This window comes from Mobula hypostoma, chromosome 10 (genome assembly GCF_963921235.1).
Source record: "Mobula hypostoma chromosome 10, sMobHyp1.1, whole genome shotgun sequence".
NCBI lineage: Eukaryota > Metazoa > Chordata > Chondrichthyes > Myliobatiformes > Myliobatidae > Mobula > Mobula hypostoma.
In genome coordinates this window covers 31,184,354-31,256,442 of record NC_086106.1, presented here as the reverse complement: position 1 = coordinate 31,256,442, position 72,089 = coordinate 31,184,354, and the positions used below count along the sequence as shown (strand labels likewise).

The window sequence follows — 72,089 nt, the reverse complement described above, 5'->3', positions numbered from 1 at the left end:
GGTTTCAGCTATCACCTACCACCTTGTACTCCTTCCTCCCATCCTGCCATTCCCACCCCCCCCCCCAATGGCCTTCCTGCTCTGACCTCAGCTTTTTTTCCAGTCCTGATGAAGGGTCTAGGCCTGAAATGTTGACTGGTTATTCCTTTCCATAGATGCTGCCTGGCCTGCTGAATTCCTCTGGCTTTTTGTGTGTTGCTGGTGCTCCGTTCATCCAATTAAAATGTCAATTAGTGCTGAATAGAATAGAAAACAAAACCCTTGCATTCACTTTGGTTCTTCAGCAAATCACCAATTTTCTACCTCTCCTGGTTCTGGATCTTTCTACCCGTGAGAGCATGTTTCGTCCCATTCTCTCTGGGAACAGACTGATATCAGACACCTTTATCTGGGGTAACCAGTGACCTGTAGCACTCACACTGGTGGGGGAGGGGGGTTTGAGTACTTGGAAAGTCTCCAGAGCGGCCATGTAATATCATGTGCTCTTTGTAGCTCTGTGGGACATGACCAGAACCTGAAATAATACTGACTGGGAGAGACAAACTGAGCCAAGTCACAGATTGACAACAGGCAGAAATGTCCATTCGGATATAGACAGAAAGATAGAGAATTTAGTTGTCAACAACAGGAATTCTGCAGATGCTGGAAATTCAAGCAACACACATAAAAGTTGCTGGTGAACGCAGCAGGCCAGGCAGCATCTCTAGGAAGAGGTGCAGTCAGCATTTCAGGCCGAGACCCTTCATCAGGACTAACTGAAGGAAGAATTTAGTTGTCAGTTGGAATTCCCAAACCATGCCCAGTTAGACAATGAGGATTTGTTCCTCCATCTTGGGTTGAACTTTGTTGCAGCAGTATAATGTTAGAGCTCAATTATTTGATTGGCAATGCTATCCTTCACCCATTGATGTCTTTTGTAAAATCTTCTTACAGGTTGAAAACAGCAAAGAATTTCTGAATGGGGATCTTGAAAACAAAAACACGTCAGTTCTGCTGTCTTTGTCAGCTCACCAGCATTTGAAAACAATCAGTCTCTGAATGTAGAGGAGGAGATGCTTGAGAAGACAGCACAACAGTCACAGCAAGGAGAATCCGAACACGTGTTCAGTGTCGGGGTGAGATTTGGATGAACCTACCTGTATCTTCAAGTCATTGAAGGAGTGACCAGATATTTCCTTGTACGCCAGTGAGTTCAAATCATGGAGGGGCCATTCACCTGCGCCGTGTGTGGGAAGGGATTCTCTCAGTGTGCCCAGCTGATCAGTCACCAGCGTGTTCACACTGGGGAGAGGCCGTTCACCTGCGCTGAATGTGGGAAGGGATTCACTCGGCCATCTCATCTACTGGCACACCAGCGAGTTCACACTGGGGAGAGACCGTTCACCTGCTCTGAATGTGGGAAGGGATTTACTGAGTCGTCTAACCTGCTGGCACACCAGCGAGTTCACTCTGGGGAGAGACCGTTCATCTGCTCGGTGTGTGGGAGGGGATTCTCGACTTCAACTCAGCTGATGAGGCACCAGCCAGTTCACACTGGGGAGAGACCGTTCACCTGCTCTGAATGTGGGAAGGGATTCACTCAGTCATCTAACCTACTGGCACACGAACGAGTTCACACTGGGGAGAGTCCATTCACCTGCTCTGAATGTGGGAAGGGATTTTCTCGGTCATCACACCTGCTGGCACACCAACGAGTTCACACTGGGGAGAGACCGTTCACCTGCTCTGAATGTGGGAGGGGATTTACTCAGTCAGTTAACCTACTAGCACACCAGCGAGTTCACACTGGGGAGAGACCGTTCACCTGCTCTGAATGTGGGAAGGGGTTTACTCGGTCATCGAGCCTTCTGGCACACCAGCGAGTTCATACCAGAGAGAGCCCATTTGTCTGTTCTGTGTGTGGGAAGGGATTCACTCGGTCAACTCATCTGATAAGACACCAGCGAGGTCACACTGGAGAGAACCCGTTCACTTGTTCCATTTGTGAGAAAGGGTTCACTCGGTCAGCTCAGCTGCAGATCCACCAGCGAGTTCACACTGGGGAGCGACCTTTCACCTGCTCTGAATGTGGGAGGGGATTTACTCAGTCATCTGACTTACAGACACACCAGCGAAGAAGTCACAGTGGGGAGAGGCCATTCAGCTGCTCTGAATGTGGGAAGGGATTTACTCTGTCATCTTCTCTTCTGAGACACCAGCGAATTCACACGGGGGAGAGACCATTCACGTGCTCTGAATGTGGGAAGGGATTCACTCAGTTATCTAACCTACTGGCACACCAGCGAGTTCACACTAGGGAGAGGCCATTCATCTGTTCCACGTGTGGGAAGGGATTCTCTCAGTCATCTCAGCTGATGACACATCAGCGAGTTCACAGTGGGGAGAGACCATTCACCTGCTCTGAATGTGGGAAGGGATTCACTCAGTCGTCCAACCTTGTGACGCACTACCGGGTTCACACTTGGGAAAGTGCTTAAATAAGCAGCCTGCTGGATATTTAACCGTCACAGTTTCTGAGTCCACAGACACATTCAAAAGCGATTGTAGGTGTCAGACTAATTATTTTGCTCTCATCAAACCATGTCTGCGCCCCAGTGATTGGGATGGGAAGTGTTTCTTATTTAATGGGATTGGAGTTTAATATTCTGGATCTGAAACAAATAAATGAATTCTATTTTAAACACTGTCTCGGGTACTTAGTTGATCTACAACACACCCAGTGTACAGTTAGGACCCAACACAGTCCAGCTGGTCCCTGCCCATGTTTCTGTTCCACAAGATTTCTTTCAAGTCCATCCCTGCTTTTCACCTCTCACTGTCTGTGTGGTGTTGGGTGGAGGGGCAGGTCGTTTCAAGGAAGCGGGTAGTTTTGAGAAACCAGAAGGATTTGGACAGGTTAGGAGAATGGCCCAAGATGTGGCAGATGGAATATAACGTAGGGAAGTGTATGGTCATGCTCATTGGTAGAAGGAGTAAGTGTGTAGACTAATTTCTAAACGGGGAGAAAATTCAGCAATCAGAGGTGTAAATGAACTTGGCAGTCCTGCATGATTCCCTGAAGGTTCACTTGCAGGTTGAGCCGGTGGTAAGGAAGGCAAATGGAATGTTAGCATTTATTTCCAGAGGGAAGAATATAAGAAGAAGGATGTAATGCTGAGGCTTTGTAAGGCGTTGGTTAGGCAGCACTTGGAATACTGAGAGCCATTCTGAGCCATTTCTCTAAGAAAAGACGTGCTGGCATTGGATAGTGTCCGGAGGAGGTGTACGAGAATAATTCCAGGACTGAATACGTCAACGTTTGAGGAGCATTTGATGCCTCTGGGCCTGTATTTGTCGCATTTTCAAAGAATGGGGCGGGGGAGGAAGGATCTCATTGAAACCTACTGAATACAGAGTGGATGTGTAAAGGATATTTCCTGTCATGGGGGAGTGTCGGACTAGAAGGTGCAGCTTCAGAATGGGTGGACGTCCCTTTAGAACAGAGATGGGGAGGACTTCCTTGAGCCAGAAGGTGGTGAATCTTTGGAAGTTATTGCCAGCAATTTTAAAGCAGAGTTTGTTGGGTCTTGATTAGTAATAGTGAATAGCAGGAATCTGTCCTTCCGGGCAGGTTTGCTCGAGCTGTTCAGAAAGGTTTCACATAATTTGGCACGGGTTGGGAACCAGAGTGACAGGGTGGGGTAGTTATCTTACAAGCAGAGGCAGTGTGTAGTAAGGCTGCTGGCAAGGAGAGGTTGGTGATAGGACAACATTGCAGTCAACGAAATGAGTTCCAATGTCACAATTAGATTTTTTTTCTCTGTCACTGACTATGGTTTGTATTTCCTCAATGTCAACTTGTGGATATGCCTTGGACTGTTTAGTGTTTAAGTGTTTGTCTTTGCACTAAGCCCTGATTTTTCACTTTGTTCTCTGGGTATCTCATTTGATATCATGGGCGTTGTTTAGCTCTTTGTTTTTATCACTTGGATTCAATCTGGGTTAATTTAATTAGCATGGTATTGTCAATGTCTGTAATTCCTACGTGCTTCAGGGTACATTTCGGAGGGAGGGGGCATGCAAACTCCTCTTTGTTGGATCGCTGTGCTTCTTTCTCGGGTGGAACTCAGACCGAGCTCTCCTGTGTATTGTCAGAAATTTCTGTTCATTGTTTGCCTGAGTTTTTATTAGTTTCCGAGTTTTATTCGAGTTGCCAAAGTCTCCTTGAATGTTGCATTTGAGTTCGCTAGTTATCATCAGTGCCAGACTTCGGGACGAAAGGTCCCGAGTTCGAATCCAGCCGACTCCCCCGCACGCTTTCCATCCGTGCTGGGTTACGAGCTGGTGATCTCTTTGGAAACTCTCCCGGCAGAAGGCAATGCAAACCACTGCTGTAACTTGCCTCGTACGCGGTTCCCCTCTACGACAGAGAGGCGTGGAGGGAAATCGTTTGCTAACCGGAGAAACTCCGGATGCGACGTACCGATCCTAATTATCTTTACAGTACGACCGAACCGGGAGAATGAGCTCAGCAGGATACGACGTGCGATCTGATCTGGCAAAGCAGAGTGCCGCGGTCAGTAGGCACGAGCAGCAGCTGCACACAATGACCATGTCTCTATCGGCCATCGAGGAAATTCTAAAAGCTCAGGGGTCAGGTATGCCTCGACCTCTGGGGAAAGAGTGTCGATACCTCCCTATGTCTGCCTACTCCAGAGGGCTTTGACGGGAGTCTTTTGTGCCCCGGGTTTATAACCTAGTGTTCTCTAAGGTTCGATTGGATGCCCTGCCGCACAGGTTTCCTACCGAACGAAGTAAATTGGTTTGCATTCTTTCCCTCCCCTCCGTTAAAGCTCTGGAATGGGCAACAGCAAGGTGTGGGAGAGGGAGAGGACCCGAATGCTCCTTTATTGGTCCATTTATCGACGCCCTAAATCACCACATCAGTATGCAGCAGTCGGCTGCAAGTCTTCTTGGCGTAAGACAGCGGCCGAGAAGCGTGGTGAATTCAGAACTTTGGCTCCAGGGAGTGGGTGGAACAGCCAAGCTGTGGTGGCGTGTTCTACAACGAGCTCAGCAATAATTTAAAAGATGAACTGGCAGCTCGCAATCCGACACCGGACCCGATCGATTTGGCCATGCACCTGACAAAGCGGCGTCAGCAGATCCCCCGGCTTCTATCCTTCTTGCCCTCGCCCTCCTCCAACCTCACCATTTCCTCCCGCAGGTCCTTCGCCGACCTACTCACCTGACGCCGTGGAACTAATGCATTTGCGCAGAACACGGCTCTCGGTTGCTGGTCGCGGCCGAAAATTTAAGGAGAGACGTTACTTATACTGTGTGGGGGCTGGGGCATTATCGGGCTATTTCACCCAGGAGGTCGGGAAACTCCAGGGGAGAGTGACAGTCCCTGGGGCGTGTCCCATTAGTACTTCCCCGGGGGTTACATATACACTCTTGTTTGTTGTGGAGTTTCACATTCGAGCATTTGGTGACTCGGGTTCAGCGGGTAACTGTGGGGTCGCACGACAAATGGGGCCCCTCTCTCTGAGCTTGATCATATTCTCGTCGCCAGTGCCTTGGACGGTGCGGAGCCGGTTTGCTACATTTCCGGAGGTTCGGCCTCAGGATACGCAATCACCGTGGGACATTAAAGTTTCACTTGGTTAGATCCCTCTTATTCCTGGGTACCCAAGGTGTCCCTGTGATTGATTGGTCCCGGGGAGTTATTATTCATTGGGCCCCTGCGTGCCAGAATGTGTGTTTCTCGCCGGGTTCCCAGAAGTGCGAGGATGTGTCCTGACCCCCAGAGACCAAAATGAAGACCCCTGAACCTCAATCCCACCGTCTTGAGTTAGGTCATAATGAGATGACCTGAAACTCAGATCTCCTAGGAGCTGTTAGCGAAATAAAAAAAGGCTACCTCGCTGTCACCCCGTCGTAATTATGATCCGCCATTGCGTTACTGCCGGGCTCCTGCCCTTCCCGAGGCAGACTGTTCTTTCTCTAGCTGCTCCTGAGAGACGGGCTGTGGACGATTACCTCAAGGAGGCGTTAGCAGCGGGGTTTATCGCACCTTCCACTTCTCCTACAGGGGCGGGGGATTTTCTTCGTAACCAAGAAGGACGGGCAGCTTGAGACCGTGTATTGATTTTAACAAGATCTTAACAAGGTTACTGGTAAAATCATTACCCCTTGCCATGAACGAAATCAGCCTTTGATTTATTGCAGGGGGCCAAAGTTTTCACTAAATGGATCACAGGAATGCCTGTAATTTAATTCTGACTCCACGGCGAGATAAATAGAAGGCAGCGTTCTATACCCCACCGGGCATTATGAATACCTAGTTATGCCCTTTTGGGCTTAATAACGCCCCGGCAGTTTCTCAGGCGTTCATCAGTGATGTCCTGAGGGCGATGTTAAACAAGTTTGACTCTGTGTACTTGGACGATATTTTGATTTTTTAAATTCAAGTTCTTGCCAGGAACAGGTATCCCATGTTTGGCAGGTCCTTCGGTGTTTATTAGCGAACAATGCATTTGTCAAGATAAAGAATTTACATGTTCGTACAGTCTCCGTTTTAGGATTTGTTAGTTCCCAGGGAGACCTGTTCATGGATCTAGATAAAACTGTGCCGTTCGGGACTGGCCGCTCACACCTCTGTCAAGCAGGTTCAGAGATTCTCGGGGTTTGCGAACTTTTATAGGGGATTTATTAGAAATGTTGGCTGCTCCCTGATTGATCTTACCAAGAAAGAGGCGGCTCGTTTCTGTTGGGCGGTAGAGGCGGAATCAGCCTTTAACCACCATTTTTTGTAATATATTTTTTATTGAAGTTCATCATCAAACAAACAATTCCATAAGATTCTTCAGCTACTGTACATATTTATCATAGAATCATATTTGTCACAAATCTCCACATAATATTTACCTGATACACTTATAGAAAGGAGAGGAAAGAAAGAACAATGGAAAGAAGAAAACTATGTACAGAGTAGGGAATGTTTTTTTTACAACATATTCATTGACTTGTGAGAATAAAATCAGGCCTATGAGGTGTTATGTAGTTAAACCATTTTTCCCAGTATGAATCAAATTGCTCCAACTGACGATTAACAGATGCTGTTATCTTCTCCATTTTGTAAATGTCCATTGTAACTTCCATCCATACACTTAAAGTTGGGCTCTCCTGTGATAACCATTTCCTGGTAAGGGTCTTTTTACCAGCCATCAGCAGTATATTCATTAAATATTTATCTCCTTTCAACCATTTTTGAGGTATATACCCAAAATATATGGTCTTACTTTCTAAGGGTATTTCACATTTAAAGTTGTCTCGTAGGGCATTATGTATCCCACTCCAATAGTCTTTGATAACGGGGCATTCCCAGAAAATATGATAATAGTTTGCATTTTGATTTCCACAATCTCTCCAGCAAACAGGGAGGTTACTATCATAATGGGATTTCTAGCCTTTAACCACCTTAAGAATACTGTACCGCCAACCCCTCATTTTTATTTTTTTTGGAGATACCATACAGTAACAGGAGGTACAGCCCTTAAAGCCCAATTACACCCATGAGTAATCAACTTAAAAAACTGCACCCAGAGAAAACCCACACAGTCACGGAGAACACATAAACTCCTTACAGTGACAGGAATTGAACCCTGATCACTGATGTTGTGATGGCGTTATGATGATGCACAACTGTGTCATCCTAATTTTATTCCGTAACTTTGTGTGACACCTTTCAAAGTCCTTCTGAAAGTTCAAACATACTATATCCATCCTTTTCCAGTCACAGCACCAACAAACTTAAAAAAACGGTCAATCATCATTTTCTTATCATAACTCTATGTTGGAATCATAGTGATACACAGAAAATGAACTTTTTGCCAAATACATGCCAACTACTGTACATACACTAAAACTACATTGTTTTATTCTTCACAAAGTTTTATTGTCCTCACCTACCAGAGTTAAAAAGGCAATTGTTCTTGCATCATCTGTTATAATCAGCAGTGAGATCAGAGATTAGTTTTATTTACTGGAGTGTAACTCAGTTCCTATTTATCCAGTCTGAATTCCACTGCATGCCCACATTTAGGACTGGAGAGCTTGGCAGGCTTTGGAAGCCACACCACCGGCTCTCAGTTCATCTGCTGGTGCACCAGGTGTTGTGGAATCGATGAACAAGAGAAAATCTGCAGATGCTGGAAATCAAAGTAATACACACAAAACGCTGGAGGAACTCAGCAGGCCAGGCAGCATCTATGGAAAAGAGCAAACAATTGATGTTTCGGGCTAAGACCCCTCATAAGGACTGGAAAACAGGGATGAGGTCAGAGTAAGAAGGTGGGGGGGGGCAGAGAAAGAGGTACAAGGTAGTAGGTGAAACTGTGAGAGGGTGAGGTGTGAAGTTAGGAGCGGGGAAGTTGATTGGTGAAAGAGATAAAGGGGAATCTGATAGGAGAGGACAGAAGGCCATGAAAGAAAGAAGGTGGCAGATCACCAGCAGGTGGTGATGGGCAGGTATGGAGATAAGGTGAGAGAGGGAAATGGTGAAGCGGTGGGGGGAGAGAGAATTACCGGATGTTGGAGAAATTAATGTTCATGCCATGAGGTTGGAGACGACCCTGACGGAATACAAGGCGCTGATACTCCAACCTGACTGTGGCCTCATTGCAGCAGTAGAGGTGGCCATGGACTAACATATTGAAATGGAAATGGGAAGCAGAATCGTAGATTGGGAAACCGCTTTGCTGAGCACCTATTCTCTGTCAACAAGAAAAAGCTGGATCTCCCGGTGGTCAGCCTTTTCAATTCTACTTCCCAATCTCATATGTCAGTCCATGGCCTCCTCCAATGATGAGGCCATACTCAGGTTGGAGTAGCAGCACCCTATATTCCATCTGGGTAGCCTCCAACCTGATGGCATGTACATCGATTTTTCAAACTTGCGGTAATTGCCTCATTCACATTGTTCTCTCTCACACCTCATTTCCTTACCTACCCTTCACCACCCCGCCCCCCGTGCTCCTCCCGCATATGAATAGTGGCTCTCTGATGCCCACAAATGATATACAATATCACGGAAATCAATTTTTTTTAAGAGCAAGCGAGAGAAAGCAAGAGAGAGCGTGAGAGAGACCACGAGAGAGAGAGCGCAGGCGAGAGAGCGAAAGCAAGCAAGAGAGCGAGCGAGAGAGAAAGCGAGAGCGCACGAGCGACCCCGAGACAGAGAGAGAGAGAGAGAGAGAGAGAGACAGAGAGAGAGAGAGAGAGAGAGAGAGAGAGAGAGAGAGAGAGAGAGAGAGAGAGAGAGAGCGCGCGCCATGGCAGAGTGTTCCAAAAAAATATATAAAACGTACGTCACCCCAGACTACACTAAAGTGTACCCCTGCCTCATAGGGGTCAAAATAATGACAGTGTTGCTCACTGCACTGTTTGCAACAGTGACTTTTCTCTTGCCCATGGTGGGTTAAGACTGTAAAAGGGACGTGTTGAGGTGAGCTTAACAGGTGTCATTCGTTCATTAACATAGCTAACGTTATTTAAACTAGCTGGCCGGCCGCTAAGGAGCTACTCTATTGCAGACATCCCACCTCTCCCGGAAGTCTCCCGCAAATTGATGGTGCTTTTGCAGGGTGGGATGCCTGCTTTCTGTCCTCTATCAGATTCCCCCTTCTCCAGACCTTTATCTTGTACACCAATCGACTTTCTGGCTCTTTACTCTACCCCTCCCGGTTTCACCTATAACCTAATACCCTGTAACTTCTTCCTCTCCAACCCCCTCCCCTCCAACCCCCCCCCATCTTAAGCTGACATCATCTCTTTTCTTCCCAGTCCTGATGAAGGGTCTTGGCACTAAACGTCGACCGTTTACCCTTTTCTGGCCTACTGAGTACTGTACCTTTGGGATTCTGTGTGTGTTACTGTGGAATCAATGGCTGCCTCGTCGATCACAATTACACGGGTGCGAGTGACCGCTCCACACCACCGATACACAAGCGCTGCCGTGCACATTTTAGGCCGGCGGCAGCTCGGGGAGGTTGGTCAGGGACGGGGCTGGGGAGGGTTTATCCTCACCGCGACGCTTGTGGCGCCCGTACCGTCTCTCTCCCCGGTCGGGAACCGCTCCTTGGCATCGCGGCATCGCGGCCCCGCGGCCCGGCGCTCTGCTCCAACCCTCCGCCCACTGTCGGTGACGTCACGTCTGACGTCAGGCTCTGGGGATCTGGGCAATCGACCTTCTGCAAAGTTGCATTGAGCAGCGCCTGTCACTACTTCGCTATTGTAATGCCAGAGAAATACATTAACAACAAATCAGAGTCACGAGAGATTCTGCAGATACAGAAGCTGAGAAATTTTTTTAAAAAACAACAAAAGGTAAAGATAGGTGGAGGAGAAGGTAGTTTTGAGGAATCAGATGGGCTACAGAAAAATTTAGACAGATTAGGAGAATGGACAAAGAAATGGCAAATGGAATACAATGTAGGGAAGTGTATGATTATGCAGTTTTATATAAGACATAAAAGTGTAGACTATTTGCTAAACAGAAATTAAAATTTCTGAAGTGCTAAGGGACTTGGGAGTCCTCGTGGAGTTTTCCCTAAATGTTCATTTGCAGGTTGAGTTGTTGGTGAGGAAGGGCAAATGTGATGTTAGCAATCATTTCAAGATGACAAGAATACAGAGCAAGGTTGTAATGTTGAGACTTTATAAAGCTCTGATGAGGCCTCAGAGTATTCTGAGCAATTTTGGGCCCCTTATCTAAGAAAAGCTGCAGTGACATTGGACAGGGTTCAATGGAGGTTCATGAAAATGATTCAGGGATTGAAAGGTGGAGTGTTTGACATCTCTGGGCGACAATACAGGGAAAAGATCCAGATCCAACTCTCCACCAACAACGCACACAGTTTATGGCAAGGTCTGCACACCATCGCAGACTTCAAAGCTAAACACAGTGGTGTTTCCAACATCACTGCCTCTCTCTCAGATGAGCTAAATCTTTTTTACGCTTGGTTTAATATTGGCAACACTGAGACCCCAAAGAAAGCAGCTGAAGAGACCTGCACCTTGGTCACCTTTGAGACTGAAGTACGTAGGTGTTTCCAATGAGTAGGTGTGTTTACAGAAATTTTTAATCTCTCCCTCTTCCAGTGTGGTGTGCCCACCTGCTTCAAAACATCCACCATTGTCCCTTCACCTAAAAAGACCAAGATAACATGTCTGAACAACTGGCATACTATCATATTCACCTCAATAATAAACAAATGCTTTGAGAAGCTGGTCAAGGAATACACCTACAGCATGATGCCTCCCACACTGGACCCTCCTACAATTCACCTACCGACACAACCGGTCAACAGATGACGCAATAGCCACAGCTCTACACACTGTCCTTACACATCTGGAGAAGGAGGGTGCTTATGTGAAAATGCTGCTCTTGGACAACAGTTCAGCATTCAACATCATAATTCCCTCCGGGCTCAACAAGAAGCTCAGAGTCCTCGGATTTCACCCTGCCTTGTGCAGCTGGATCCTGCACTTCTTGTCAGATTGCCAGCAGGTGGTAAGAATAGGCTCCCTCACCTCGGCCCCTCTAACCCTCAACACAGGTGCCCCTCAGGGCTGTGTACTAAGCCCCCTCCTTTACTCTCTGCATACTCATGACTGTATTGCCACTCACAGCTCCAATCTGCTAATTAAATTCGCTGACGACACTACACTGATTGGCCTTATCTCAAACAATAATGAGGCAGCCTACAGAGAAGAAGAAGTCATCACTCTGACACAGTGGTGTCAAGAAAACAACCTCTCCCTCAATGTCGCAAAAACAAAGGAGCTGGTTGTGCACTACAGGGGGAATGGAGACGGGCTAAGCTCTATTGACATCAATGGATCTGGGGTTGAGAGGGTGAACAGCTTTAAGTTCCTCGGGATACACATCACCGAGTGTCTCATGTAGTCTGTACATACTGGCTGTGTGGTGAAAAAAAGCACAACAGTGCCTTTTTCACCTCAGACTGTTGAAGAAGTTTGGTATGGGCCCCCAGATCCTAAGGACTTTCTACAGGGGCACAACTGAGAGCATCCTGACTGGCCGCATCACTGGCTGGTATGGAAACTGAACTTCCCTCAATCATAGGACTCTGCAGAGAATGCTGCAGACAGCTCAGCACATCTGTAGATGTGAACTTCCCACTATTCAGGACATTTACAAAGACAGGTGTGTAAAAAGGGCCCGAAGGATCATTGGGGACCCAAGTTACCCCAAACACAAACTGTTCCAGCTGTCACCATCCGGGAATCAGTACTGTGACGAAAAACCAAGTTATCAGAAGATTGATGCTAATGAGAGAGAGATAAGTGAGACAAAGGAGAAACATTAAAAATGTTAATAAGCGAGAAGAGAGAGATTAACGAGAAAGAAACACATTTCAGATATTGGCAGACCGATTGCTTTGAACCTGAACTGTTTGAAGTTTGATGGACAGGCGACACCCCAGCAGGGGGATAAAAAGAACAGGTTCGCTAAGGCACGACACACACCACGAGATCACGAGATAACGAGACCCTGGAAGAGCGGTGTGCCCCCAACAAATTGGTGGGAGTTGGAGGTCTGGTTCGAGGGAACCAACCATAGACTGACAGGGTGAAAAGGGACGATTGGCGGGAACTTGGTGTGTGTGTCCGCCCTTGCCTGGGTGCCGGGTTCACCACGGAAGAACGGTCGTATCCAGAACGGAGGGGTCACAGTCGGTGACCACAGAAGACATAAAAGGGTTCACCCGAAAGCTAACTGTGAAGAACATCAAAGGTCTGTTTGAATCAAAATTTGCATTCTCTCTCTCTCTCCAATGGCACAACAGTGATTACTGCGAACTGTACTAAGCTGAATTGAACTCTGCATCACTTGAGACTGATCATTTTACCCCTAGACTGCGACAGAGCTTGGTTGATTCCTATTACCCTAGTTCTGTGTACATGTGTGTTTTATCATTGCTAACCTGTTGCATTTATATCCTTACGATTAGAGTACTGTGTTACTTATTTCTTTAATAAAACTTTATCAGTTTCTGTGAAACCAGACTCCAACACGTGGTCCATTTCTGCTGGTTTGGCAACCCAGTTACGGGGTACATAACAGTACCAACGGGCTCCGGGACAGCTTCTTCCACAAGGCCATCAGACTGATTAATTCACATTGATACAATTGTATTCCTATGTTATATTTACTGTTCTGTCGTATATCTTACTGTACATACTATTTATTAAAAATTAATATAAATTGCACATTTAGATGGAGACGTAATGTAACGATCTTTACTCCTCACGTATGCAAGTAATAAAGTCAATTCGATTCAATACCCAATGGACTTCAGAAGAATAAGGGGTGACCTCATTAAAACCTATCAAATGTTGAAAGGCTTCAATAGAGTGTATGTGGAGAGGATGTTTTCCATTATGGGGAACTCTAAGATCTCAGGACACAGCGTCAGAATAGACAGACATCCTTTTAGAGCGGAGATGAGAAGGAATCCCTTTAGCCAGAGAATGGTGAATCTGTGGAATTCATTGCCACAAGCAGCTGTGGAGATGATGTCAATAGGTATATTTAAGGAAGATGTTGATAGATTCTTGATTAGTCATGGCATTAAGAGATACAGGTGAAGGCAGCAGATTGGGGTTGAGAGGGAAAGTAGATCAACCATGACAAAATGGCAGAGCAAATTCGATAAACCAAATGGCCTAATTCTGCTCGTATATGTTATGGTCTTATACTAGAAATCTTGAGCAACAGACTCAAAATGCGGAGGAGATCAGCAGGTCAGGCAGCATGAATGGAGGGATATAAATAGTCACTGTTTAGACCAAGACCCTTCAGCAGGACTGCAAAGGAACAGTGCAGATATCAGAATACCAGGGATAGTGGTAGTGTCAGATACGTTAGGAACATCTAAGAAACTCTTAGATTAGCACATGGATGATAGAAATTTGGATGGCTATGAAGGAGGGAAGGGTTAGATTAATACTGGAGTAGGTTAAAAGGTTGGTACAACATCATGAACTGAAAAGCCTGTACTGTGCTGTAATGTTCTATGTTCCAATTTGAGAATTGACTAGAGTGCAAGTTGCAAGTGGATTGTAAACACTTCCATAGATGGGCATAAAAGAAAATAGCAGCTTAAAATAATTTTGGTTTATTACATAGATAGGATAAAATGTAATTAATATGGAGATGGAAGAGAAAGTAACAAAATATTTTGTCTCCCTTCACAAAAGACATTAAACATCTCCCATAAATAGTGGACAGCTAAAGATCTTGAAAGAACTTAATGAAAATAGCAAAATAATTACTTTACTATCAACAATACCATCAATTTTTTATATCACCTACAAGCTGACTAACCATGCTTCCTATGTTTCCTCATTAGCTGGAGCAGAAAGGCTATAATATTAGCTTATAAAACATTTGGTCAGCTATATCTGGAGTAAAGTGTACAGTTCTCTTTCACCACATTAGCGAAAGGATGTGATTGTATTGGAAAAGGTGCAAAGTAGATTTACCAAGATGTTGCCTGGGATGGAGCATTTCAGTTAAGGACAGACTGGATAGACTGTTTTTATCTTGGGGTGGATGAGGCTGAAAGAGTACCTGACAGAGGCACACAAAACTATGAAGGGTACAGATAGAGAAGATAGGAAACTTTTCCCCATCATTGAGGTAAAAAATTGAAAATTGAAGGGGAGAGGTCTATAGCAGGTTTACAGGGATCAGAGAAAGTACTTATTCACCAGAGGGTGATTGAAATCCTGAGTGGGTGATGAAGGTGGGTACTCTCACAACTACCTAATGAGCAGGGACCAAGTGCTTGTAAAAGGAATTTGTGTTGATAAGTACTTCATGACAGGCATGGACTTTATAGGCCCAAAGACCTGTTTCTATTCCACTTCCCACAGGCCGGTAGATAACAAATATTATCCCACTATTTAAGGAATTATAAGCAAGCACATATTCTAAACCTATGCCTCCTGATTCTAAATGTCTCCCAAAGAGAAATATCTACTCAACATCGATCAAATTCCCTCAGGATCTTTGAAATTTCAACAAGATCACCTTCTAAACTTCACTGTATATATGTTCAATGCCTCTACATGTCATTCCTTTCAACCCAAGACTATTTAACCTTCGGTGCACTCTATAGCAGGTATCTCTCTTTTTTTTAAGCTAAGGAGATCTAAGCTGTACACAATATGCCAGATGTAATTTCACCAATGCCCTATTTTGTACAATGTCATTACTTTTATACTCAAATTCTCCAGCAACAAAGAAGAGCAAATACTATTTGCCTTACCAATTGACCCAGCCATCACACTTCTGAATTTACAAGTATAGCAGGTTCCCTTCGAGCATCAACATTTCCCAATCCTTTAAAAATAATTACTACTTTTGTTAATTGTATCAACATTGACAACGTATCAGAAAGACATTGCTTTCCCAGCGATTGAGAGAATGCAGAACACACTCACTCAGGGAACTCATTCTCTGTCAACACAATTAGTTTGAAATCATTTTCACATTCACAGAAATACCGACTCTGACTGTACGTAGTTCACTGCAGTAAATATTATTTACTGGATTTGTTTGCAGCTTTGCACTATATTCAGCATTTATTCGCCCTTAAATATGGTAAATTTAAAAGTAAATTTATCATCAAAGAATTAGAATAAGGTTTATTATCACCGGCATGTGTCCTGAAATTTGTTAACTTAGCAGCAGTACTATGAAATACGTGATAATATAGAAAGAGAAAAAAATAAATCGATTACAGTAAGTATATTAAACAGTTAGATTAAAAATAGTGCAAAACAGAAACGATATAAAGAAGAGGTAGTGTTTAAGGGTCCAATGTCCCTTTTAGGAATTGGATGGCAGGAGGGAAGAGACTGTTCCCGATTTGCTGAATGTGTGCCTTCAGGCTTCGGTACCTAATGAAAAGAAGGCATATCCTGGGTGATGGGTCCTTGATAATGGATGCTGTTTTTCTGATGCACCACTCCTTGAGGATGTCATGCATACTATTGAGGCTAGTACCCAAGATGGAGCCGACTAATTTCACAACTTCCTGCAGCTTCTTTCGGTCTTGTGCAGTAGCTCTCCCCCACCCCATACCAGACAGTAATGCAGCCTGTCAGAATGCTCTCCACAATACATCTACAGAAGTTTGAGTGTTTTAGGTGACAAACCAAATCTCTTCAAACTCCTAATGAAATTTACCTGCTGTCTTGCCTTCTTTATAGCTGCATTGATATCTTGAGACCAGGTTAGATCCTCAGAGATCTTGACACCCAGGAACTTGAAATTGCTTACTCTCTCCACTTCTGATCCCTCTATGAGGATTGATTCATATTCCCTCATCTTACCCTCTTGAATTCCACAATCAGCTCTTTTGTCTTACTGACTGAAAGTGACATAAATGTCAACATATACAACCCTGAGATTCATTCACATACTCAATAAATCCATGATAGAATCAATGATAGGCTGCACCAGTTGGACATTCAACCTGTATGCAAGACAACAAACTTTGCAAACACAAAAAGAAAGAAATAATGATGAATAAAAAGCAATATTGAAAACATGAGATGAGGTGCCCTTAAAAGTGAGTCCATTTGTTTTGCGTACATTTCAATGATGAGGAGAGTGAAGTTGAGTGAATTTATCCCCTTTGGTTCAAGAGCTTGATGGTTGAGGGGTAATAATTGTTCCTGAACCTGATGGTGTGAGTCCTGAGGCTCCTGTGTCTTCTTCCTGATAGCAGCAGTGAGAAGAGAGCATGTCCTGGGTGGATACTGCTTTCCTGCAACAAGGCACCGTGTAGCAGTGCTCACTGGTAGGGAGTGCTTTATCCGTAATAGACAGGGCTGTACCAAGTACCTTTGTAGAATTTTCCATTTAAGGCCATTGGCATTTCCATACCAGGCTGTGATGCAGCCAGTCAATATATCCTCCACCACAGATCTATGGAGATTTGTCAAGGATTCAGATGTTATGCCAAATCTTTGCAAACTCCTAAGGAAGTAGAAGTGCTGCCGTGCTTTCTTTTTTAACTGCACACATGCTGGGCCCAGGACGGGTCCTCTGAAATGATAACACGGAGGAATGTAAAGTTGCTAACTCTCTCCAACTTTAATCCTCCGGTGAGGACTGCCTCATGGACCTTTGGTTTCCTCCTCCTAATGTCAATAATCAACTCCTTGTTCTTGCTGACATTGAGTAAGAGATTGCTGATAGAGATTGTGGAGGAGATGTTGCCAATCCAAACTGACTGGGGTCTGCAAGTGAGGAAATAGAGTAACCAATTGCAAAAGGATGTACTGAAGCCAAGGCCTTGAAGCTGATTGATTAGTTTTGAGGGGATGCTATGGTAGAATAGTAGCTAACACAACATTTTATAGTACCAGCAACCCGGGTTCGATTCTCACTGCTGTCTGTAAGGAGTTTGTACGTTCTCCCTGTGACCCCGTGGGTTTCTTCCGGGTGTTCCAGCTTCCTCCCATCATCCAGTTGGTAGATCAATCGCTCACTGTAAATTGTTCCATGATTACGCTAGGATTAAATCGGGGGATTGCTGGGTGGCGTGTCTCGAAGGGCTGGAAGGACCCATTCCATGCTATATTCTAATAAATAAATAAATAATAAATGCCAAGCTGTAGTTGATAAAAAGCATCCTGATAAAGAGCCTTATGCTGTCCAGTTGTTCCAGGGTTGAGTGAAGAGTCAATGAGATGGCATCTGCTCTGGACCTGTTGCAATGGTAGGCAAACTGGAGTAGGTACAAATCACTTCTCAAGCAGGAATTGATACGTTTCATCATCAAACTCTGAAAACACTTCATCACTGTAGATGTAAGTGCTACTGGACGATAGTCATTGAAGCAGCTTCTTAGGCACTGGTATAAAGCAGGTGGGTATCTCAGACTGCCAAAGCGAGAGGTTAAAGATCTCAATGAACACTCCAGCCTTTTGATCAGCACAAGTCTTTAATACTTGACTAGGTACCTGGTCTGGGCTGGATGCTTTTTGTGGGTTCACCCTCCTGAAGGATGCTGCACGTCTGCCTCAGAGACTTAAATCACAAGACTATCAGGAGTTTGTGTTGGTTCCTGCATGTTTTAATGGTCAAAGTGAGCAAGGCTCATCTGGAAGCAAAGCCCTGTTATTGCCTATGTCGCTTGATTTTACTTTACAAGAGGTCATAGCATTTAAACCGTGTCACAACTGTACAGCATTCTTTGCTTGTTGATTCAAGTTCCATCTGGATTTGCCACTTTTCCCATGGGATGGCTTTCTGGAGATTGTACCTGGACCTTTTGTAACTTTTCTGGTCGCCAGACCTGAATGCCTCTGATCTGGCCCTTAGCAGATTGCAGATCTCTTGGTTCATCCAGAGCTTCTGGTTGGGGAAGACTCTGAATAATTTTATTGGGACACACTTGTCTACAACTGTTTTTATAAAGTCCATGACAACCAGTGTGTATTCATTCAGATCCACAGATGAGTCCTTGAACACAGCTCAGTCCACTGACTTGAAGCAACCCTATTGCTTCGAGTAGAAATGCTGCCTTGAACAATTTCACCACCACTGATGGGAATCAACTCAAAATATTTGATATCAGAACTCAGGGCCCCAGGGGAACATTCCTGTTCAAAATTTGTTGCATGTCTGCTGGACATCCGAAGGCAAAGCAACGTTGGACAGTTTCTTGATGCGTTCAAGATGAATAGGACCAAGGACAGCAATGTGACTGTACTAAATCTACAGTTTCTATGCCACAGCTGATTTGTCACATTGTATGCAATCATTCTGAAGAAACAGAGGGAAGGTAAAACATGACAGAAATATAAAAGGCAGCTAACCCATTAGGCCTTTCTCAGAGAATTGTGTTATCTTGCACATACAAAGCTTTGAAAAGTTATGACACAAAGAAAGCCATACAGCCTATTTACATGTTGTTAAATAAAATGCCACTTTCCAACATTAGGTTCATGCTCCCCGCAGGTTAAAGTTCAAGGATCTGTCTAAGTACCATTAAAATATGACGAGAGTTACTGCCTCAACTGTTCTTTCCTGCAGGGACTTGCAGAAACCTACCAACTTCTGTATCAAAAACCCTCTGTACCATTATTCTAAATCTACATGTCCTGGTTTTGAGCTCTCTGTCCTTTCAGTTTATTCTATTTGACAGGTGGCAAACTGATGACACTCTCAAAAACTTTGTTAGCATGCAGTGCCACCCCTTGATTCTTCAAAATCCATTCATAATGTAAAAAAACCTAATCATTATCTTTACTGCTAAATGAAGCATCAAATGACTTTTATCAAAAAAACAATCTGATAGCAATGAGATGGGTTTCCACAGCAAAAGTCTCACACTGGCTTAGTGCTAGCTTAGACGGCTACAAGAACACTTGATGTTGAATAATATGTTTTGAAATCTTTGCAGACCCAGTGTACACATCAATATTTGGATAGTAAATGGTTACATAACAAAATCATTCATAAATGATATCATTTTCAATTTTAAATTAATGTAAATAATTTTGAACAGATTTTGTAAATTGCCCCATTTATTTCAATTTGTTATATTTTTATTAATAATCATAAATGTAAATAAACAACAGAACTCACCCTTTTTCTTTAAAAGCATCCATAATTATTGTTATTAGTTCACCAATCAATGATAATCTCTGCTCAAAATTACCATAGCACGAGGGAATTTCTCTTAAGATTATTGGCAAGTTGGTCACACACTCTCAGAAAGGTTTACCACCCCTGTTCTAGACAATAAAATCTGCCTGTGCCATCTTCCATTCCAATGAAAACAACCCTTCTATTCTCTTCTAGTTAACAATTTTAAATCCCAGTGAAAATTCTTATAATATCTCCCCCACACACTCTGTTGTGCAACCACATCTATGCAATAGTGCAGATTAGACTATACACTACAGGTCTTATAAAGTTCTGATATAAACACAAAGAGCGTCATGGGTATGTCTGCTAAGAAGCAGACCATACATCTTACTAAACCACCCACATCTACTACGCCACCATTAAGTTGTTGTTCCTCCCGTGCCTCACCAGGGCATCAGGCAACAACCTTGCTGTTTCTTTAGTGTGTGTCTGTTATTTTTTACAAGGCTGAGTTGCTAGCTCGATGCTCAGCTCAGTATGGATGGAAAGAGTGCACGGAGCTGGCTGGACTTAAACTCGGGAGCATTCGCCCTGAAGCTCAGTTAAGATGGCACAACATCACTGGCTGGCTGACTTACCATTAAGTGAAAATAAAAATAAAATTGCCATTGCTGGAAACCAGAAATCCAAGTAGCATCTATGGAAAGAGAAACAGAGTTCATGCTGCAGGTCTAACTGAAGCCTATTGAGTGTTTCTATAATTTTATATTTTATTTTAATGACCAAAGTCAAAGTTGAGTTTATTGGCACATGCTAAAGTACACGTATGCACAGATGCAATGAAGAAATTATGTACAGTAGCTTCACAGGCATGTTGCATTAAGAAAACAATATTCATAAGAAAAATAAACACGAATTATTTAAAAAGACAAACAATTAAAGCAAAAAAAGTCTATTGAAGCGCAAAGTGGACAGTATTGCCCAAATGAGGACGTGATTAGGGCTGTACAAGATGAAGAGCTGTAGGGTTGAAGGAAAGTAACTGTTCTTGAACCTGGTGATGTGGGTCTTCAGGCATCTGTACCTAACTCCTTAATGGTAACTGTGAGAAGGTGATATGGTCTGAATGGTGGAGATCTTTGAATAACATTCCCTTCTTAAGACAGTGCCTCATATTGATACTACTAATGGTGGGGAGGCATGTACCTGTGATGTATTAGGCTCTAATCTCTGCCCACTAATCTCTAGAGCTTCTTAAATTCATGAACACTCAAATCGCTGTACCAGACCATGATGCAACTAGTCAGAAAACTTTCAACAGTACATCTGTAGAAGATTGTTAGAGTCTTAGGTGACAAGCTGAACCTTCTTAAACTCCCAAGAAAGTAAACACTCTTGTGCCTTCATTGTGATTGTATCTACTGTATGTGCTGGACCCTAGACAGGTCATAAAGCTGCTGACCTTCTCCACAGATCCACTAATGTTCACCCTTAACCACCACTGTGATTTATCCAACAACAGTGGTCTTGGTAGAGGGTTTGTATATGGCATTGCTCAGCCCTACAGTCATGTGTTTACAGGGAGTGGAGTCGGGTGGGGATGAGCATACAGACTTAAGGTGCACCTGTGTTGACGGCTAGTGAGGAGGGCATATTGTTTGCAATTCTCACTGATGGAAATCTGCTGATGGAAAAGTTAAAGATTTTCGTTGCAAAGATACAGAAGCTCAGGTCCTGAAACTTGCTGATGTTTGGAGGGAATGATTATGTTGAATACTGAGCTGTAGTCAATGAACAGCACCTTGATGAATGTACTCCAGTGCTCCAGATGGACCAGAGTGGAATGAAGAGCCATAGAAATTGCATCTGCTGTTGAACTATTGCAGCACCAAGCCAATTGAAGTGGATGGAGGTCATTGCTAAGAGTTGATTAGTGTGAAAACCAGTTTCCTAATGTGTTTCCTTACAGTTGATGTAAGTGCTACCAGACAATAGTCATTGAGGCAGGTCACCATGTTTTTCTTGAGCACTGGTACAATAGATAACTATTTGAAGCAGGTGAGAGCCACAGACCACAGATGTGAGAGGGTGAATATGTCTGTAATAATATAATAAGGCATCCGTTAGTCTTGCGAGACCATGGATCTGCACCTGGAAAGTCTTCTCTCTCCAGGGCGCAGGCCTGGGCAAGTTGTATGGAAGACCATGCTGCAAGTCTCCCCTCTCCATGACACCGATGTTGTCCAAGGGAAGGGAAAGGGCCAATACAACTTGGCAGTGTCGTCGCAGAGCACTGTGTGGTTAAGTGCCTTACTCAAGGACACAACCCGTTGCCTCAGCTGGGGATCGAACTCACGACCTTCAGATCACTAGTCCAATGCCTTAACCACTTGGCCACGTGCCCACACAATATGTCTGTAAATACCCCTACTATATAGCCTGCACATTTTTAATACCCGGGCACACTGTCTGAACCAGATGCCTTTTGAGGATTTACCCTCTTGAAGGAAGCGCAGATGTTGGGCTCTGAAACTGAGAACACAAGGTCACCTGGAGTTTCAGGGCTCATATGAGTGCATCATATTTATCCTTCATAACAAAGGCATTAAGTTCATCTGTGAGTGATGAGTCATTGCCACTATGCAGAAAGCAATACTTTCTAAACCCTCAAGCGTCCATCTGTGATTTGGTTTAGTTCAAAATCACCTCTTTGCACTCACAATTGCAATCCAGAGGTTATACCTGGAGTTCTTATGTCTCTTGGTTGCCAGCCCTAAACAGCCCTCCCCTCAGATGATTAGCATCTCATGGTTCATTCACATCTTCTGGTGGGAAAGACTTGGAATGCCTTTATGGGTACATAATCACCAGTGCACTTCTATGAAGTCATTTCATTGATGACTATGGGATACTCATTTAGGTAAGCTGACGAATCCTTGAACATGATTCAGTCCACTGACTCAAAGCGGTCTTCTGTCTCTGCTGTCTAGTTCTTCATTGTCCTTTCCACCAGTGCCAGGCTCTTCAAGGTTTATTTGTATAGAGGACAAAGCAGCACAGCCAGGTGGTCAGATTTACTGAAATGTAGATGAGGATGGAGTAGTAACGTTCTTGATGGTAACATAGGTTGTGTGTTGGGTCTACAAGTGTTGCAGATGATGTGCTGATTGTAGCTGGGTATTGTCTATATTCATGCTACATTAAGATGTTTCCAGGGTTTTTTATTCCTCCACAGTTCTCAGTACACCCTCCTAATTAATGCCTTGTTGTCAAATACATTCCCCACGCCTCTCTCAACTTAATTCCAGTCACTCTTTGCTGCCCAACTGATAAGTCCATCAATGCATTCCTGCTTTCTTCCACATTGCCAATGTAGTCAATCTGCAAATTACTTGATCATGTTCCCTATACCAATTTTTAGTAATACGTATTACAAAAGCAAGAAGTACTTGGTGTGACATAAAACTGTATTGGGAACAGATGTGCAGTCACAAAAACAATCCAAGCATTATCCTTTGATTCCTGCCACTGAGTCCATTTTGGAGCCAATTCATCACTTTTTCTTGGATCCTGTTGGTGTTGATGTGTTGTTTTTTTTGAACATTCTGTCATCCTGATTAATGACTTTGATGAAATCCACGGACAATACACTCCTTGCACAGAACCTCATACTAACTCCTCACAATATTCAGTGATAAACAACAAAATCAAAAACCTGCTGATGCTGGAACCCTGAAATAGGAACACGTCAGGAAGTATCCATGGTACAGAGAAACAGGGTAATTGTTTCAGGACTAAGAAGTATGAATCACAACTAACCTGTCAGTAACACATGTATGTAGACTGCCGTCAAATCATGTGTGCCTTGATAAATGAAGGGTGAATCTGTCCTTCAGAATGATTCCAATAATTTACCCACTATTAACAACTCTTATTACTCTGTGTATCCCTCTTGCCCTTCTCATAGAACAGTATTATTCAAGCAGCCATCATTGATCCAAGAGACTCCACAATTTTTTTCCTGTTTAGTTTTAACCTCTGATAAACTTATTAGGGTCTGGAGATGTACTGGCTCTGAAAGGTGCTAAAAGCTAACACCTCCTGAACTACATGGTCGTTCTTGTTTTCTTCACTACTGGATAATGTTTTCATGAACCATATCCTCTGCCTCCATGAATAGGTCAGCAATTTTGGTCCTAATATTCTTTCTAATTGCAATCTAACTCTTTCTTTGACCACTAGACTTACTACAGCATTGAGTTCTCAGGGACTAACACAACCTTCCAATTTTCCCTTTCTCTCATCCATTCTGCCTCTTGTCATCCTTTCTTTTTGGGGGAACACCTTTACCCTGAATCTGCTCTCTGGCTGTCTCTGGTTCTCCAACACCCATTCACCTTCAATTGGTTGCTTCCAGTTCATCATCATCATCATCAGGTACCATGCCTGGTTTGAGCTTTGACTGCCATGGCCCACACACTCCTGTTTCGGGTCAAGTGGATCAATTCATTGGTAATTACTTCCAGTTCACTTTTGCTAAATCACTGTTCTGTGTTGTAAAATTTGCCTCACCTCAGGGAAGAACAATAACTCCAATTTTATCTTTATCCTTTACCCACAACAATGATGAACTCTCCGCACGCCCTCTTCCAACCATCAAACCCGCCAATTTTTTCCAACACCCTCTCCCTCAGACCATCAGATCACTCCCTCCTCTCGGACCACTGTCCATTCCACCTCTGCCCTCACACGCCTCCCAATTCTCAGACCTTCCCGCCAGAAGCCCCGTTTCTTCCACCATTCCCTCCCCCCGCAAACCGCGCGAACCGCCTCCGCTCGCGCTTGCGGTAGCAGCCGGCAATGGCCAGCACACCTGCGCATTGGTGACACCGGCGGCGGTTAACGGGGTGACCCTGCCACCCCCCACCTCTGTGTCGTCCCACACATGCGTCCTCCGTCAGAAGCCGGCTGGATATGCCGCGCCTGCGCACTTGGCGTGAATCTGCCTCCGCGCCCTCACTGAATTCGCATTCCGAATCGGTCCCGCTCTCTCTGGGATATTAAATCCTCACCTCCTAGATTTTCCTGCCGCAGAACTGAACTGAGACATTCAAAATAATTCACCATATTTGGTGAACGAGGTAAGAGAGTCATACGGAAGGGAGATGCAACAACTCCTGGTCCAGGTGAAGGGTTTTTCCCATTTGTTGCTGTTTGTTGTCGTTGTTGTTCGTCCTTCGTAGTCGAAGATGACCATGGCTTCAAAGTCAAATGGGAGATTGGTGGCTGTGGGTCCGGAGGTGACTGATGAGGCCAATCCGGGCCCTGAAGGCTCGCCCACATGTGGGACACAAGTGGGTGGGTGCTGTCGTGGCGGTGGATGCTGCTCGGGCCTTGCGCACAGCACGCTTTCGTTGCGCCTCGATGATGCGCCTGACTTCAGCTGCACCGGCTCCTGTGGTGATCTTGCTGCGCCAAGCTGGACAGTCGAGGGCAAGCGTCTCCCACGTGTTGATGTCGACACCCAGGCCTTTGAGGGACGCTTTCAGGCAGTCTTTGTAACGTTTCTTCTGCCCCCCGACTGAGCGCTTGCCCTGACACAGTTCTCCGTACAGCAGCTGCTTAGGCAATCGGCTGTCTGGCATTCTGACCACATGTCCAGCCCACCTGGCTTGGGCTTTCAGCAGGAGGGTGTAGACGCTGCAGAGCCCAGCTCGTTCCAGGATTTCCGTGTCGGGGACTTTGTCCTGCCACCTGATGTGGAGGAGTCTGCGGAGACAGCTCAGGTGAAAGTGGTTGAGCTGTTTGGCGTGTCTGCTGTAGACAGTCCAGGTTTCACTGGCGTAAAGGAGGGTGGTAAGGACCACTGCACAGTAGACCTTCAGCTTGGTGGTAAGGCTGAGTCCTCTCTGCTCCCAGACATTCTCATGGAGTCTCCCAAAGGCGGCGCTGGCTTTGGCAATCCTGTTGTTGACCTCAGCGTCTATGTTCACTGCGCGAGAGAGTATGCTGCCCAGGTAGGTGAAGTTGTTGACTGCTTGGAGGTTCTGGCCCTACACCGTGATGCGCGGCTCTTGGTATGGCTTTTCTGGGGCGGGCTGGTACATAACTTCGGTCCTTTTGGTGCTGATAGTGAGACTGAAGTTGTCGCAGGCTTGTGAGAAGCAGTCCATTTCACGCTGCATCTCCTGCTCTGTGCTGGCGTTGAGTGCGCAGTCATCAGCAAGCAACAAGTCTCTGATGACAGTCTCTCGCACCTTTGTAACTGCCTGCAGGCGCCTAAGGTTGAACAACCTGCCGTCAGTCCTGTACCTGACGTGGATTCCTTCTTCGTAGTTACGGAAGGCATCTGTCAGCATGGCAGAGAATACCATACTGAACAGAGTCGAGGCGAGAACGCAGCCTTGTTTGACGCCATTTGTCACTGGGAAGGCCTCCGACTTGTCACCATCATCCAGAACTTTCACCATCATACCGTCGTGGAACTGCCAGACGATTGTGATGAACTTGCTGGGGCAGCCAAACTTCTCCATGATCTTCTACAAGCCTTCTCTGCTGACCGTATCGAAAGCCTTGGTTAGATCGACAAAGGTCACGAAGAGGTCGCTGTGTTGCTCCTGGCATTTTTCCTGGAGTTGGCGCGCAGCAAAAATCATATCCGCGGTCCCACGTTCAGCATGGAAGCCGCACTGGCTTTCTGGGAGCAGACCTTGCTCAAGATGTTGGAGAAGGCGGTTGAGCAGGACACGGGCCAGAATCTTCCCCGCAATGGACAAGAGGGAGATGCCTCGGTGGTTGTCGCAAGACTGGCGGTTGCCTTTCCTCTTGTAGATGTGGACTATGCTGGCATCTTTCAGCTGTTGCGGGACCTGCCCCTTTTTCCACATGAACTGGAAGAGTACAGTCAGCTTTTGCATCATGACAGGGCCTCCTGCTTTGTATACCTCAGCAGGGATTGCACCAGGTCCTGGCGCTTTGTCACAGGAGAGTTGCTTCACTGCCTTCCTGACTTCATCTACTGTGGGGAGGGTGTCGAGGTTCTTGTTGATCTCTACCTGGAGCAGGCGGGCAATGGCCTCGTCGTTGATGTCGGCAGGGCGGTTAAGGACGTTGTTAAAGTGCTCAGCCCACCGATCCAGAATCTGCTTCTTCTCTGTCAGCAGCTGCGTCTCATCTGCGTTGAGGAGAGGTGAGGAGCTGGAGGACTGGGGTCCGTATACAGCCTTAAGCGCATCATAGAAGCGCTTTATGTCGTGGCTGTCTGCATAGCCCTGGATTTCATCGGCCTTCTTGCTGAACCAGCTGTCCTGCATCATGTGAAGTTTTTTCTGCACCTTTCTTCTTGCGTTGGTAAAGGCATCTTTCTTGGCTAGCGACGTGGGGTCGTTCTGATGCACTCTTTAATGTTGATGTTTCTCCGTTAGTAGTGCCTGTATTTCTTCATCGTTCTCATCGAAACAGTCTTGGTTTCTTCGGGTTGCTGGTCCGAGATGTTCGAGGGCGGTAGTGCAGACAGCGTCTTTGAAGGCCGTCCACTGTTCCTCAATGCTGGTCCCGTCATTCTGTGGTGTGTCTGGCAGTCTGCCTTCAAGGTCATCGACGAGTTCTTCTGCAACCCTGCTGCTTTTCAGCTTGGAGATATTCAGCCTCTTTGCAGTCTTCTGCCCTTGGGGTCTTCTCATGGCCAGAATGCGAAGCCTGAACTTGGACACAATGAGGCGGTGGTCGGTCCAGCAGTCGGCACCACACATGGCTCTCGTCACTCTGACATCCATCCTGTCCCTCTTCCTGGTGATGATGTAGTCAATCAGATGCCAGTGCTTCGAGCGTGGGTGCATCCATGACGTCTTCTTATGGGTGGGTAGGTGGAACAGGGTGTTGGTGATGACAAGGTCGTGTGTGGCACATGTCTTGAGGAGCAGAAGGCCATTGTTGTTACACTTGCCAGTGCCGTGTCTTCCAATGATCCCTTCCCAGGTTTGGTAGTCTGTCCCCACTCTGGCATTGAAGTCCCAGAGAACGATGAGCTTCTCTGACTGTGGGATTGCTGAGATGAGGGCGTCGAGTTCTTCATAGAACTTGTCTTTAATGTCATCTGGGTTGGTCATGGTGGGAGCGTAGGCACTAATCAGCATAGCACTCTTCTTGTTTGCAAGTGGGAGCTGAAGTGTCATCAGGCGGTCATTGATGCTCTCTGGGTGCTTGGTGAGTTTACGGGCGAGGTTAGAATTGATGGCAAATCCCACGCCTGCTTCTCATCGTTCAGCGCTGCTGCGACCACTCCAGGAGAACGTGTATCCACCACTACGTTCTGTCAGCTGGCCCTTGTCTGCTAGGCACGTTTCGCTGACAGCTGCTATGTCCACATTGTAGCGAGCTAGCTCTTTTGCAACCAGTGCAGTTCTTCTCTCTGGTCTGTCTGCCTTGATGTTATCTCGCAGAGTTCTCACGGTCCATGTGCCAAGGTTGAGCACCATCACTTTCTTCTTCACTGTTGTAGGTCGACCGCTATGAGGGATCCCCACCAGCCGCGGTAAGCTGACCAGGGTGAAGTGAAGCAGACTATGTTTGAGGCACCTTTTCCAGCCCCTTCCTCCATGGAGGTGAGCAGAGCGATCATAAAGAGGGCTGCTCAGACACCCAGGGGGTTGCCGAACTCAACTGCTCCTTCGGTCCAGTAGAGAGCGACCCTATGCCCTGGGCCGCCTGTGTGCAGGTTTGTGACGACAGCTTCCAGTGTATCCGTACCTGCTGCTTCGCCACTCCCCCATCGCCACAGGACTTTAGGTTGCACGTTGGGTTTGAAGTCATGACTTGCGCTTGACTTGGATTAAAGTGAGGGAGAGTTGGGCAGGTCGTCAGCCTCACTCTGTAGTCCCGGCCTATCTGGACCCAGTGGCAAGACATAGTCGAGATGGCTGGAGATAGGTCAGGATGCAGTGGATGGCCAGCAGTGTTCTATGTGTCTCACTGTGCCCTCTTAGCGCTCCACGACGCATTACTGAGAATCGCCTTTCTGCCCGTTGAACCAGTGATGGTTTCTTCTGCGCAGTCCGCCGAATCCAGGCTTCACACGCTAGGTAGACAAGCCCTGAGTGTTGTGGGTCTACGGCAGTTCTTGCGGCGTGCTCGCAAGCCTCCCTACCCATTGTTGGGCATCCTCATCCGCCTTTGCAGCAGTTGGGAGATGTCTCCTCTTCCACCTGCTCCGCTGTTGGGATATTCACCTTGGTTACTGGCCTATGGAGCTGGCCTGCCGCTCGTTGTCGTTTCTCCGGTATGATATCACAGAAACACAAGACAAACCAAGACTGAAAAAACTGACAAAAACCACGTAATTATAACATACAGTTACAACAGGGCAAAGCAATACCATAATTTGATGAAGAACAGACCATGGGAACGGTGAAAAAAAGTCTCAAAGTCTCTTGAAAGTCCCATCATCTCACGCAGACGGTAGAAGGAAGAAACTCTCTTCCTGCCATGAACCTCCAGCGCTGCAAACTTGCCAATGCAGCACCCTGGAAGCACCTGACCACAGCTGACTGTTGAGTCCGTCGGAAAACTTAGAGCCTCCGACCAGCCCTCCAACACCGAGCACCATCTCTGCCGAGCACTTCGACCCCAGCCCCGGCGACAGGCAATAGGCAAAGCCTTCTACCAAAGTGCATGACCATACACTTCCCTCACTACAGTGGCATGCAAAGGTTTGGGAACCCCTGGTCAAAGTTTCTGTTACTGTGAATAGTTAAGTGAGTAGAAGATGAGCAGATCTCCAAAAGTCATAAAGTTAAAGACGAAATGTTCTTTTCAACATTTTAAGCAAAATTAGTGTATTATTTTTGTTTTGTACAATTTTAGAGTGAAAAAAGGAAAGTAGCACCATGCAAAGGTTTGGGCACCCCAAGAGATTTGAGCTCTCAGATAACTTCTACCAAGGTCACAGACCTTAATTAGCTTGTTAGGGCTATGGCTTGTTCACAATCATTGTTAGGAAAGGCCAGGTGATGTAAATTTCAAAGCTTTATAAATACCCTGACTCCTCAAACCTTGTCCCAACAAACAGCAGCCATGGGCTCCTCTAAGCAGCTGCCTAGCACTCTGAAAATTAAAATAAATGATACTCACAAAGCAGACAAAGGCTATAAGAAGATAGCAAAGCATTTCAGGTAGCCGTTTCCTCAATTCGTAATGTAATTAAGAAATGGCAGTTAACAGGAATAGTAGTGGTCAAGTTGAGGTCTGGAAGACCAAGAAAACTTTCCGAGAGAACTGCTCATAGGATTGCTAGAAAGGCAAATCAAAACCTCCGTTTGACTGCAAAACACCTTCAAGAAGATTTAGCAGACTCTGGAGTGGTGGTGCACTGTTCTACTGTGCAGCAACATCTGCACAAATATGACCTTCATGGAAGAAAACCTTTCCTGCGTCCTCACCACAAAATTCAGCGTCAGAAGTTTGCAAAGGAACATTTAAACAAGCCTGATGCATTTTGGAAACAAGTCCTGTGGACTGATGAAGTTAAAATACCACTTTTTGGCTGCAATGAGCAAAGGTATGTTTGGAGAAAAAAGGGTGCAGAATTTCATGAAAAGAACACCTCTCCAACTGTTAAACTGTTAACTATTAAGCAATTCTGGAAGCAAACATCACACCATCTGTAAAAAAAAAAGCTGAAGATGAAAAGAGGATGGCTTCTACAACAGGATAATGATCCTAAACACACCTTAAAATCCACAATGGACTACCTCAAGAGGCACAAGCTGAAGGTTTTGACATGGCCCTCACATGGCCCCTGACCATCATTGAAAATCTGTGGATAGACCTCAAAAGAGCAGTGCATGCAAGACGGCCCAAGAATCTCACAGAACTAGAAGCCTTTTGCAAGGAAGAATGAGTGAAAATCCCCCAAACAAGAATTGAAAGACTCTTATACTTGCCAAAGGGGGTGTTACTAAGTACTGACCATGCAGGGTACCCAAACTTTTGCTTTGGGCTCTTTTCCTTTTCTTTTGTTATCTTGAAACTGTAAAAGATGGAAATAAAAAAAGTAATCTTGCTTTAAATATTAAAGAAATGTGTCATCTTTAACTTCATGCCTTTTGGAAATCAGGTCATCTTTTAATTGCTTAGCTATTCACAGTAACAGAAATTTTGATCAGGGTGCCCAAACTTTTGCGTGCCACTGTGTATTCCATCTGCCACTTCTTTGCCCATTCTTTTCATCTATCTAAGTCCGTCTGCAGAATCCCTGTTTCCTCAACATCTCCACCTATCTTCATCCACAAACTTGGCCACAAAGCCATCAATTCTGACATCCAAATCTTTGACATATAGCATGAAAAGAAGTGGACCCAACACCTGACCTCTGCAGAACACCAGCATCCAACCAGAAAAGGCTCTCTTTTTTGCCCCAGTCAACCAATCACCTATCCGTGCTAGAACCTTTCAAGTAATACTATGGGCTGTTATCTTATTAAGCAGCCTCATGTGCAGCACCTTGTCAAAGGCCTTCTAAAAATTCAAGTCAACAACATCCACTGAGTCTCATCTGTCTATCTTGCTTGTTATTTCCTCAAACAATTCCAACAGATTTGTCAGGCAAGATCACCCTTCAAGGAAACCATGTTGACTTTGCCCTGTTTTATCATGTGCCTCATAGTACCCCAAAATCCCATACTTAATAATGGACTCCAATATCTTCCGACCACTGATAAAGTACATTGGAAGGAGGTGCTGACAGGGATGACAGCAGAGCATCAATGGCATGAGTTTCTGGGAAAAATGAGGACGGTGCAGGATAGATGTATTCCAAAAACAAAGAAATACTCAAATTGCAAAGTAGTACAACTGTACAAGGGACGTCAAAGCTAATGTGAAAGCATACCCAAATCAAAAATTAATAGGAAGACAGAGGATTGGGAAGGTTTTAAAAACCAACAGAAAACAACTAAAAGAATCATTAGGAGGGAAAAGATGAAATATGAAAGCAAGCTAGCAAACAATATCAAAGTGGATAGTAAAAGCTTTTTCAAGTATGTAAAAAAATAAAAGAGAGATGAGAGTGGATGTAGGACCTAGGACCACTAGAAAATGAGACCAAAGGGAACTGGAAGTCCTTGGGCATAACATCCTAAAGGTCAACTTGCAGGTAGAGTCAGTGGTGAGAAGTCAGATGCAATGTTTGCATTCATTTCAAGATGTTTAGAATACAAGAGCAGAGATATGATGCTGAGGCTTTATAAGTCACTGGTGAGGCCTCACCTTGGGTATTTTGTATTTTGAACAGTTTTGGGCTCCTCATCTAAGAAAAGATGCGCTGGCATTGGAGAGGATTCAGAGGAGATTCACAAGGATGATTCCAGGAATGAGAGCACTATCATACGAGGGACGTTTGATAGCTCTGGGTCTGTACTCACTGGATTTTGAAGGATTGGCGGGGGCGGGGGGGTGATCTTATTGAAACCTTTTGAATGTTGAATGGTCTAGACAGAGCAGATGTGGAAACACTGTTTCCCTGTGGTAAACCATGTATATATGTTGTAACTCGGTTACCTGTCTGGACACACACCTCTGCTGACTGCCCCTGTGGCTCCTCTGACTGCCCCTGTGGCTCCTCCCACAGAGTCCTGTATAAAGGTGTTCGCCTTGCCCCTCCCCCTCAGTCCGGGGGCAGACACTCACTGTGGAGGTTGTATTGTACAGCGAATAAAAGCCTTTCAGTATTTTACCAAACCTCAGTCTTTTGGAGTAATTGAAGGTGCTTTTTTTAAAAAGAGTCCCGCGGGGTGAAGTGACTGACAATATTTACAAGTATATCTACAGGTTAAGTCTATCAGGCGGTTGAGTCCGTCGCTGTGATCTACGTAGCACCGGCGATGGTGGTTGTGCTGGCTCCGGCCTGACTTCAGGTGCCAACACGTTAGGCGTCGGTAATCCCTCGTGCGTGTGCGTCGCGCCTGGTATGGGAGTGTCATGTGGTGTCTGTATAGGGTTTGGGATGCACGGTGTCTTGTAGGTACATACATTGGTGGGTACGGGGTCAATAGTCACCACGGAGTGTTCAGGGTAGGGGCCTGGAGCTCCTGCGGGCGCCAGGTCGCAGATGGAGACCGTGTCCTCCCGCCCATCAGGTAAAACCACATCGCATACTAGGCGTTCGCATGAAGTAAGTGAATCCTCTCGACCATCGGGGAGTATTTATTGCTCCTCGCATGTTTCCGAAGCAGCACTGGCCCCGGGGACGTCAGCCAAGTTGGTAGGGTGGTTCCAGTGGTCGATTTCCTGGGAAACGAAAAGAGCCGCTCATGAGGGGTGGCATTGGTGGCTGTGCATAACAGGGAGCAGATGGCGTGGAGTGCCTCGGGAAGGACCTCCTGCCAGCGGGAGACCGGCAGTCTCTTTGACCTGAGGGCTAAGAGTGTGGCTTTCCACACTGTGCCATTCTCCTTCTCTACCTTTCCATTCCCCCGGGGATTATAGCTCGTGGTCCTACTGGTTGCAATTCCCCTAGCCAGTAGATATTGGTGCAGCTCGTCACTCATAAACGAGATCCCTCTGTCACTGTGGATATAGCATGGGTATCCGAACAGAGTGAAGAACTTGCGCAGGGCTTTTATAACTGACGTGGTAGTGGTGTCGGGGCAGGGGGTGGCGAAGGGGAACCGCGAGTACTCATCAATTACGTTAAGAAAGTACACATTGCGGTCGGTGGAGGGAAGGGGGCCCTTAAAGTCAACACTCAGTCGCTCAAAGGGGCGGGTGGCCTTGATGAGTGGTGCCTTTTCGGGTCGGTAGAAGTGCGGTTTGCACTCTGCGCAGACTTGGCAGTCCCTGGTCATCATCCTGATCTCCTCAAGGGAGTAAGGCAGGTTCCGGGCTTTCACGAAGTGGAAAAGCCAGGTGACTCCCGGGTGGCAAAGGTCTACATATAGGGCGTATAGCCGGTCGATCTGCACGCTGGCACGTTCCCCGGGATAGGGCATCGGAGGGCTTGTTGAGCTTCCCAGGCCTGTACATGATGTCATAGTTGTAGGTGGAGAGTTCGATTCTGCACCTCAGAATTTTATCATTTTTGATCTTGCTCCGCTGCTGATTATTAAACATGAATGCGACTGAGCGCTGGTCAGTTAGCAGGGTGAACCTTTTGCCGGTGAGATAGTGCCTCCAGTGCCTTATAGCTTCCACTATGGCCTGGGCCTCTTTCTCCACTGCGGAGTGCCGAATTTCAGGGCCTTGAAGGGTACGGGAGAAGAACGCCACTGGTCTTCCTGCCTGGTTGAGGGTAGCAGCCAGCGCAAAGTCGGAGGCGTCACTCTCTACTTGGAAGGGAATGGCCTCATCCACTGCATGCATTGCTGCTTTGGCAATGTCCCCTTTTATGCGGTTGAAGGCCGTGTGGGCCTCGGCAGAGAGGGGGAATGTGGTGGATTTGACCAGGGGGCGGGCCTTGTCTGCATAGTTGGAGACCCATTGGGCATAATATGAAAAGAAGCCCAGGCACCTTTCGAGGGCTCTGAGGGTATTGGGAAGAGGGATTTCCAACAGGGGGCGCATACGGTCGGGGTCAGGGCCAATGACTCCATTCTCCACGACACACCCAAGGATAGCAAGTCGGGTGGTCCCAAATACACACTTGTCCTTGTTATAGGTGAGGTTGAAAGATTTGGCCGCTTGGAGAAATTTTTGGAGGTTGTTGTCGTGATCCTGCTGGTCGTGACCGCAGACGGTGATGTTATCCAGATATGGGAACGTGGCCTTCAGTTGGCACTGGTCCACCATCTGGTCCATTGCCCTCTGGAAGACAGATACACCATTCGTGAGCGCAGGAATTGATAAAGCCTGCCGTCTGCCTCGAAGGCAGTGTAAGGGCAGTCCTCCCGGTAGATGGGAAGCTGATGGTAAGCGGATTTTAGGTCTATGGTCGAGTACACCTTGTACTGTGCTACCTGATTGACCATATCTGCGATGCGGGGTAGAGGGTACGCGTCGAGCTGCGTGAACCTATTGATGGTCTGGCTATAGTCCACGACCATCCTATTCTTCTCCCCGTTCCGAATAACCACCACCTGCGCCCTCCAAGGACTTGTGCTTGCCTCAATGACCCCCTCCCTGAGCAGCCGCTGCACCTCCGACTTAATGAAAGCTCTGTCCCCCGCGCTGTACCTCCTGCTTTTAGTTGCCACAGGTTTACATTCGGGGGTCAGGTTGGCGAACAGCGGTGGGGGAGGGATCCTGAGGGTGGAGAGTCCGCAAGTGGTGTCGGTAGTGTGACAGTTGGCATGATGTTGAGTGGGATGCGCGGGTCGATGTGTGTGTGTGTGTGTGTGTGTGTGTGTGTGTGTGTGTGTGTGTGGTCAGTAGCGGGGTACGTGACATATCTCTACAAAACAGGGGATTTATGACAGTAATTGGCGGGAGGGGCCCATCATACTTCATTGTCACGCTTTTCAGGTGGCTCTGGAAGTCCAAGCCCAACAGCACAGGGGCACACAGTTGAGGCAAGACCAGTAACTTAAAAGTCCCGATATTCTGTGCCCTGCACCACTAGCGTCGCTACACAATCCCCCCGGATGTCTGTTGTATGCGACCCGGAGGCCATGATGACCCTCTGACTTACTGGCCGTATCATGAGTCCACAATGCTGCACCGTGGCCGGGTGGATAAAACTCTCTGTGCTGCCTGTGTCAAACAGGCAGCTTGTCCTGTGCCCCTCCACCAGGATGTCCATCATTGACCTTGCGAGCTGGTGGGGAGCGCTTTGGTCGAGGGTCACGGAAGCCAGGGTGGGGTTGCTGTCTTGGTCCGGCGCAGTGGGGTGGCCTGTGAGCACCCGTTGGTCGTAGGCGGTGGGAGGTGGCGCCGACCAAGATGGCCGCCCCCATGTCTCGCACGTGGTGGTGGCGTGCAGGGAAGATGGCAGCAGGCAAGATGGCGACCCCCACGTCTCGCACGTGGTGGCGTGTGCAGGGAAGATGGCGGCCCCCATGCCTCGCACGTGGTGGCAGTGTGCAGGGAAGATGGCGACCCCCATGTCTCGCACGCGGTGCTGCTCGATCCTGCTTGTGGTTTTGACTTACAGGCCTTGGCGAAGTGGCCCTTCTTTCCACAGCTGGAGCAGGTAGCTTGTCGGGCCGCGCGGCGTTTCCGGGGGTGCTTCTCCAGTCCGCAGAAGTAGCACTTCGCGGACTCACGACTGGCTGCAGCCGAGGTCGATTCGCCGGCGAGTTGCATGGGTCTGCGGCACCCACGAGGCCATCGGGGGATCGCGTGCCTGGAGAGCCTTGGAGTTATGCAGAGCGGCCTCCAACGTATCAGCCAGCTCGATCGCCGAACTTAGGGTAAGATCGGCTTTTTCCAGCAGCCACTGGCGCACGTACACTGACCTGGTCCCCGTGACGAAGGCGTCCCTCACTAGGAGTTCTGCATGCTGCGCCGCCGTCAGCTCCTGGCAATTGCAGGCCCACACGAGTGTCTGTAGGGCCCAGACAAACTCAGCACTCAATTCCCCGGACCGTTGTTGCCGTGTCACTAAGCGATGCCGAGCATAGACGCTGTTTATCAGCCGCAGGTATTGTCTTTTGAGTGCGTTCATCGCGCCAGCGTAGTTCGGCTGGTCTCTGATCAGCGAATAAACCCGTGGAGTGACCCTGGAGAGTAGAACTCTGCGCTTCACTATGGGGTTGGTTGCTTTAATCTCCTCTAGATACGCTTCAAAGCAGGCCAGCCAGAGTTCGAAAGCATTTCCAGCATCAGGCATTTGCAGATCGTGGTCTAATTTGTCTGGTCTCAGAGTCTGTTCCATGTTTTAAAATGTACAGCGAATAAAATTGAAGCACCTTCAATTACTCCAAAAGACTGAGGTTTGGTAAAGTACTGAAAGGCTTTTATTCGCTGTACAATACAACCTCCACAGTGAGTGTCTGCCCCCGGACTGAGGGGGAGGGGCAAGGCGAACACCTTTATAAAGGACTCTGTGGGAGGAGCCACAGGGGCAATCAGCAGAGGTGTGTGTCCAGAGAGGTAACCGAGTTACAACATATATACATGATTTACCACATTCCCATGGTGGGGGAGTCCAGGACCAGAAGGCACAGCCTCAGGATAGAGGGGAATCCATTTAAAAGGGATGCGGAGAAATGCTGTTATCGTCACTTTTCACATTTCTCTTTGCACTAAAGATGACTCTATTGCCTTGGCAGTACGCATGTTAACAATGTTAAACATGTTAAACAAGTTGTGCAGCGAGTTAAACAATTTCTGAAAAATCAGCTGAGACAGCAGCTTTCTTCAGGGTTTTTAATCAGATGGGAAAAATTGCAAGAATTCAGCACTAAGATGAGAAATTCAGCAGAAGCTGGAAATCTAAGCAACATACTCAAGATGCTGGGGAACTCAGCAGGCCAGGCAGCACCTATGGAAAAGAGTGGACTGATGAAAGGTCTCAGCCTGAAACGTCAACTGTTTACTCTTTTCCATAGATGCTGCCTGGCCTGCTGAATTCCTCCAGCATTTTGTGTGTGTTGCTAAGACCTCAGCACTGTTGGATGTGATTTTATGCAGTCTGAGATTAGACTACATCAACATATCTAGCACCGCTTTCAGCACATTGACTGCTTCCTCTGCGTCAGAGAATGATTGAAGACCATCATCAACATGGAATTTCTTCTCCATGTACCTATGTACCTCAGTTCTGAATTCCTTCGCTCCCTCGATAGCTGTCCTTTTAAGGCCATAGATTGCCACAGCAGGAGAGGGACAGTTACCGCCTACATGAAGTCTCATACGGGTCTCCAGAATCTCATTGTCTAGTTGGTGGTCACAAAACCACAAGGATCTGAGGTAGTGTCGGTGATCCTCTCTCACTAGGAAGCTGTGGAACATTTGTTTGACGTCTGCCATCACTGTGACGGAATCAGTTCTGAAGCACGAGACCCCGAGCAGACTGTTATTGAGGTCAAGACCCCACAAGAGTGCATTGTTCAGTAATACACATTTGAAGTGCACACTTAAATCAAAGACAATTTGTACTTATGCAGGTTTCTGGGGTGGTAAACACAAGTTGGGAAAATAGCGGTTTTCTTTGTTGGGATCTGGTGGAGGAGCTAGCTGAGCAAAATTGTTCCTGAAGTGTCTCTCTGTGAAGTCCACATAATGATCTTTCATTACTGGTTTCCTTCTCAGTGTCCGACTGACAGACATGAATCAACTATTGGCCCATTCTCTGTTGTTTGATTAACATACACAAAATGCTGGTGGAATGCAGCAGGTCAGGCAGCATCTAACAAAATGCTGGTGAACGCAGCAGGCTAGGCAGCATCTATAGGAAGAGGTACAGTCGATGTTTCGGGTCGAGACCCTTCGTCAGGACTAACAGAAAAAAGAGATAGTGAGAGATTTGAAAGTGGGAGGTGGGGGGGAGACCCGAAATGACAGGAGGGAGAGGGATGAAGTCAAGAGCTGGGAAGTTGATTGGCAAAAGGGACACAAGGCTGGAGAAGGGGGGAGTATCATGGGATGGAAGGCCTTGGAAGAAAGAAGGGGGTAGGGGAGCACCAGAGGAAGATAGAGAACAGGCAAGGAGTTATTGTGAGAGGGAAAGACAGAGAAAAATAACAATAAATTAAATTAGGGATGGGGTAAGAAGGGGAGGAGGGGCATTAACAGAAGTTAGAGAAATCAATATTCATGCCATCAGGTTGGAGGCTACCCAGATGGAATATAAGGTGTTGTTCCTCCAACCTGAGTGTGGCTTCATCTCGACGGTAGAGGAGGCCATGGATTGACATATCGGAATGGGACATGGAATTAAAATGTGTGGCCACTGTGGGAGATCCTGCTTCCTCTGGCGGACAGAGCGTAGGTGTTCAGCAAAGTGGTCTCCCAATCTGTGTCAGGTCTCACCAATATATAGGAGGCCACACCAAGAGCACCGGACACAGTATATCACACCAGCAGACTCACAGGTAAAGTGTCACCTCACCTGGAAGGACTGTCTGGGGCCCTGAATGGTGGTGAGGGAGGAAGTGTAAGGGCAGGTGTAGTACTTGTTCCGCTTACAAGGATAAGGGCCTGGAGGGAGATCAGTGGGGAGGGATGGGGGGGAACGAATGGACAAGGGAGTCGCGTAGGGAACAATCCCTGTGGAAAGCAGAAATTGGTGGGGGGAGGGAAAGATGTGCTTGGTGGTGGGATCCCGTTGGAGGTGGCGGAAGTTACGGAGAATTATATGTTGGACGCGGAGGCTGGTGGGGTGGTAGGTGAGGACAAGAGGAACCCTGTTCCTAGTGGGGTGGCGGGAGGATGGGGTGAGAGCAGATGTGCGTGAAATGGGAGAGATGCATTTGAGGGCAGAGTTGATGGTGGAGGAAGGGATCAGCGTGAGACAAGACTACTGAAGACGTTAGACTACCAGAAAGCTGAAGGTTTAAAACTATCTCTGGACAAATGTCAGTCTGTAAAACGTCAGATAACTATGTACGACACATGGACTCTCAGAATGAACAGATCCTTCTATTGTTCGTCCATCGTCGACGTCGATGAGCACCTCGACACCAGATGGTGTCGAGACTAGTGCGTGATTTGGATTTAAATGAGGGAGAGTTGCACAGCATCAGCCTCACTCTCTTTTTCCCAATTCCCATCTGGATCCAGTGGCAAGACGGAGCCGAGATGGCTGGAGAAGGGACTAAGCGCAGTGGATGACCAGGACGTCTTCTGTGACTTGTCCTGCTCTACGCGTTCCACAACACTTGCAGAGACCGCCTTCTTGACTGTTGGACTTTACATTGGTCTCGTCTGTTCAATCCTCTGGAGTCTGTCTTCACATGCTGGGATAGACAACTCCCTATCTCACCGAGGGTTTGAGACCCGTCGGCTACCCTCACCTGGTTTAGCCAGCATGTTGAAGCCGTTGGCCGGGGTGTGGCCGTTATTGCATGCAAACAGCCACGGGGAGCCACAGGTGAGAGCTGAGTGCCAGGTGGGGACTAAAGGTGGACTAACCACCTTGAAAAGGACACGACATGTTACCCCACCAGAGGTGCTACCCCTCCCTGACACCCCACAAGATAGAGGGGTAACTTTCTAAGATAGAGGCGGTAATCGCATGGCCAAGACCAAGAACTGTGTGTGCTCTGCACTCATTCCTTAGATTCTGTGGGTACTACTGGAGATTTGTAAAGAACAACTCCAGAGTGAGTCACCCTTTAAATCAACTCCTTGCAAGACTAAGGAGCTGATTGTGGACTTCAGGAAGGGTAAGATGAGGGAAAACAAACCAATCCTCATAGAAGACTTTATTCCTTGGAGCGTAGAAGAATGAGGGGAAGATTTGATAGAGGTTTACAAAATAATGAGGGGTACAGACAGAGTAAATGCGAGTAGGCTCTTTCCACTTAGATTAGGAAAGATAAACACGAGACGATAAGGCTTTAGGGTGAAAGGGGAAAGATTTAGGGGGAACTTCTTCACTCAGAGTGTGGGAGTGTGGAACGAGCTGCCATCTGACGTGGTAAATGTGGGCTCTCTTAAGTTTTAAGAACAAATTGGATAGATACATGGATGGGAGAGGTCTGGAGGGTTATAGACTGGGTGCGGGTCAATGGGACTAGTGGAATAAAGTTTCAGCACAGACTAGAAGGGCCGAGTGGCTGTGGTGTTCTATGGTTCTAGGCATCAGAAGTGGAGAGAGTGAGAAATTTCAAGTTCTTGGGTGTCCATTTCTCCAAGGACCTAACCTGGATGCAACATATGGATGCAGCTATAATGAAGAAAAAATAGCGATTATATTTCAGTCGGAGTTTGAAGGGATTTGGTTTGTCAACTGAAACACAAAAACTTCTACGAATGTATCATGGAGAGCATTCTGACTGGCTGCATCACAAAGGACCAGAAAGCATCCACAGTTGCAAAAGCTTTGTTGGGAGAAATACTTCATTCATTATGGCCTCCCGAGAAGGATGCACAGTGATCAGGGAAAGGATTTTGAGAGCAGTCTCATACATGAGTTACTGAGCATGTTTGGAGTCGAGAAGTTCAAGGACAATGCTATATCATCCTCAAGATGATCCTCAGCCTGAGAGATTCAACAGGACATTGTTAGACATGCTAGGAACTCTTGATGCCAAGAAAAAGAGTAAGTGGTGTCAGCATGTTGGACATTTGGAACACAGTTGTAACTGTACTTAGAATGAAGCCATTGGTTACTTGCCATACCATTTAACGTTTGGACATGAAGCCAGATTACTTGTGCAGAAACACCACTAGTCTCCAGGAGCAAACCCGAAAAGGCCCCCTTTGTCCCATTCTTTCAAATTTTCTTTTGACTTCCAGTGTTCCTCTAGTATTGTGTGAGTATTACTCTGGATTTCCAGCATCTGTACTCTCATGTATTACACTGAAAAGAACAGGGAATAGGGAGGTTAACAACCAATGCCATTCTTCCTCAGCACAAAGGTTTGAGGGATGAAGAACATGTCAGACATAACTGCAGTGAGCTTGTCTTCAGCCTGCAGAAAGTCATGCAGGAAATTCAAGGGCAACCTTTTCACCCACAACTGGTGACGATTTGGAACCCATCACTGCAGGGACAGTGAGAGGTGAAAAGCAGGGATGGATTTAAAAGGACAGAGGTGGAACAGAAACATGGGCAGGGACCAGCTGGACTGTGTTGGCTCCGAACGGTAAACTCGGTGTGTTGTAGATTAACTAAGTACCTGAGTCAATGTTTAAAATAGAACTCATTTATTTGTCACTGATCCAGAATATTAAACTCCATTCCCATTACATTAGCATTAAGAAACACCTCCCATCCCAGTCACTAGGGTGCAGACTTGGTTTGATGAGAGCAGCAATAATTACAGTCTGACACCAACAGTCACTTTTGAGTTTGTCTCTGGATTCAGAAACTGTGAGGGTTAAATATCCAGCAGGCTTCTTATTTAAACACTTTCCCGAGTGTGAACTCGGTAGTGCGTCACAAGGTGGGCTGATTGAGTGAATCTTTTCCCACATTCAGAGCAGGTGAACGGGCTCTCCCCAGTGTGAATTCGCTGGTGTGTCAATAGGTTAGAAGACCGAGTAAATCCCTTCCCACATTCAGAGCAAGTGAATGGTCTCTCACCACTGTGAATTCGCTGGTGTGCCAATAGGTTAGATGACCCGGTAAATCCCTTTCCACATTCAGAGCAGGTGAACGGCCTCTCCCCAGTGTGAATTCGCTGGTGTGTCCTTAAGTGAGATTGCAGAGTAAATCCTTTCCCACATTCAGAGCAAATGAATGGTCTCTCCCCAGTATGAATTCGTTGGTGTGCCAATAGGTGAGATGACAGAGTAAATCCCTTTCCACATTCGGAGCAGGTGAACGGCCTCTCCCCAGTGTGAAGTCGCTGGTGTGTCCGTAACTGAGATTGCAGAGTAAATCCTTTCCCACATTCAGAGCAGGTGAACGGTCTCTCCCCAGTATGAATTCGCTGGTGTGCCAATAGGTGAGATGACAGAGTAAATCCCTTTCCACATTCGGAGCAGGTGAACGGCCTCTCCCCAGTGTGAAGTCGCTGGTGTGTCCTTAAGTGAGATTGCAGAGTAAATCCTTTCCCACATTCGGAGCAAGTGAACGGTCTCTCCCCAGTATGAATTCGCTGGTGTGTCAGTAGGTTACATGACTGAGTAAATCCCTTCCCACATTCAGAACAAGTATATGGTTTCTCCCCAGTGTGAACTCGTTGGTGCACCAGTAAATTACAAGACTCAGTAAATCCCTTCCCACATTCAGAGCAAGTGAACGGCCTCTCCCTGGTGTGAACTCGCTGGTGTGAAAGCAGTTTTGATGGGCAAGTAAATCCCTTCCCGCATTCAGAGCAGGTGAATGGTCTCTCCCCAGTTTGAACTTGCTGTTGTCTCATCATGTGGGATGTATTAATGAATCCCTGTCCACACACTGAACTGTGGAACAATCTCTCAATATCTCTCTCTCTCTCTCTCGAACCTGTTTATGTATCTGCACGTAGACTTGGTGAGTCAATCTCTTCTCACAAGGAGCAGGTGAACGGCCTCTCACTGGTGTGGATTTTATTTGATTTTATTTGGAGATACAGCATGGAACAGGCCTCTTCAGCCCAATCAGCTGCTCCATCCAGCAATCCACCTGTTAACCCAGCTCTGTCAGAGTACAATTTACAATGACCAATTAACCTATTATCCGATATGTCCTTGGACTGTGAGAGGAAACTAGAGCACCTGGAGGAAAACCATGTGGTCACGGCAAAGACGTACAAACTCCTTACAGACCGTGTCTGAACTGAAATCCAAACTCCGACACCCCAGTCTGAAGTCTTCAGTTTGGATGACAGAATCAATTGCTTCCTGCAGAACAGGTGAACCGCCTCACTATAGTGTGAACTTGCTGATGTATCTTCAGGTTGGATGACTGAGTATATCCTCTCCCAAAGAGCAGATCATTGGCCTCTCCCCAGTGTGAACTCACTGGTATATCTGCAGGTTGGCTGAGTGAGATAATTCATGCCCACACTGAGAGCAGGTGAATGATATCAATTGTCTGACAATTCACCAAGTCAGATGTTAGTCATAGTGAACCCCGTGTAAAATCATTGCAGTTGAAGAACTGATCTCTGGTGAACAAATGCTGGTGTGTTCTCAGCACCCCGGTTCCAGTGAATTTCACTGAGTTAAAACAGAATGTTTCCTTTCAGACCCAAAACACATATCCAGCTGGGATGAGATACATCTTCATCTCCAAGGATTGACAACTGATCTATCGGTGCTACAAAGAGAATATCTGGTCACTCCTTTGATAATCTGAAGACAATTAGAAGCTTTATCTCCAGGTGGGTTCATGCAAATCTCACCCCTACACTGAACACGTGTTCGGATTCTCCTTGCTGTGACTGCTGTGCTGTCTTCTCAAACATCTCCTCCTCTACATTCAGAGACTGATTGTTTTCAAATGCTGGTGAGTTGACAAAGACAGCAGAACTGATGTTGCACTGAAGAACTGATGTTTTTGTTTTCAAGATACCCATTCAGAAATTCTTTGATGTTTCAAACCTGCAAGAAGATTTACAAAAGATATCAGTGGGTGAAAGAGAGCATTTTAAATTAAATAGTTTTAGTCTCTAACATTAGGCTGTCACAATGAGATCCAGCCCAAGTTGGAGGAACAATTCCTCATTGTCTAACTGGGCACTGTCCAGGAATCCGGACTGACAATTAATTTCCTGTCTTTCCGCCTGTATCAGAATGGACATTTCTGCCTGTTGTCAATCTGTGACTTGGCTCAGTTTGTCTCTCCCAGTCAGTATTATTTCAGGTTCTGGGCGTGTCCCACAGAGCTACAAAGAGCACATGATATCACTTAGCTGCTCTGGAGACTTTCCAAGTACTCAAACCCCACTCCCTCACCAGTGTGAGTGCTGCAGGTCACTGGTTACCCCAGACAAAGGTGTCTGATATCAGTCTGTTCCCAGAGAGAATGGGACGAAACATGTTCCAGCAGGCAGAAAGATCCAGAACCAGAAGATGTAGAAAGAGGCAATTTTAGAAAAGATCCAAATCGAACGCAAGGCTTTTAGACCACAAGACCATAAGACATAGGAGAAGAAGTAGGCCATTCGGCCCATTGAGTCTACTCCACCATTTAATCATGGGCTGATCCAATTCTTCAACCCTTCCCCTGCCTTCACCCAATACACTTTGACTCCTCGGCTAATCAAGAACCTATCTGTCTCTGCCTTAAATACACCCAATGATTTGGCCTCCCCAGCCGCTCGTGGCAACAAATTCCACAGATTGACCACCCTCTGACTTAAGTAATTTCTCCGCATCTCAGTTCTAAAAGGACATCCTTCAATTCTGAAGTTGTGCCCTCTTGTCCTAGAATCCCCTGCCATGGGAAATAACTTTGCCATATCTAATCTGTAAGGGCCTTTTAACATTCTGAATGTTTCTATGAGATCCCCCCCTCATTCTTCTGAACTCCAGGGAACACAGCCCAAAAGCTGCCAGACATTACCCATACAGTAACCCTTTCATTCCTGGAATCATTCTCGTGAATCTTCTCTGAGCCTTCTGCAATGTCAGTACATCCTTTCTAAAGTAAGGAGCCCAAAACAGCACACAATACTCCAAGTATGGTCTCACGAGTGCCTTTTGGAGCCTCAACATCACATCCCAGGTCTTATATTCCATACCTCTAGAAATGAATGCCAACATTGCATTCGCCTTCTTCACAACTGACTTAACCTGGAGGTTAACCTTTAGGGTATCTTGCACAAGGTCTCCCAAGTCCCTTTGCATCTCTGCATTTTGAATTCTCTCTCCATCCAAATAATAGCCTGCCAGTTTATTTCTTCCACCAAAGTGCATGACTATACACTTTCCAACATTGTATTTCATTTGCCACTTCTTTGCCCATTCCCCTAAACTATCTAAGTCTCTGATTCCTCAACATTCACCGCTCCTCCACCTATCTTTGTATCATCGGCAAATTTAGCCACAAATCCATTAATACTGTAGTCCAAATCACTGACATACATCGTAAAAAGCAGTGGCCCCAACACCAATTCCTGTGAATTCCACTGATAACTGGCAGCCAGCCAGAATAGGATCCCTTTATTCCCATTCTCTGGCTGACCAGCCAATGCTCCACCCATGCTAGTAACTTACCTGTAATTCCAGGGGCACTTATCTTGCTAAGCAGCCTCATGTGCGGCCTTCTGAAAATCCAAGTTCACTACATCTACTATTTCTCCTTTGTCTACCCTGCTTGTAATTTCCTCAAAGAATTGCAGTAGGTTTGTCAGACAGGATTTTCCTTTCAGGAAACAATGCTGGCTTTGGCTACCTTGTCATGTGCCTCCAGGTACCCCATAATCTCATCCCTAACAATCGATTCCAACAACTCCCCAACCACTGATGTCAGGCTAACAGGTCGATAGTTTCGTTTTTGCTGCCTCCCACCCTTTTTAAATAGCTGAGTAACACTTGTAATTTTCCAGTCATCCAGTACAATGCCAGAATCTATATTCTTGAAAGATCATTGTTAATGCCTCTGCAATCTCTCCAGCTACTTCCTTCAGAACACGAGGGGGCATTCCATCAGGTCCAGGAGATTTATCCACCCTCAGACCATTAAGTTTCCTGAACACCTTCTCAGTCGTAATTTTCACTGCACAAACTTCAACTTACTGACACTCTTCAATGTCCAGTATACTGCAGATGTCTTCCACTGTGAAGACCGGTGCTAAATACGTATTCAGTTCCTCTCCCATCTCTGCATCTCTGCATCTCTCACTACAATATCTCCAGCATCATTTTGTATTGGTCCTATATCTACTCTCAATTCTCTTTTACCCTTTATATATTTGAAAAAGCTTTTAGTATCTTCTTTGATATTAGTCACCAGCTTCCTCTCATAATTCATCTTTTCCTTCCTATGACCTTCTTAGTTTCCTTCTGCAAGTTTTTAAAACTCCTCAATCCTCCATCTTCCCACTGGCTCGGGCTTCCTTGTATGCCTTCTTTTTTGCTTTTACTTTGGCTTTGACTTCACTTGCCAGCCACGGTAGTGTACTTCTTCCCTTGGAACATTTCTTCTTATTTGGAATATATCTGTCTTGCACTTCCCTCATTTTTTGCAGTAACTCTAGCCATTGCTGCTCTGCTGTCCTTCCTGCAAATGTCCCTTTGCAGTCAACTGCAGCCAGTTCCCCTCTCATGCCATTGTAATTTCCTTTATTCCACTGAAATATCCACACATATTGGATTTTAAATTTTCCCTTTCAAATTTCAATGTTAGCTCAATCATATTGTGATCACTGTTCCCTAAGGGTTCCTTAACCTTAAGCTCTCTTATCACCTTTGGATGATTGCACAACACCTCATCCAGCACAGCCAATCCCCTAGTGGGCTCAACAACAAGCTGTTCTAAAAAGTCATTCCTTAGACGTTCTACAAATTCTCTAACTTGAGGTCCAGTACTGACCTGTCCCAATCCACTTTCATGTTAAAATCCCCAACAATTATCATGACACTGCCTTTCTGACATACTTATTCTATATCCTGCTGTAATTTGTATCCACATCCCGGCTGTTGTTTGGAGGCCTGTATACAACTGCCATTGGGGTCCTTTTACTCTTCTTGTTTTTAACTCAACCCACAGAGACTCTGTACTTTACAATCCTATGTCCTCTTTTCCTAATGATTTAATATTATTTCTTATACACAGAGTCACACCACCCCCTCTGCCTACTAATCTATCTTTCCGATACACCGTATATCCTTGGACGTTCAGCTCCCAATGACAGCCATCCTTTAGCCAAGTTTCAGAGATGGCCACGTCAAATTTGACAATCTGTAGCTGAATTTCAAGATTGTCCATTTTATTCCTTATGCTGCGTGCATTCAAATATAACACTCTCAGTCCAGTATTTGTTGCTTTCTGTTTTAACTGCACCACGCCTCTATTGCCCTGTAACTCATGCCACTGGCTGTGATTAAGCCTCATCTCCTACCTGTTCTTTCTATAATCTCTGTTGCACGCTATCTTTGATTTATTTCTGTTTTCCCCTTCTTCAGCCCTATCACTCCAGTTCCCATCCCCCTGCCAAATTAGTTTAAACCCTCCCTAACAGCTCTACTTAATGTGCTCGCTAGGATATTGGACCCCTTTGGGTTCAGGTGTAACTCGTCCTTTTTGCACAGGTTGTTCCTCCCCCAGAAGAGGTCCCAATGATCCAGGAATCTGAATCCCTGGCCCCTACACCAGTCTCTCAGCCACATATTACTACGCCCGGTCATGCTATTCTTGTGCTCATTAGCACGTGACACAGGTAGCAATCCTGAGATTACTATCCTAGAGGTCCTGCTTTTCAGCTTTCTACCTAACTTCCTGAATTCTCTCTTCAAGACCTCCTCCCTTTTTCTACCTGTGTCATTGGTACCAACATGTACCAAGACTTTTGGCTGTTCACACTCTCCCTTCAGAAGGCTCTGCACCCGATCCAAGACATCCCGTACCCTGGCACCTGGGAGGCAACACACAATGTGGGTGACTCTGTCAGGCTGACAGAACCTCCTGTCTGTTCCCCTCACTATGGAATCCCCTATGACTACCAGATTCCTCATCTTCCTCTTTCCCTTCTGCACCACAGAACCAGGCTCAGTGCCACAGACCTGATTGCCATGGTCGTCCTCTGTCAGGTCACCCCGCTCAACAGCATCCAAAATGAGATAATGATTACTGAGGGAGATGGACACAGGGCTGCTCTCTACCATCTGAGCTCTTTCCCTCACTTCCCTGACCATCACCCACTTATCGAACTCCTGCAGCCTCTGGGTGAATAACTCCCTGTCGCTCCTATCTATCTCCTGTTTGCTCTCCCTAAAAAGCTTTTGTTTTCGATTCTATTCACACTGCTTTACTGAACGGAGAACCACTACCTTGTTTTAAGCCTCAGTCTTAACTAAGCACGTTATCTGCCAAGAAATTGCCTTGGAAATTTTCCATCTGAGATTCTGAGGCATCATATAGAAGGCGACGCGTGTAGGAGCTCCAATGAAATTCCCATTTTAAACGCTACAGTTGAAAACCACAGCTTCATCTATGGACCATACAGTTAGTAACATTGTTTTAAGGTATTTAAAAAATCCATTGCAAAGTGGATAATACACGAACGGACTCTGGTCACTGGTACAGTTCCCTTTCAAGAGAGTGGAAGAGGGGATGTTGCTCTGGTTTAAAAGTTAATTTAAGGAATCGTGCATTTGAGTCGAGTCTGAATGAGTACGCCATAACTGTCACTGACTTCATTAAAACCTGTGTGGATGAGTGTGCATCTACGAGAACATACTGTACACAAGAATAAAAAGCCGTGGATGAACCAGGAGGTTCGTAGTCTGCTGAGAGCTAAATCTGTAGCATTGAAGTCTGGTGACCCAGGACTATACAAGATTACCAGGTATGTCTTACGGAGGGCTACTTCATGAGCATAGGAACAATTCCCCATGAAGCTGGAGGTGGAATTGTATGTATGTCAACTCTAGCCAGGATTACAGGCCAGTACTTCCTACTAAGCGAAGCCTGGCATCATGTATGGTCGTGATGCTTCACTCCCAGATGGGCTCAACGCCTTTTATGCACACTTTGAAAGGGAAAATAAAACTACAGCACCCGATGACCCTGTGATCTCTTGTCTCAGGAACTGACATTAGAGCATCTTTAAAGAGCTGCCAGGCCCCAATGGGGTACCTGATAGGGCTCTGAAAATATGTGCCATCCAACCAGCAGGTTGTGCTCAAAGACATTTTGAATCTTTCAGTGCTACTGTCAGAATTTTACACCTGCTTCAGAAGTGCAACAATCATACCAGTCCCCAAGAAGAGTAAGGTGAGCTGTCTTAATGCCCACTGTCCAGTAGCACCCACATCTACGGTGATAAAATGTTTTGAGAGATTGGTTATGGCCAGAATTAACTCCTGTCTCAGCAAGAACCTGGACCCAGTGCAATTTGCCTATCGCAAAGTAGGTCTATGGAGGACGTGATCTCATTGGTTCTCCACACAGCCTTGGATCACCTGAACAAAACAAATACTTCTGTCAGGAAACATACATCAAAGTTGCTGGTGAACGCAGCAGGCCAAGCAGCATCTATAGGAAGAGGCGCAGTCGACGTTTCAGGCCGAGACCCTTCGTCAGGAGGGTCTGACGAAGGGTCTCGGCCTGAAACGTCGACTGCGCCTCTTCCTATAGATGCTGCTTGGCCTGCTGCGTTCACCAGCAACTTTGATGTATGTTGCTTGAATTTCCAGCATCTGCAGAATTCCTGTTGTTTGCGTTTAAACTTCTGTCAGGATGCTGTTTATTGACCACAGCTCAGCATTTAACACAATCACTCCCAGAGTTCTGATCGGAAGACTCCAGAACCTGGACCTCTGTACCTTCCTCTGCAACTGGACCCTGACTTCCTAACTGGAAGACCGCAATGTGTGCAGATGGGAAATAACATCTCCACCCCGCTGACAATCAACACTCGTGCACCTCAAGGATGAGTGCTTAGCCCACTGATCTCTCTCTCTACACCTAGGCACAGCTCAAATGCCATTTATAAATTTGCTGACGACACAATTATTGTTGGTAGAATTTCAGATGGTGACAAGAGGGGGTACAGGAGCGAGATATACCAGCTCGTTGAGTGGTGTCATAGCAACAACCCTGCACTCAACATCAGTAAGACTGAAGAACTGATAGTGGTTTCCAGAAAGGGTAAGATGAGGAAACTCACAGCAGTCCTCACAGAGAGTTAAGAAGTGGAAAGAGAGAGCAACTTCAAGATCCTGGGTGTCAAAATCCCTAAGGATCTAACCTGGGTCCAACATATTGATGCAGCTATAAAGGAGAGGGGGTGGGGAGGGAAAGGAACTTATTGTATAAGATTGAAAGAAGCTGCAGATATTGTGAACTCAGTCAGCTCCATAATGGGCACTCGCCTCTGTAGCATTCAGTATATCTTCGAGGATCATTGCCTGAAAAAGGCAGCGTCCATCATTAAGGATCCCCATCATCCGGGCCATGCCCTCTTCTCATTGCTACCATGAGGAAGGAGGTACAGGAGCCAAACTGAAGGATTTACCGGACTCCCAGATGACCACATCTGCACCAGGTGCGTCGAGCTGCAGCTCCTTAGACCGAGTTAGGGAACTGGAGCTGCAGCTCGATGACCTTCGCCTGGTCAGGGAGAGTGAGGAGGTGATAGAGAGGAGCTATAGGCAGGTGGTCACCTCGGGACCACAGGAAACAGAGAAGTGGGTAACAATCAGGAGAGGGAAGGGCAAGAAGCAGGTACTAGAGAGTACCCCAGTGGCTGTCCCCCTTAACAATAAGTACTCCTGCTTGAGTACTGTTGGGGGGGTGGGGGAGGAGAACGGCCTACCTGGGGGAAGCAACAGTGGTCGCGCTTCTGGCACAGAGTCTGGTCGTGTGGCTCAGAAGAGTAGGGAAAGGAAGAGGATGGCAGCAGTGATAGGGGACTCTATAGTTAGGGGGTCAGATAGACAATTTTGTGAAGACAGGAAAGAAACACGGATGGTAGTTTGCCTCCCAGGTGCCAGGGTCTGGGATGTTTCTGATCAAGTCCATGATATCTTGAAGTGGGAGGGAGGACAGCCAGGGGTTGTGGTACATTTTGGTACCAACGACATAGGTAGGAAAAGGGAGGAGGTCCTAAAAAAAGACTACAGGGAGTTAGGAAAGAAGTTGAGAAGCAGAACCTCAAAGGTAGTAATCGCTGGATGATGGCTTGTGCCACATGACAGTGAGTATAGGAATAGAATGAGGTGGAGGATAAACGCGTGGTTGGGCGATTGGAGCAGGGGGCAGGGATTCAGATTTCTGGATCATTGGGACCTCTTCTGGGACAGGTGTGACCTGTACAAAGGGGGACCAATATCCTGGCAGGAAGGTTTGCTAAGGCTATTGGGAAGAGTTTAAACTAGGATTGCTAGGACGTGGGAACCGAACTGAAGTGACGGAGGAAAGGGAGGTTAGCTCACAAATAGAGTAAGTTTGGAGACAGTTGTTACGTACCCCGTAACTGGGTTGCCAAACCAGCAGAAATGGATCACTCAGTTGGAGTCTGGATTACTAGAACTAAGAAAGTTTTATTAAAGAAATAAGCAACACAGTAATCGAAAGGATAATAAATGCAACAGTTCAGCAATGATAAACACACATGTGCACAGAATTAAGATAACAGCATCAATCAAGCTCTATCGTTGTCTAGGGGTAAATGACCAAACTTCAAAGTGACACAAAAGTTCAGTCCAATTTAGTTCAGTTCGCAGTAATCGTTGCCATGGCGATGGACAACGTGGGGGGAGAAAGAGAGAGAGAACGGGAACGACTGATCATTCAGAACGACTTCCACTCACAGACCGGCGATAATTGCTCACAAGCAGCTTTCGGGCAGGTCCCTGGTGATGTCACCTGAGGTCACCGACTGTGACCCCTCCTTCAGGTGCGGTCGATCCTCTGCAGTGAACCCGGCACCCAGGCGAGAGTGGACACACACCGGGTTCCTGCTGATCGTACCTTTCCACCCTGTGCGATGTCCGGTACTTTCCAACGACTCGTGAGAGGCGCACCGCTTCCAGGGTCTCATTACCTTGGGTGTCGTGTGTGTTGCCTTAGCGAACCTGTCCCTTTTTATCCCCCTGCTGGGGTATCGCCTGTCCATCACTTCAAACAGTTCAGGGTTCAAAGGGGGAGCCACTCCAGACAGCTCTCTACACATCTCCAGGTGCTGTTTCATTGTGTCCCTTATCTCTCTCTTGAAGACAGGTGGCAGACCAACTGCTGATCACACAGGACACCTAACATCTTATCTATGTGTATTCTCGTCACACAGTGTAAAAGGGAGGATAGGCAGGTGATAGAGAAGGGATGCGCTTAGTCCGATAGTTTGAGTTGTGTCTATTTTAATGCGAGGAGTATCATGAATAAAGCGGATGAGCTTAGAGCGTGGATCTGCACTTGGAGCTGTGATGTTGTGGCCACTACAGAGACTTGGATGGTGCAGGGGCAGGAATGGCTACTTCAAGTGCCAGGCTTCAGATGTTTCAGAAAGAAAAGGGAGGGAAGCAAAAGAGGTGGGGGCGTGCCACTGTTGGTCAGAGATAGTGTCAAGGCTGCAGAAAAGGAGGAAGTCATGGAGAGATTGTCTATGGAGATTCTGCGGGTGGAAGTTAAGAATAGGAAAGGGTTCTTATGACAAACATATTTCTTTTGGGGTTGCCTCCTGGAAAGATGGGGGTAGAGTTAGGTGTAGATTTAGCATTGGCCACTTTCTGACTTTTTTCCGGGTTTTTGCGGAAGGGGGATGGTATTTTTGTTCTTATTTTCAATTTAGTTTTTCTTTTTAAACGGGCTGACCTGAAACTACCGAAATGTCTGAAATGTCGTGACTTCTGCTTCCTCTTTGAACATTTCTTCCTCTTCTGCGGTTATGAGTTTGTACTCTGTTTAACCCTTTACATACCTTATGCTTGAACTTAGTAGTATGGATAAGGTTATTAATTTGGTTTCTTGGAATAAAAATGGTTTAAACCACCCGATTAAACGGAAGAAAATTTTTAAAGTATTCAATAGGATGAACACTCACATTATTTTTGTACAAGAAACTCATATCCAGAAAGAGGATAATCAGCGTTTTTTTAGGTTCTGGAAGGGCTGACAGTACCACTCGAATTCACAGACCAAAGTAATTGGCGTTTCTATTTTTACAGATTTGTCAATTTGATTTTTTCATCATGAGATGGCTTCAGACCCGAATGGTAGATTTTTGTTAATTACTGGCTTGTTATTTAGCAAAAAAGTTAGTATTCTCAATATTTATGCCCCGAATGTTGACTGTGCCGAATTTTTTAAGAATCTTTTTACATCTCTTCCTAAGTTAAATGATTATAGGTTGATTAAGGGTGGAGATTTTAACTGTTGTTTAAACCCTTTGATGGATAGATCCATGTTTAATCAAGTACTTCCGAATAAATCGGCTACTCTTACTAACTCTTTTATGACTGATTCTGGAATCTCAGAAATTTGGAAATTCTTGCATCCCAATGAAAAAGAGTTCTCTTTTTTCTCACATGTATATCATCAATATTCAAGAATTGATTATTTTCTTATCAATTCTCAATTAATTCCACTTGTTATTGGTTGTAAATATGATTCCATTGCTGTTTCTGATCATGCACCGCTAAAACTATCTAATAAGTCAAGGGGTATATATACCTTCTAATTCTAGACAATGGCGATTTAATACTACTTTGCTTCAGGATTCGGATTTTGTTAAGTTTATTGAGGAACAGATTAATTTTTTCTTCACAACGAATTTTACGGAGAATATTTCCAGTGGGACACTATCGGATACTTTTCAAGCATACATTCGTGGACAAATTATTTCATATACTGCTGGATTACAAAACCGAAGTAATAATGAAATACTTAAACTGGTTGACAAGATCAAAGAAATTGATGAGAAATATTCCACAGCCCCTAATCAGGAGCTCTACAAAGAGAGATTTGAACTTCCAATGGAACATAGTCTATTACTATCATCCTGGATTGAAAGCCAATTAACTAAAACTGAGTCAATTCTATATACATGGTGATAAAACTGGGAAACTATTGGCTAATCGATTGAAATCGGCTTCGGTTAAGCGACAGATTATTAAGATTCGTAAACAAGATGATACTTTGACGGTTGATCATGATGAGATAGAACATAGAACATAGAATAGCACAGCACATTACAGGCCCTTCGGCCCATAATGTTGTGCCGACCCTCAAACCCTGCCTCCCATATAACCCCCCACCTTAAATTCCTCCATATACCTGTCTAGTAGTCTCTTAAATTTCACTAGTGTATCTGCCTCCACCACTGACTCAGGCAGTGCATTCCACGCACCAACCACTCTCTGAGTAAAAAACCTTCCTCTAATATCCCCCCTGAACTTCCCACCACTTACCTTAAAGCCATGTCCTCTTGTATTAAGCAGTGGTGCCCTGGGGAAGAGGCGCTGGCTATCCACTCTATCTATTCCTCTTAATATCTTGTACACTTCTATCATGTCTCCTCTCATCCTCCTTCTCTCCAAAGAGTAAAGCCCTAGCTCCCTGAATCTCTGATCATAATGCATACTCTCTAAACAAGGCAGCATCCTGGTAAATCTCCTCTGTACCCTTTCCAATGCTTCCACATCCTTCCTATAGTGAGGCGACCAGAAATGGACACAGTACTCCAATTGTGGCCTAACCAGAGGTTTATAGAGCTGCATCAGTACATTGCACTCTTAAACTCTATCCCTCGACTTATGAAAGCTAACGCCCCAGAAGCTTTCTTACCTACCCTATCTACCTGTGAGGCAACTTTCAGGGATCTGTGGACATGTACCCCCAGATACCTCTGCTCCTCCACACTACCAAGTATCCTGCTGTTTACTTTGTACTCTGCCTTGGAGTCTGTCCTTCCAAAGTGTACCACCTCACAATTCTCCGGGTTGAACTCCATCTGCTACTTCTCAGCCCACGTCTGCATCCTATCAGTGTCTCTCTGCAATCTTCGACAATCTCCTACACTATCTACAACACCACCAACCTTTCTGTCGTCTGCAAACTTGCCAACCCACTCCTCTACCCCGACATCCAGGTCGTTAATAAAAATCACGAAAAGTAGAGATCCCAGAACAGATCCTTGTGGGACACCACTAGTCACAAGCCTCCAATCTGAATGTACTCCCTCCACCACGACGCTCTGCCTTCTGCAGGCAAGCCAATTCTGAATCCACCTGGCCGAACTTCCCTGGATCCCATGCCTTCTGACTTTCTGAATAAGCCTACTGTGTGGAACCTTGTCAAATGCCTCACTAAAATCCATACAGATCACATCCACTGCACTACTCTCATCTATATGCCTGGTCACCTCCTCAAAGAACTCTATCAGGCTTGTTAGACACGATCTGCCCTTCACAAAGCCATGCTGGCTGTCCCTGATCAGACCATGATTCTCTAAATGCCCATAGATCCTATCTCTAAGAATCTTTTCCAACAGATTTCCCACCACAGACGTAAGGCTCACTGGTCTATAATTACCCGGACTATCCCTACTACCTTTTTGGAACAAGGGGACAACATTCGCCTCCCTCCAATCCTCCGGTACCATCCCCGTGGACAACGAGGACATAAAAGTCCTAGCCAGAGGCTCAGCAATCTCTTCCCTTGCCTTGTGGAGCAGCCTGGGGAATATTCCGTCAGGCCCATGTATTTTAACAACTCCAATACCTCCTCTCCCTTAAAATCAATATGCTCCAGAACATTAACCTCCCTCATATTGTCTTCACCATCATCAAGTTCCCTCTCATTGGTGAATACCGAAGAGAAGTATTCATTGAGGACCTCGCTCACTTCCACAGCCTCCAGGCACATCTTCCGACCTTTATCTCTAATCAGTCCTACCTTCACTCCTGTCATCCTTTTGTTCTTCACATAATTGAAGAATGCCTTGGGGTTTTCCTTTACCCTACTTGCCAAGGCCTTCTCATGCCCCCTTCTTGCTCTTCTCAGCCCCTTCTTAAGCTCCTTTCTTGCTTCCCTATGTTCCTCAATAGACCCATCTGATCCTTGCTTCCTGAACCTCATGTATGCTGCCTTCTTCCACCTGACTAGATTTTCCACCTCACTTGTCCCCCATGGTTCCTTCACCCTACCATTCTTTATCTTCCTCACCGGGACAAATTTATCCCTAACATCCTGCAAGAGATCGCTAAACATCGACCACATGTCCATAGTACATTTCCCTGCAAAAACATCATCCCAATTCACACCCGCAAGTTCTAGCCTTATAGCCTCATAATTTGCCCTTCCCCAATTAAAAATTTTCCTAACCTCTCTGATTCTGTCCTTTTCCATGATAATGCTAAAGGCCAGGGAGCGGTGGTCATTGTCCCCCAGATGCTCACCCACTGAAAGATCTGTGACCTGACCCGGTTCATTACCTAGTACTAGATCTAGTATAGCCTTCCCCCTAGTGGGCCTGTCCATATACTCTGCCCCATCTAAACTGTTGGAACTAATCAGGTGCCAATCAATATTACGGAAGTTAAAGTCACCCATGATAACAACCCTGTTATTTTTGCACCATTCCAAAATCCTGCCTCCCAATCTGCTCCTCTGTATCTCTGCTGCTACCAGGGTCCTATAGAATACTCCCAATAGAGTAACTGCTCCCTTCCTGTTCCTGACTTCCACCCATACTGACTCAAAAGAGGATCCTGCTACATTACCCACCCTTTCTGTAGCTGTTATAGTATCCCTGACCAGTATTGCCACCCCTCCTCCCTTTTTCCCCCCTCTCTATCCCTTTTAAAGCACTGAAATCCAGGAATACTGAGAATCCATTCCTGCCCTGGTGCCAGCCAAGTCTCTTAATAGATAAATAAATAAATAAAACATAAATGAATCTTTCCTAGAATGTTATACCTCCCTATATCAATCAGAATTTCCTGATGATTCCACCATCATGTATGAATTTTTAAACAAATTGAATATTCCAAAATTATCATCCAATGAACATTTAAAATTAGATGTACCTATTATGTGAAGAAATAAAAAATGCTATTTCTTCGATGAACTCAGGTAAAGCACCTGGTCCAGACGGATATACAGTAGAATTTAAAAAATTTTTTTCTACTACACTCACTCCTTGATTATGTAGAATTTTTAGGGATGCAGTATCATAGGCAAATTATCACAACCTTTTTACCAAGCTTCTATTTCCCTAATTCTTAAAAAAGATAAGGATCCTACTGAATGTGCATCTTACAGGCCCATATCTTTGCTGAATGTGGACTCTAAGATTTTTTCTAAAATTTTGGCAATGAGATTGGAGAATGTATTGCCTCAAATTATTTCTGCTGATCAGACTGGATTTATTAAAACTCATTACTCTTTTTTAATATTAGGACATTAATGAATATTGTTTATACTCCTTCACCCAGAATGTGTCATTTCATTGGACGCTGAGAAAGCCTTTGACAGAGTCGAATGGACATACTTGTTTAATGCGCTTGAGAAATTTAATTTTAGTCCGATATTTATATCTTGGATTAAATTGATATACTTTGCTCCTTTGGCTTCGGTATTTACTAATAATCAAAGATCCCCCCCACCCTTTCATTTATTTCGAGGTACTAGGCAAGGTTGCCCTCTGTGTCCACTACTATTTGACATTGCCCTGGAACCACTAGCTCTTGCTATTCGTGACTCCCCTAATATATTTGCTATTACCCATGGAAATGACGATACATAAATTATCACTATATGCAGATGATTTACTATTATATATATTTCTAACCCAGGGAAATCTATTCTGGCAGTATTAACTCTGCCTGCTCAGTTTAGTAGTTTTTCTGGTTATAAATTGAATCGAGGTAAGAGTGAACTCTTTTCATTAAATATGCAGGTTCCTATTTATAGATGTTCTCCACTCAGAGTGATTACTGACTATTTTACTTATTTGGGAGTTAAAATTACTAAGAGACATAAGGATTTATTCAAGTTCAACCTTTTACTGTTAATTAGTCAGGTTAAACAACTGATTACTAAGTGGTCCCCATTGTCCCTATCACTGATTGGCCAAATTAATGCTATCAAAATGATTATTTTACCTAAATTTTTATATTTATTTCAAGAGATACCAATTTTCATTCCTAAATCCTTTTTTGATACTATTGATTCTAAACTTTCTTCTTATATATGGCAAAACAAAAACCCCAGGTTAAGTAAAAAATATTTACAGAAGTCCAAGAAAGACGGTGGTTCAGCACTGCCTAATTTAAGATTCTATTACTGGGCAATTAATATTCGATATTTAACATTTTGGACACAAGACTGGAATATAATTCCAAGTCCACATTGGGTAAACCTTGAAGGCTACTCTGTACAAGGAACATACATCAAAGTTGCTGGTGAACGCAGCAGGCCAAGCAGCATTTGTAGGAAGAGGTGCAGTCGACGTTTCAGGCCGAGACCCTTCGTCAGGACTAACTGAAGGAAGAGTGAGTAAGGGATTTGAAAGTTGGAGGGGGAGGGGGAGATCCAAAATGATAGGAGAAGACAGGAGGGGGAGGGATGGAGCCAAGAGCTGGACAGGTGATAGGCAAAAGGGGATACGAGAGGATCATGGGACAGGAGGTCCGGGAAGAAAGACAAGGGGGGGGGGTGACCCAGAGGATGGGCAAGAGGTATATTCAGAGGGACAGAGGGAGAAAAAGGAGAGTGAGAGAAAGAATGTGTGCATAAAAATGAGTAACAGATGGGGTACGAGGGGGAGGTGGGGCATTAGCAGAAGTTTGAGAAGTCAATGTTCATGCCATCAGGTTGGAGGCTACCCAGACGGAATATAAGGTGTTGTTCCTCCAACCTGAGTGTGGCTTCATCTTTACAGTAGAGGAGGCCGTGGATAGACATGTCAGAATGGGAATGGGATGTGGAATTAAAATGTGTGGCCACTGGGAGATGCTGCTTTCTCTGGCGGACAGAGCGTAGATGTTCAGTAAAGCGGTCTCCCAGTCTGCGTCGGGTCTCGCCAATATATAAAAGGCCACATCGGGAGCACCAGACGCAGTATATCACCCCAGTCGACTCAGAGGTGAAGTGATGCCTCACCTGGAAGGACTGTTTGGGGCCCTGAATGGTGGTAAGGGAGGAAGTGTAAGGGCATGTGTAGCACTTGTTCTGCTTACACGGATAAGTGCTTTGCTGAACATCTACGCTCTGTCCGCCAGAGAAAGCAGGATCTCCCAGTGGCCACACATTTTAATTCCATATCCCATTCCCATTCTGACATGTCTATCCACGGCCTCCTCTACTGTAAAGATGAAGCCACACTCAGGTTGGAGGAACAACACCTTATATTCCGTCTGGGTAGCCTCCAACCTGATGGCATGAACATCGACTTCTCTAACTTCCGCTAAGGCCCCACCTCCCCCTTGTACCCCATCTGTTACTCATTTTTATGCACACATTCTTTCTCTCACTCTCCTTTTTCTCCCTCTGTCCCTCTGAATATACCTCTTGCCCATCCTCTGGGTCACCCCGTCCCCCCTTGTCTTTCTTCCCGGACCTCCTGTCCCATGATCCTCTCGTATCCCTTTTGCCTATCACCTGTCCAGCTCTCGGCTCTATCCCTCCCCCTCCTGTCTTCTCCTATCATTTTGGATCTCCCCCTCCCCCTCCAACTTTCAAATCCCTTACTCACTCTTCCTTCAGTTAGTCCTGACGAAGGGTCTCGGCCTGAAACGTCGACTGCACCTCTTCCTACAGATGCTGCTTGGCCTGCTGCGTTCACCAGCAACTTTGATGTATGTTGCTTGAATTTCCAGCATCTGCAGAATTCCTGTTGTTCTCTGTACAAGGGTTCTCTTTGGCTTCCATTTTAGGAACTTCACTTCCTTTTGTATTATCTAAATTGAACAAACAAATGGTTAATCCAATAATTAAACATGCATTACGAATATGGTTTCAATTTTGTAAATTTTTTGGTTTGAATGAATTTATATTATCAAGCCCAATTATATCTCTTTTTTTTCAACCCTCAGTTATGGATCAAGCCTTTTCGATATGGAAAACGAAAGGTATGACATGTTTTCATGACCTATTTCAGGATAACTGTTTCATGTCTTTTGAACAGTTATCTAATAACTTTAGTTTGCCTAGATCCCATTTTTTTAGATACTTACAAATAAGAAATTTTTTAAATACCATGCTGCCTACCTTCCTGGCCTCATACCCAACTGATATCATCGATAAAATTTTAGGTTTAAATCCCTTTCAGAGGGGATTAATAGCATCTATTTATGATATGATTATGAAATTACAGCCAGGTGTATCTGATAAAATTAAAAATGAATGGGAAAGGGAACTTCAACTTTGCCTACCTATAGAGAAATGGAATAAAAATGTTCAATTATTTAGTTCTTCCTCTATATGTGTTAAACATACACTAATACAATTTAAATTAGTGCATAGGGCTCATATGTCTAAAGATAAGTTAGCCCGTTTTTATTCTTATATAAACCCTATTTGTGATAGATGTCACTCTGAGGTGGCTTCTTTAACTCACATGTTTTGGTCCTGTCCTCTTTTGGAAAAATTCAGGAAAGATACTTTTGATATTCACTCAACAGTTTTGCATTTTGATTTACAACCTCATCCTATTATGGCAAATTTTGGATTGCCAATGGTAGAACATAGATTTTTATCCTCTTCAGCCTGTTGGATGATTGCATTTGTTACTTTAATGGCCAGAAGATCCATTTTATTGAACTGGAAGGAGACCAATTCAATGGTTTTCCCAAACTATATTATGTTTGAATTTAGAAAAAATCAGAAGTGATATTTTTGATCCTTCGGTTAAATTCGAAGAGACTTGGAAACCATTTATTCAATGTAATTTGACCTTTCCAAATCCTTCTTATTAACCAAAAATATACGAATAGAGGAGCGGAGTTGTCGACATTATTGAACGTGTTGGATTTAAGATAATGGTCTAGCTTTGTTTTGTTTCGTTTGCTTTTTTTGGGGGGGGGATTAGTATTTAGTCTTATTTTTTTTCTTTGTTTTTTTTTCTTTTTATTTCTTTTTTTATGAATAAATATATTAAGAGTTTGAAAGGTTATTATACCAGTATTATTTGAAAGTTTTTTTGTACATGTTTATTGATAATATGATTATTCCATTCTCTTTGTATTAACACTTATTCTGTTTATAATTTTGGAAAATTAATAGGAAAGGGTCAATAACTCTACTGGGTGTTTTTTATAGACCACCCAATAGTAACAGGGACATCGAGGAGCAGATGGGGAGACAGATTCTGGAAAGGAGTAATAATAACAGGGTTGTTGTGGTGGGAGATTTTAATTTCCCAAATATCGATTGACATCTCCCTAGAGTGAGGGGTTTAGATGGGGTGGAGTTTTTTAGGTGTGTTCATGAAGGTTTCTTAACACAATATGTAGATAAGCCTACAAGAGGAGAGGCTGTAATTGATCTGGTATTGGGAAATGAACCTGGTCAGGTGTCAGGTCTCTCAGTAGGAGAGCATTTGGAGATAGTGATCATAATTCTATCTCCTTTACCATAGCATTGGAGAGGGTTAGGAACAGACAATTTAGGGAAACGTTTAAGTGGAGTAAGGGGAACTATGAGGTTATCAGGCAGGAACTTGGAAGCATAAATTGGAAACAGATGTTTCAGGGAAACGTACCGAAGAAATGTGGCAAATGTTCAGGGATATTTGTGCGGGGTTCTGAGTAGGTACATTCCAATGAGACATGGAAAGGATGGTAGGTACAAGATCCGTGGTGCACAAAGGCTGTTGTAAATCTTGTCAAGAAGAAAAGAATAGCTTATGAAAGGTTCAAAAAACTAGGTAATTATATGAATCTAAAAGATTATCAGGCAAGCAAGAAGGAGCTTAAGAATGAAATTAGGGTGGCCGGAAGGGGCCATGAGAAGTTCTTGGCGGGCAGGATTAAGGAAAACCCCAGGGCATTCTACAAGTATGTGAAGAGCAAGAGGATAAGATGTGAAAGAATAGAACCAATCAAGTGTGACAATGGAAAAGTGTGTATGGAACCAGAGGAAACAGAGGAGGTGCTTAATGAATACTTTGCTTCAGTATTCAAAACGGCAAAGGACCTTGGCAATTGTAGGGATGACTTGCAGTGGACTGAAAAACTTGAGAATGTAGATATTAAGAAAGAGGATGTGCTGGAGATTTTGGAAAGCATCAAGTTGGATAAGTCACCAGGACCATATGGGATGTACTCCAGGCTACTATGGGAAGCGAGGAGATTGCTGAGCCTCTGGCAATGATCTTTCCTTCATCAATGAGGACGGGAGAGGTTCCGGAGGATTGGAGGGTTGCGGATGTGTTCCCTTATTCAAGAAAGTGTGACGAAAGTACACATAGACTAAGATATTGACTGTTCTGTGCTATCACCAGTGGGATCAACAGTTGATCTGCCACCTGTCTTCAGGAGAGAGAGATAAGTAAAGACAATGGAGCAGCATTTGGAAATGTTAATGAAGAGACGGGAGAGCTTAATGGAAGGAGACAGCGGTCTGGGAATTGTCAAGACCGGCTCCTCTTTGAACCCTGAACTGTTTGAAGTGATGGACAGGCGATACCCCAGCAGGGGGATAAAAAGGGACAGGTTCGCTAAGGCAGGACACACACGACACCACGAGGTAACGAGACCCTGGAAGCGGTGTGCCTCCCACAAGTCGGTGGGAGTTTTTGGAGGGCTGGTCGCGGGACCAAGCCAGAGACGCACAGGGTGGAAAGGTACGATCGGCGGGAACCTGGTGTGTGTCCGCCCTTGCCTGGGTGCCAGGTTCACTGAAGAGGAACGATCGTATCTGAAACAGAGGGGTCACAGTCGGTGACCTCAGAAGACATTACAAAAGGCTCGCCCGAAAGCTGACTGCGAAGAATATCGAAGGTCTGTATGGAAGCCGTTTGAATATTCATTCGCTTTTGCTCTCTCTCTCCTTCCCCCCCACCCTGTCCATCACCACGGCAGTGATTACTGTGAACTGAACTGAACTCAATTGAACTGAACTTTGCGTCACTTTGAAACTGGTCATTTACCCCTAGACGACGATCGAGCTTGATTGATCCTGTTATCCTAATTCTGTGTACGTGTGTGTTTATCATTGCTGAACTGTTGCATTTATTATCCCTTTGATTAGAGTACTGTGTCGCTTGTTTCTTTAATAAAACTTTCTTAGTTCCAGTAATCCAGACTCCAACTGAGTGATCCATTTCTGCTGGTTTGGCAACCCAGTTACGGGGTACGTAACATAAGTGGGGTTCTCGTCCGCGATTTTGAACGCTAAATTTGGGACGGAGTAAATTGATTGGGTTAAAATTCCCGAAAGAAAGAAAAGACAAACAGCAGAAATGGAGATTGAGGAATTTCTAAAGGCGCCGACCTTGGAGGCATTAGGGGATGCCAGGAAAGCGGAATTGGCAGCTGTGGCCAAACGGTTGAATCTTGTTAAGGGGAAGTCGACAATGAGGAGAGAGGAGATACACAGAGCTATCGTAGAGCACTATGTATCTAAGGGTCTCGGCCTGAAACGTCGACTGCGCCTCTTCCTATAGATGCTGCCTGGCCTGCTGCGTTCACCAGCAACTTTGATGTGTGTTGCTATGTATCTAAAGGTGTGTTTCCCCAAGAGGAGCTGGAGGTGGTGTCTATTGAAAAACCTACTGGAGACGTGGTACAGGTGCAGCTTGAAAAACTGAGACTCGAGCACGAGTTCCGGGTACGGCAGTTAGAACACGAAGAGAAGCAGTTAGAAAGGCAGGAGAGAGAGAGACAGTTACAACGGCAAGAGAGAGAGAGGCAGTTGGAGTGAGAGGAGAAACAGAGGGAAAGGGAATTTGAGCTGGAGAAGTTAAAGATAAGGGCAGAGCAAGGGCCCGTGCTGAACCAAGGTGGAGGGTTCCGGGCGACCCAGGAGGTTAGGCTGGTTCCCCCATTTGATGATACCGATGTGGATCGGTACTTTCCCCATTTCGAAAAAGTTGCTACAAGTCAGGACTGGCCGAGGGATAAGTGGGCTGTTTTGCTTCAGAGTGTACTGAAAGGGAAAGCCCAACAAGCTTACTCGGCCTTGTCCGCAGAAGATGCACAGAGGTATGAGGTGGTGAAAGAGGCCATCCTCAGGATTTATGAGTTGATCCCGGAGGCATACCGGCAGAGGTTCCGGAATGCGAGGAAGCAGTGGGACCGCACGTATTTAGAGTTTGCCCGTGAGATGCAGACATATTGTGAGCGTTGGTGCGCCTCGAAGGGGGTAGAGGGGGATTATGACAGACTGCCACAGCTGATCCTGATTGAGCAGTTTAAAGGTTGTGTCCCTGAGGGTATGAGACCCTACCTAGATGAGAAAGAGGCAGACACGTTAGCCGCAACTGCTAAGTTAGTGGATGAGTATGCGTTGACGCATAAAATGAAGTTTGCCCCGAGTAAAGGCTACCAGAAGGGTAGTCAGGACGGCGGGGAGAGTCCGCCAGAAAAGTCAGAAAGTAAGCCGGGGACTAGTGAGAAGGATAAGGTAGACCAGGAGCAGTCTGGTAGGAAGTCTCCTGGGGTCGTCTGTTATAATTGTGGGAAAGTCGGACACTTTGCGTCCAGGTACTTTGCCCCAAAGAAGGAGACGGGAAAAGGAAAAACGGTGATTTTGACTGGCTGTATTGAGCTGGTAAACGAACCGCTAGGAGAGGAAAGGTCTGCCAAAGTTCAGGAAGGGCGCGAGAGGTTTATCTCGGCCGGATTGGTGTCAGTGAAGGAGGGATTAAAACCAGGTCCAGTGCGGATCTGGAGAGACACGGGAGCGTGTCAGTCATTGATATTGAAGAGTGTATTAGAGTTTAGCTCAGAGACCCAGACTAGGGAGGTCAAGGTAAAAGGTATTGGGGAAGGGACAGAGGCTGTCCCTTTGCACCAGATACACCTACAAAGCAACCTGGTCTCTGGACTAGTCACGATCGGGGTGAGGCCCGAATTACCGATGAAAGGCATGGAAGTTTGCTCAGTAATGACCTCGCCGGGGGATTCGTGTTCCCAGCCGTGAGATTGACAGGTCAGCCTGCCAGCATTGAGGCCCCGCCCATGGACTCACAGGGTCATTACGGGACTGCCGAAGTAAATTTAGCTGAGACGTTTCTGCCAGCCTTGTACGAGAAGGGGGTAGAAAGTGAAAAGAAGGAGTGTAGTGAAACAAGAGATAGTGAAGGAGCTGAGACAGACTTAGCATTAGCCAGGAAAGAATTTGTGCAGGCGCAGGAGCGAGACGAGGGGCTGATGGTTTTGGCGGAGACAACTCTCTCTGACGCAGAATTAAGAAGGGTGCCAGTAGGCTATTGTGTGGAGGAGGAAGTGCTAAGGAAGAAAGGGAGACTAAGTACCGTACCCACAGAGGAGGAATGGGGGGTGGTGCAAAAGAGTTATGGGGATGAGATTTTTAACCTGGCCCACAAGGTACCCCCCGGTGGACATTTTGAGGTGCTGGAGGGAACAATTGGTGGAATCATGAAAGAGGTTTACCGGCTGCACAGGAGGAAGGATGTTATTGATTATGGCAGACGCGAACTGAGACGGTCACAGGCTTTTGATATGCTAATAAACCCAGTCGGTGTTAGCGCGGAAATCAATGAAGCTAGGGTCCCCCTGATAAGAAAAAAGAACCATTTTGAAAAGATGAGTATGGTATCAACCAGATGGGAGAAAGCTATTGTTTTGGCCAGCTCTGCTGATAAGGTCTCTCCCTTAATCCCCGAACAAAGCAACTCTTTAGGAGAAGTAACTAAACGGCTCGCACACATGTGTTTGATTGACCCGAGGCGATGCAAAGAACTGGGACGTTGGGTGGTGTTTGTCACGCTAGGGTAGCCTAGTGAGCAACAACCCTATAGAATGAGTAATTCAGTGACGAAAGGGCTAACGAACACAGAAGTGTGTATTGGTGATGTAATACGGCTGTCTGAAGCCAGTTTGATAGTGAACCTTGAAAAAAATGAGTTCGGCCCCACAAAGGTCACTTATCTGGGAACTGTGGTAACACAGGGGCAGCTGGCAGCGATGCAAGCTAAAGTGCGGGCTATCTCTGACATCCCAACCCCGACAGACAAGAGGGCCCTCAGAAGGCTCTTGGAGATGGTGGGGTACTGTAGGAAGTTTTGCAATAACTCTGCGGTTACTACCCCTCCCCCTCCTACTAAGCCCTTGCGAGAGAAAACTAAGTCGGAATGGGACGACTTTGTTATCGTGGTCTGGGACGAAACCCAATGATCGCAATTCATCAGTGTTTTCAGCCACTATGAAGTTTGCTAAATTGGAGCCTGGTTCAAGGGTTTATTAATAACACATATAAAAGGAACAGAAAATGTGATGGCTGACTGTCTGTCCGGTGTTGACAACTTAAAATTCGCTGTATTAGCCAAATAGCTGATGAAGATGTATATTTGTGTGTATCAAATAATGTATTCATGTTTGTAATTTTTACCCTGATAAAAATCCGTAAAGGTGAGGGGTGTGACGAAAGTACACATAGACTAAGATATTGACTGTCCTGTGCTATCACCAGTGGGATCAACAGTTGATCTGCCACCTGTCTTCAGGAGAGAGAGATAAGTAAAGACAATGGAGCAGCATTTGGAAATGTTAATGAAGAGACGGGAGAGCTTAATGGAAGGAGACAGCGGTCTGGGAATTGTCAAGACCGGCTCCTCTTTGAACCCTGAACTGTTTGAAGTGATGGACAGGCGATACCCCAGCAGGGGGATAAAAAAGGACAGGTTCGCTAAAGCGACACACACGACACCACGAGGTAATGAGACCCTGGAAGCGGTGCTCATCCCACAAGTCAGTGGGAGATTTTGGAGGGCTGGTCGCGGGACCAAGCCAGAGACGCACAGGGTGGAAAGGTACGATCGGTGGGAACCCGGTGTGTGTCCGCCCTTGCCTGGGTGCCGGGTTCACCGCTGAGGAACGATCGTATCTGAAAACGGAGGGGTTCACAGTCTGTGACCTCAGAAGACATTACAAAGGGCTCGCCCGAAAGCTGACTGCGAAGAATATCGAAGGTCTGTGTGGAATCCAATTTGAATATTCATTCGCTTTTGCTCTCTCTGTCCTTCCCCCCCACCCTGTCCATCGCCACGGCAGTGATTACGCTGAACTGAACTGAACTCAATTGAACTGAACTTTGCGTCACTTTGAAACTGGTCATCTACCCCTAGACGACGATCGAGCTTGATTGATCCTGTTATCCTAATTCTGTGTACATGTGTGTTTATCATTGCTGAACTGTTGCATTTATTATCCTTTTGATTAGAGTACTGTGTTGCTTGTTTCTTTAATAAAACTTTCTTAGTTCCAGTTATCCAGACTCCAACTGAGTGATCCATTTCTGCTGGTTTGGTAACCCAGTTACAGGGTACGTAACAAAAGGGAGTAGGGATAGCCCAGGAAATTATAGACCAGTGAGTCTTACTTCAGTGGTTGATAAGCTGATGGAGAAGATCCTGAGAGGCAAGTCTTACAAAAATTTGGAGAGGCATAATATGATTAGGAATAGTCAGCAAGGCTTTGTCAAAGGCAGGTCGTGCATATGGCATAGTATATGTGGATTTTAGCATGGCACTTGATAAGATACCCCATGCAAGGCTTATTGAGAAAGTCAGGAGGCATGGGATCCAAGGGGACATTGCTTGTGGATCCAGAACTGGCTTGCCCACGGAAGGCAAAGCGTGGTTGTATATGGGTCATATTCTGTATGGAGGTTGGCCTCAGGGATCTGTTCTGAGACCCTTACTCTTCGTGAATTTTGTAAATGACGTGGATGAGGAAGTGGAGGGATGGATTAGTAAATTTGCTGATGACACAAAGGTTGGGGGTGTTGTGGATAGTGTGGAGGGCTGTCAGAGTTTACAACGGGACATTGATAGGATGCAAAACTGGGCTGAGAAGTGGCAGATGGAGTTCAACCCAGATAAGTGTGAGGTGGTTCATTTTGGTAGGTTAAATATGATGGCAGAATATAGTATTAATGATGACTCTTGGGAGTATCAGAAGGATCTTGGGGTCCGAGTCCATAGGACACTCAAAGCTGCTACGCAGGTTGACTGTGGTTAAGAAGGCATACAGTGCATTGGCCTTCATCATCGTGTGATTGAGTTTAAGAGCCGAGAGGTAATGCTGCAGCTATATATGACCCTGGTCAGACCCCACTTGGAGTACTGTGCTCAGTTCTGGTTGCCTCACTACAGGAAGGATGTGGAAACCATAGAAAGGATGCAGAGGAGACTTACAAGGATGTTGCCTGAATTGGGAAGCATGCCTTATAAGAATAGGTTGAGTGAACTTGGCCTTTCCTCCTTGGAGTGACGGAAGATGAGAGGTGACTTGATAGAGGTGTACAAGATAATGAGAGGCATTGATCGTGTGGATAGTCAGAGGCTTTTCCCCAGGGCTGAAATGGCTAGCACGAGAGGGCATAGTTTTAAGGTGCTTGGAAGTAAGTACAGAGGAGATGTCGGGTAAGTTTTTTTACACATCGACTGGTGAGTGTGTGGAATGGGCTGTCAGTGGCGGTTGTGGAGGTGGAAACGATAGGGTCTTAAAAGAGACTCCTGGATAGGTACATGAAGCTTAGAAAAATAGAGGGCTATGGGTAAGCCTAGGTAGTTCTCAGGTAGGGACATGTTCAGCACAGCTTTGTGGGCTGAAGGGAGTGGGAAGCACAGAATCAAATATCACTGTGATGATTGTACGTTCCAGTACCAATTGTTTGGTGACAATGAAGTATAAGGTATTGCACTGTATGTTTTCTATGATTCAGGAACAGTTTCTTCCCTTCTGCCACTCGGTTTCTGAACCCACGAATATTACCTCACTACTTTTTTTGCACAACACACATCAAAGTTGCTGGTGAACGCAGCAGGCCAGGCAGCATCTATAGGAAGAGGTACAGTCGATGTTTCGGGCCGAGACCCTTCGTTAGGATTAACTGAAGGAAGAACTAGTAAGAGGTTTGAAAGTGGGAGGGGGAGGGGGAGATCCAAAATGATAGGAGAAGACAGGAGGGGGAGGGATGGAGCCAAGAGCTGGACAGGTGATTGGCAAAAGGGATACGAGAGAATCATGGGACAGGAGGCCCAGGGAGAAGGAAAATGGGGGGGGAGGAACCCAGAGTATGGGCAAGGGGTATAGTCAGAGGGACAGAGGGAGAAAAAGGAGAGTGGAAGAAAGAATGTGTGTATAAAAATAAATAACAGATGGGGTACGAGGTGGGGCATTAGCGGAAGTTAGAGAAGTCAACGTTCATGCCATCAGGTTGGAGGCTACCCAGACGGAATATAAGGTGTTGTTCCTCCAACCTGAGTGTGGCTTCATCTTTACAGTAGAGGAGGCCGTGGATAGACATGTCAGAATGGGAATCAGATGTGGGATTAAAATGTGTGGCCACTGGGAGATCCTGCTTTCTCTGGTGGACAGAGCGTAGGTGTTCAGCAAAGCGGTCTCCCAGTCTGCGTCGGGTCTCGCGAATATATATAAGGCCACATCGGGAGCACCAGACGCAATATATCACCCCAGCTGACTCACAGGTGAAGTATCACCTCACCTGGAAGGACTGTCTGGGGCCCTGAATGGTGGCAAGGGAGGAAGTGTAAGGGCATGTGTAGCACTTGTTCGGCTTACAAGGATAAGTGCCAGGAGGGAGATCAGTGGGGAGGGATGGGGGGGAACGAATGGACAAGGGAGTTGCGTAGGGAGCGATCCCTGCAGAAAGTGGGGCGGGGGGGAGTGGAGGGAAAGATGTGCTTAGTGGTGGGATCCCGTTGGAGGTGGCAGAAGTTATAGAGAATAATATGTTGGACCCGGAGGCTGGTGGGGTGGTGGGTGAGGACAAGGGGAACCCTATTCCTAGTGGGGTGGTGGGAGGATGGAGTGAGAGCAGATGTGCGAGAAATGGGGGAGATGCGTTTGAGAGCAGAGTTGATGGTGGAGGAAGGGAAGCCCCTTTCTTTAAAAAAGGAGGACATCTCCCTTGTCCTGGAATGAAAAGCCTCATCCTGAGAGCAGATGCGGCGGAGACGGAGGAATTGCGAGAAGGGGATGGCATTCTTGCAAGAGACAGGGTGAGAAGAGGAATAGTCCAGATAGCTGTGAGAGTCAGTAGTTGGCTCCATCCCTCCCCCTCCTGTCTTCTCCTATCATTTTGGATCTCCTCCTCCCCCTCTCAAATCTCCTACTAGCTCTTCTTTCAGTTAGTCCTGACAAGGGTCTCGGAACGTCGACTGTACCTCTTCCTGGAGATGCTGCCTGGCCAGCAACTTTGATGTGTGTTGCTTGAATTTCCAGCATCTGCAGATTTCCTCGTGTTTGCGTATTTAATTTTTATGTATGTTTTAACTACAATTCGTTGTTTTTTATAATTATATATTGCATTGTACTTCTGCCGCAAAGACAACACATTTCCTGACATATGCCGGTGATATGTCATTCTGATTCTGTTCCGTTCCCGATCCCGGGATTCAGACAGCTGAGGCTCGGCTGTGTCTGGGAGATTACTGGGCTGCCTGCGGACTGAGTGGAACCATTGCCGCCTCTACACAGAGACATTGTCACCAACCCCGAACCCAGCCTCTGTCCCTCACCGGCCCGCCATGCGCATGCGCCGCAACATGGCGTCCGCACCGCCGATCATCGCAAAATTCACCGGACCGGGTGTGAATCGTGGGGCTGAGAGGGGGAAATAAGTGTCACCATCCCGGGTCCACAGTGTGTCCGGCACCCGGAGTAATTGTCCCCCAGTCAGGCTGCGGACCCCGGTGCTAATGAAAATCCACCAGAACCCGCTCTTACCTACTCCCGATGCTCCAGAGCCGGGTGTCCACTGGGCACATGCGCGAATATTGGCAGCTAGTTGTGACTCCTGCGCATGCGCATTTGGCTGACGGCGGACGGACGGTGGTTTCTGAAGCGCTGTGCTTTCTGGGTATGCTCGGTGCCATTTTACAGTTCAAGGTTCAAAGTGTATTTTATTCTCAAAGTACAGATATGTCACCATATATAACCCTGAGATTCATTTTCTTGTGGGCATACTCAACATATCTATAGCATAATAACTATGACAAGATCACTGAAAGATCAAGTAGCGGGCAGAAGGCAACAACCTGTGCAAATGCAAATATAAATAAACAACGAAAACGTGAGATAATGAGAATAATAATGAAAATGAACTTGAGATAACGTGCTTTAAAGTGCGATCATTGATTGTGGGACATTTCAATGATTGGGCAAGTGAAGTTGAGTGTAGTTTAGACTCTTTTGTTAAACAGCCTAATGGTTGTTCAAGAGCCTGTTGGCCTTCACCCTTCCTTGTGCAGCTGGATCCTGGACATCCTGTCAGATTGCCGGCAGGTGGTAAGAATGGGCTTCCTCACCCCTGCCCCTCTGACTCTCAACACAGGTGCCTCTCAGGGCTGTGTCCTAAGCCCCCTCCAGTACTCTCTGTACACTCATGACTGTGTCACCATCCACAGCTCCAACCTGCTAATTAAATTTGCTGGTTATACCACATTGATTGGCCTTGGCTCAAATAATAACGAGGCAGCCGACAGAGAAGAAGAAGTCATCACCCTGACACAGTGGTGTCAAGAAAACAACCTCTCCCTCAATGTCGCAAAGACAAAGGAGCTGGTTGTGGACTACAGAAGGAATGGAGACAGGCTAACCCCTATTGACATTAATGGATCTGGGGTTGAGCTTTAAGCTCCTCGACGTACACATCACCAGGGGTCTCACGTGGTCTGTACACGCCGGCTGTGTGGTGAAATAAGCACAACAGTGTCTCTTATCCTCAAATAGTTGAAGAAGTTTGAGCCCCCAAAATCCTAAGGACTTTCGACAGGGCTGCATCACTGCCTATACTTCCCTCAATCGCAGGACTCTGCAGGGAGTGGTGCAGATAGCCCAGTGCATCTGTGGACGTGAACTCCCCACTATCAGGACATTTACACTGTGACACAGGTGCATAAAAAGGGCTTGAAGGATCATTGGGACCCTGAGTCACCCCAACAACAAACTGTTCCAACTGCAACCATCAGGGAAATGGTACCGCAGCATGTCCTGTTGTACATACTATTTATTACAAATTACTATAAATTGCACATTGCACATTTAGACAGAGACGTAATGTAAAGATTTTTACTCCTCATGTATGTGAAGGACGTAAGAAATAAAGTCAATTCAATGATGT

The 72,089-nt window shown here is 45.9% G+C and overlaps 2 protein-coding genes across 3 annotated transcripts in view; one reads left to right on the top strand and one right to left on the bottom strand.

Annotated features, from left to right (window-relative positions):
• LOC134352797 (zinc finger protein 84-like) overlaps window positions 1–2,642 on the top strand; it is a 3,752-nt gene extending 1,110 nt beyond the window's left edge. For both annotated transcript variants that reach the window (XM_063060270.1, XM_063060271.1), the window contains exon 2: window positions 934–2,642. In XM_063060270.1, coding sequence (XP_062916340.1) covers window positions 1,200–2,477 — 1,278 coding nt within the window. In that variant the 5' untranslated portion in view covers window positions 934–1,199 and the 3' untranslated portion in view covers window positions 2,478–2,642. The remainder of the gene's footprint in view (window positions 1–933) is intronic.
• Window positions 2,643–41,439: 38,797 nt separating this feature from the next.
• LOC134352804 (gastrula zinc finger protein XlCGF8.2DB-like) lies at window positions 41,440–70,730 on the bottom strand. The gene is made up of 2 exons (XM_063060285.1): window positions 70,694–70,730; window positions 41,440–43,747 (listed from the first exon to the last, which is right to left on the bottom strand). Exon 2 carries the CDS (start codon window positions 42,586–42,588, stop codon window positions 41,623–41,625), a length of 966 nt encoding a protein of 321 aa, XP_062916355.1. The 5' UTR covers window positions 42,589–43,747; window positions 70,694–70,730; the 3' UTR covers window positions 41,440–41,622.
• Between the last annotated feature and the right edge of the window lie 1,359 nt (window positions 70,731–72,089).

Bases quoted from the DNA above. Each gene is read 5' to 3' on its own strand.
- LOC134352804 (XM_063060285.1), bottom strand. From the start codon at position 42,588: ATGATGAGACAACAGCAAGTTCAAACTGGGGAGAGACCATTCACCTGC.